The sequence below is a fragment of the Eubalaena glacialis genome, chromosome 11 (genome assembly GCF_028564815.1).
Source record: "Eubalaena glacialis isolate mEubGla1 chromosome 11, mEubGla1.1.hap2.+ XY, whole genome shotgun sequence".
Classification (NCBI taxonomy): Eukaryota; Metazoa; Chordata; class Mammalia; order Artiodactyla; family Balaenidae; genus Eubalaena; species Eubalaena glacialis.
Window position 1 is genome coordinate 17,350,934 of NC_083726.1, and position 65,411 is coordinate 17,416,344.

Consider the following 65,411-nt stretch of genomic DNA (forward strand, 5'->3'; position numbering starts at 1 on the left):
AGACAGTCATAAGAATCAGCACCGTCATGAACCCACACACAGTGCCTGCAGGGAGAGTCAAGAGGTGGCCACACACCCTTACCCACAGTTGACTGAAATTTTTTGAAAAATAAAGTTCCCAACTCAATTAACTCAAGATGGTTTTCAAAGAGTAACAGATTCGATAAAGGAAATTGGAAACTGGGGGAGTGGGGAGGTATACTACCAGAAGACGTCCCTTTGACTTCAGAAAAAGTGACAGGTTACTGCCTAAGAGGAAGGAGAAACAAGAAACAGAAATAAAACAAAACCAAAAAAAGTAACTCATGCCAGTTAATATAGAAGCCAGAGCTCCCTACAAAGCTGCTTGCAATAGCCCCAGGGATGACACTATTCATGTTAGATGCTCATAGTTCATGCTTATATAAAAAATGGTCTTGACACACCAAGAATAGAATTAGTTATGTCCAATCTACTCTGTTTAATAAGGCAAAGAAGATCAAAGGCTCTTTTTTTTTCCCAAGATTTTTGACCCTCCTCAAAAAAATTTTCTCTTAATAACAAACTGACAATTCAATGACATGGGAAACACACCCTGTTCCTAAAATGCTAGATCAAAGGAATCTTTGCAAGAAGAGTCCCACTTCAAGACACATCTTCACTGGTTCCTGGACCAGAGGATTGGACTTTTCTAACTATCAAACGCTGAGTCAATTATAGATTTTTCCCAGAAAGTAAGGCTGAGGTATAGAATCACATTTTTGATTGGCAGGGTGGGAGTGGGAGTGCAGTGTGGTGAGCAAAGCAAATGCATTGGAGTCAGGTGGACCTGAGTCCAAGTCCTAGTTCTACCTCCAAACTAGCTATGTGGGCCTCTCTTTCCAAACACGTAAGACAGGAATAATGGTACATAGCTTACATGGTTGCTGTGAGACCTCAATTACACGTAATGTATTATAAAGTATTAGCACACCATCTGACATATATTAGGCCTCCATTTATGGGAGCTATCATTATCTATTATTGTTGCTGTAGTTGTTGTTATTCTATTCCAAGTATTCCAAAATATTCTATTTGATAAGCAAAGTTGCTATAGTGTTACCGACTCCAAGCTCACTCTGCTTGCCCCACGACAGGCCAATGAATCGGGAGACAAGGTGCTGAGGCAAGGAATACGACTTTATTCGGAAAGCTGGCAGACCGAGAAGATGGCGGACTAGTGTCTCAAAAGAGCCATCTTATTGGGGTTTGGATGCCAGTTTCTTTTATAGCACAGAGAAGGGGAGGAGATGAGGAAGTAAAGTAAAAAGGCCATAAGTTTTGCAAATATTCCCTGGAATGGGCGGCCTCGGTGGAGGGGATGTGTTAATTTCTTCTTTCTTGTAACCATCCACAGGTGGGCGGGGTCCGGATGTTTCCCTGAACAAAGGCACTTTGGTTTAACCTTCAGGCAGAGGGGAAGGGTTCCCCGAGACAGGCCATTATATACAGACAGTATCCTTTAAGTGAACAAAAGCAATGGGAAGCAAAGGTTAAAGTAAAAGAAACAGATCCAACATGTAGTCAGATTTGGCTCTTCCCTGTTACAATAGGGCAGTCTCAAGCTGGAGTTGGACCATCGCATCTGCCTCCTTTAAATCTTCAGTGACCTCCTGGAGAGCAGAGTGCGCCAAAGTGCTGTGACCGAGAGTTGAGTCCTCCATGTTGAGATTCTCCAGTGAGGATTCTGAATCCTCCAGTGTCAAAAATAATGATTTAACAGCAGTTTATTCAGGAACAAGAATTCCATGACATCCTATTCATGGATTGGGAATGATTGCAAGTGGTCATTGGATCCAGCAACCCACTGCCACTTCCAAGGTGTCAGAGTTCAGCTGGGGTCATCAGTTGAATTTAAAAAGTGCAGTGAGAGGCTGAGGCAGTTGATGTGGTCAGTCTAGCCTCTAACATGCCCTGGTGGGACCCAAACTATTCAACAGTGACTAGCACTTAACAGAGATGTGTGGAAATTAATTATGACTTCTGGAGACTAGGAAGTCCAAGATCAAAGTACTGGCTAATCCCTGGTGTGAGTCCTCTTCCTGACTTGCAGAAGGCCGTCTTCTCACTGTGTCCTCACATGCTGGGGAGGGAGCGACCTCTCTCTTCTTCTTATAAAGCCACTAACCCCATCATTAGGATCCCACCCCCAACTTATCTAAGTCTAATGACCTCCCAAAGGCCCCATCTCCAAATACCATCACACTGGGGGTCAGGGCTTCAACATATGAATGGGGGAGGGTGCCTTACTGGGTCCCTAGTATGACCCTTATGAGACTTCATCACTTAAACAGTTCTACAATTCTCTAAGTCATAAATAGCTCCTGAAAGTGAGACTGGTCAGACTTCCTAAAATATTTGTTTTTTAGCTGTGATTAAGTGTGAAATATTTCATCTCAGCTAGGAGAACATGGGGGAAATCAGCTCTGTATGAGTAAGAGTTCTTTAATACAGAGACTTCGTGACATTCCTCTCTCCTAAAGAACACTTCGAAATTACACCAGGGCAGAAGGTCACAGAGAAGTGAAGGGAGGATGGAAAATTGGCCTATGTCACCCAGAACTCAAGCATCCAAACAGTTCTGTTCTCTCGTTCCTTAGCCTGAGCTGAGCTCTGGAGCCAACTGCACTCCAAACGAGACACACACAGTTTTGATTACCAGACATGATATGTGTTACAAGGAAATAAACCTCTAATTTGTACGAGAAACAATTAGGGGAGGGGAAGAGATTGAAAACATTGGTCTGCACTGAGTGATTTCCTTGAGCCTAAGGGGAATTACCTCTGGAGTAATTTAGTGAGAAGGCCTGAGCTGGTGCAGGGGCCAAAGAGCTGGTTTCATGTTCATTCCATGTTGATCTCTGCAGTGGTTGGAAAAAACAAAACAGAACAAAACAAAACAGCTCTGGCAAGATCAAGCATCCAACTCTTGGTACCTGAGAGCAAAGCAGAGAAAGAGAATCCCCAGCAGAAGGTGGAAGCAGAGAAAGTCTTAAAATATGTAGGACTGATTTGGTTACCTCTTGGGAGGTGCAGAGGAAGAGGGAGGAAGTGAAATCACATTTCTCGAGAGCTAACTGGAATATAAGGTCTTAGAAAGAAGGGGGCCTGCCTATCTTGTTCACCAGTGTGTTCCCAGCTTCTATCATAGGCCCTGACATGCAATAGACACTCACTCACTATTTGTTGAAGGAGGGACAGACATGGCAGAGTCCATTATATAGTGGCATCCAGTAACTACTTTTGAAAGAATCAATTAATTAATGAATACCTACTGTATGCCAGGCATTGTCTCATTCTTTCATTCAATTTACAAATATTTTACTGAGTGAGCTCCTATCATTTGCCAGACACTCTGCTGGACGCTGTGAATTCAAAAAAGAAAAGAGACAGTTCCTGCCCTCAAAGAGCTTACAGTCTTGTTGACGTGGACCCACAGGCAATGGCGATGCAATATATAATGACCACAGGCTATATCAGAGTGCAGGCAAAAGTAGATGAGGTCTAATCTTCCTGGGAGAGTCACGGCAGTCTTCACAGAGGAGGCAGCCTTTGAACTGAGACTTAAGATGCATGGAGAATCTCAGACATTTCAGGCAATGAGGTTGGTGTGAGAGAAAATTACAAGTTCATCCTTGGAGGAGAAAAAATTCTGTGGGGCAAATAAGTGGGAGAGTGAATGGAGAAAGGAAAGAAAGGAGGCTTCAGCCTGATTTATTATAAAGGGTCTGGTATTTCATTTAAAGCAGCTTGAACTCACCCATTGGTTTAATGCTCTGCTGTCGGCTGTCTTGAAATTCTCAATAATTTTATTTTTCTTACTTTATTTTATTTTTAAAATTGAAGTACAGTTGATGTACAATATTATGTAAATCACAGGTGTACACTATAGTGATTCACAATTTTTAAAGGTTATACTCCATTTATAGTTATTATAAAATATTGGCTATATTCCCTGTGTTGTACAATGTATCCTTGTAGCTTACCTTATACATAGTAGTTTGTACCTCTTAATTCCCTACCCTTATGTTGCTCCTCCCCCCTTCCCTCTCCCCATTGGTAACCACTAAGTTGTTCTCTGTATCTGCGAGTCTGTTTCTTTTTTTGTTATATTCACTAGTTTGTTGTATTTTTTAGATTCCACATATAAGTGATATATATGGTATTTGTCTTTCTCTGTCTGACTTGTTTCACTTAGCATAATACCCTCTAAATCTATCCATGTTGTTACAAATGGCAAAATTTCATTCTTTTTTATGGCTGAGTAGTATTCCATTGTATATGTATATGCCACATCTTCTTTATCCATTCACCTGTTGATGGAAATAATTTTATCTTTGCACTTGTGTTTTGTAAGTGAAGGCCAATAAGACAATGGAGCATACACACAAGCGGAGGAGGTATATGCAAGGTGCACATCTGCATTACATTGCTGCTTCATTCACATGTAGTGTTTGTGAAGCTCCATGAGCACAGAATTCCAGTGGGCCTACTACATGTGGGAGTTTAGTGACTCAAAGCTAGTACAAGGTAAGCATATTGTGGAAGGCATCAGCATCCACTGAGTGTTGATAGACTATGTGCATTTTAAGAAGTGAGAGAAAACAGTTCGGCTAGTTTTGTACAATGGGCTATAAAAAACAAATTGTATCATTTCAGTGATTCCTCATATGAGTTAAGCACTCATGTTTGCATTTAAAATGGGCATTGAACAATATAAAGATGAACAGTAAAGTTCACGCGAATCATTTATCATTCGAATTTTTCTTTCCTTAGGGCATTAAGTGATAAATAAAAATATCATGACATGTTGAGAGACAGACTGCCAAAAAAGGGAGGAGACTTTATATTTTAGTAAATTTAATGGCACTTTTCCCTTGCTTTCTGAACATTTTGCACCAGGCTCCACAAAGTATGTAGCTGGCCTTGGTGGAGAGCCATTAAAAAAATCCTGAGCAGGGAAGAAACATGACAAGACTATTACTTTAGAAAAATAACTCTCAGCAGAGGGTGGAAGTTAATATAGAGGGAGGCACAACAAGGAGAACCGTTATCATGGTCACACTGGCAAAGGATGGTACGGTCTGTGCTAGGGCAGGGCAGGGGGATGGGGAGAAAGGCGTAGAAGTGTGAGGAGTTCATGGGCAGAGTTCTAGGGCTGGATAAGTCATTCCATGGGGGAGAGGACTCCAGACTTCTGGCTTCAGCCACTGGGTGAAGTCATTCACTGAGACGTGGAATAGAAGAAAGAGAGAGTATGGGATGGTAAGGGAGGAGGGATGGGTTGAAGGGGAAGGGTGGTCTGGGAGAGCGGGTAGACTCTTCATGCCTGGATCTATGCAGTACTTCTCCCTCTGCCTTCTTCTGGTAACTGACCCCACCTCCTCTGGCCTTGACGGTGCAGTCCTGACCTGGGCTGAGCCCGTCATGGCATGAGGAAGCGTGTGCACATGCACACACACAGTCACAGCTAGCGGTCCAAGGAGTGGGTAGGTAGTGGTCCTAAGGCAGGATCATCAGAGTCCTTAACTAGGATATTTCAAACTAAAGCTGGGAGACATCCCTTTCCTCTTTGGTGCCACAGGTGAACATGCAACTGCCAGCAGATACGGTCTAGAGACGCTGAGACTCAGGGCTGAGAGACGGAAGCCAATATGGAGAGGATGACCAGTCAGGAGCGAGCCCCGAGGGCTTTGAGTTCCTCCTTCCGACTGTTCCCAGCTTCACATCTGCCCTTCCTGGTTACACAATCTCAGAAATGCAGCCTTCCCTCACTCCCCTCCACTCTCTCCCAGCCATTTATATTTTCCTTAAGCCCATTGGAGTCAGGGTTCTACCATTTGTGACTGAAAGAGTCCTAATTAAAACAGGACAGGTGGCCAGGCACCCATGGAAACGGGCTGTGTTGATATTATCATTCCCATATCATAGAGAAGTGAACTGAGGCTCAGAAAGTTTGGATAACTTGCCCGAAGACTCACAGCTAGCATACTGAGATGCCAGGGCTCGGATGCAGGTCTAACTCCAAAGTCAGTGATCGTCATATGATGCCACACTTTCTTCCTAATCTGTTCATTATTCGTAGCATTCTTTTCTATAAACACGGGGCTTCAAGTTTAGGTATATTCATGCTACTAAACTTCCAATTTTCTTGCTTAATGACCAAAGCTATGAGGACCAGACAGTAATTTCTCTGGAGCATTTCCCAGGCTCTGACTATTCCCACTTTATAATTTACTGGTAACAGAGGGCCTAGTTGCTAACTTTGCAGAAGTCTAAAGCCAGGGGCCTTATGACCAAGACTGTTTTTCCTAAACTGTCTTGTTTTATGAGTTCAAATGGAAAGTCAAGTCTTATCTCTCATCAAGGACGTGATGATAAACTGAGCCCATGGCTTCAGAACTTGAGAACATCTCTCTGGGAGCTTTTCTCAAGCCTGCTTCTCAGTTCATCGTCACGTACTTGTCTTCTTTTTTTAAAAATTGAAGTATAGTTGATTTACAATATTGTGTTAGTTTCGGGTGTACAGCAAATTGATTCAGGATACATACATACATTCAAATTCTTCTCCATTATACGTATTACAAGATATTGAATATAGTTCCCTGTGCTATATAGTAGGTCCTTGTTTTTTATTTTATATACAGTGGTGTGTATCTGTTAATCCCAAACTTCTAATTTATCCCTCCCCTCCCCTTTCCCCTTTGGTAACCATAAGTTTGTTTCCTATGTCTGTCAGTCTGTTTCCGTTTTGTGAATAAGTTGATCTGTATCATTTTTTTTAGATTCCACATATAAGTTATATCATAATAATTGTCTTTGTCTGACTTACTTCACTTAGTATGATAATCTCTAGGTCCATCCACGTTGCTGCAAATGACATTATTTCATTCTTTTTTAAAGCTGAGTAATATTCCATTATATATAATTCCAATCCCAGGCGTGGGATTACTGGATCATGTGGTAAATATTTTTAGCTTTTTGAGGAAGCTCCATAGTGTTTTCCATATTGGCTGCACCAATTTACATTCCCACCAACAGTGTAGGAGGGTTCCCTTTTCTCCACACCCTCTCCAGCGTTTATTATTTGTAGACTTTTTTTAAAATAAATTTATTTTATTTATTTTATTTTTGGCTGCATTGGGTCTTCGTTGCTGTGCACGGGCTTTCTCTAGTTGCGGCCAGCGGGGGCTACTCTTCAGAAAAGAACAATCAGAAAAGAACTCCTTCATCCTCCTCCATTTCATCCACCAACCTACTGTCTCATGTATCAGCCTGAATGCACTGTCCCTGCTTCCATCATGTGTGACTTGGATCCCACTCCTTTTTGTCTGCTCAAGGACTTTCATTGTCCCTTCACCCTTGCAATTGTCCCTTCACCCTCCTGTATCTTCAATTTTCCTCCCTACTCTATTGTATTATCCTCATCACTGTACAAATAATCTAAGAAATACAGTCTTCTCACCCCGCAGTTTCTCCCAGACTTTTATGTTTTCTTTAAGCAAACTGGAGTTAGGTTTCTGTCAGTCACAACTGAAAAAATCCTGATTAATACAGGACACATGGATAGGTACCTATGGAAACAGTCAGTGTACTTTTCCCCATTGGTCTTCAATGGGTAAAAAGAGTATAGCTCCATAGAGTTCATCCTTTCTCTCCCCAGAGGACATGGCAACTCTAAATTGTTCATTTGTGTACTTTCTTGTCACCAACCTCACAGCTGTCCAGGGATTTCAGATATAGTTGGGTGGATGTTTGAAATCCACATTCACAATAGTTTAATAGGGACCAATATTTGTAATGAAACATTTTAAAAACTTTCTCACGTTTACATGAAAATTCCTCTTACATAGTTTTGCACAGATTATCTGTTGAAGAGGAGAATATTTGGTTTCAGAATTTAAAAGAGGGTCATAATAAAGACAGTAAAATGAGTGAGAGATACAGTGCTTAACATCGAACAGTCTATATTTATTAAATGAATGAATAATTGGATGAATTAATGAATGAAATTAATTAAATTAACAGTTTGCAAATGTGTCGTATTCCCAGAATTGGTTTTGTAACTTAGTTGGTTTGAATTTGGGATGCATTTTCCCACGGAAACAATTTTATAAATGGTACTTAAGTGCCAAGAAATCCCACTAAGGCTGTTTAGCCCATAATATAGCAATAAAATGTAGAAAAGTAATGGCATTGTGTCAGAATGCGGTTTAAACAATTTGGAATACTGGTGATTGAGGAAAAGTAACTTTAATTAGGAGAAGAGGTGGTGCATGAAAAATGTGGTAATTCCGAAGGGGACTTCTGAGACCTTTCAAGTGTTCTGGAGGGTACTGTCTCCTTTTTACATCTATTTTCAAATAAAAATGCATGCATTTCTCTCCCTTGGCACAGTCTTATACTATTCTTATCATCAGCATGATCATTATTGTTTGCTTGGTAGGCAATTAACAACTGTTGTGTTTCCAGTTGGATGGAAGGGTAGGAACAAAGCAAGATGGAAGGTCGAGGGAAATTTCTCTTAAGTAACTGGAAAAGAGTTGGAAGAAATGAGCATGTCATAAACAGCAAACTCGTATCTGTTATTATGTGTCTCAGTATTCAGAATAGAAGGAAGGTGACACAGAGAAGCTTACTATTTATAGAGGAAGTAAGACCCACACATAGAAAGAAAAAGCACTACTGGGTAAGTCACGTTGGATGACAATCAAGGCGTTGCCTGTTCAGTGATCTTTGGGGCCAGGAAGGGAGCAGGAATTGCTTGAGTCTGACCTTGTGCAAGAGGATTTCAGTGAGAAAAGAGTTGGGAGAGTATATGAGGTGAAATGAACTGAATGGTACTTGATAGAAAACACAGGAAAAGGATGAAACACGGTGTGAGCATGATTCTACCCAAGAAGAAGAAAGAATATGGTGGGGAAAGGATGCTGGATGATTTCCCCATGGAGCCTACACGATGGCTCAGGAAAGGTTAGTGCTGATCTAGAGCCGGACAGGGAATAATGAATGGCCTTGGAGTTTTCAAGTGATCAGGCAGCATGTGATCAGACTTTCAGAGGTGTTGGCAATTCAGATTGTGCCTTAATATACCTAGGTGTTTCTATAAAACACAGAATTTGTATTATTTTACCATATTCTGACAGTTTTTGTTTGTTTTTGGTGTATTACACAAATCTTACAGATTCCTAAAGAAGGAGATTCTGAAACCCTTGCCTTTGGTATTAAAAGATGTCAAGTACTCCCCCTTCCCTCCTTTCTTTAGCTTTCTTTCGTTAACTGACTCTGACCAAATCACTTCATTCTTTGGGTCCCTGATTATTATTTTTTTTAAATCTCTAAATGACAACACTGAACTAGATCATCTATCCCTTCCATTTCTAAAAACTTGATTATGAAACTTTCCAAAATGACAAAACACAGCAATCACGAGGACGAGCCCTAATAATATTGGCCAAATTAAATAGTTGTGGTTTCCCAAAAAGTTACTTCTAAATATCACAGATGATTCAGTTACCCCCTTTTTTCCCCTAGAACTAGTTGATCTCTCTGCTCTCAGAGCTGTTACGAGGGCACTTAGATTTACGTAGAAAAAGTGGTGCGGGAAGCGCGGGATTTTCACAGCATTTCACAGATTTTCGCATCAGCAAAACTGTTAGCTCCTATCTCCCTGACTCAAAAAATCTGGAGAGCCACACGTAGATAAAACCTTATCTTTCCGCTCTTGAGTTCCCCCTCCTGGGCTTTAGATGCATTGACCGGCATAAGATTCGGCCCCTTAACTGCTGAGCCTAACACCCTTCGCGTTCGCTGGGCGCCCGGCTGACCCGTGGGGTCTGCGGTTTCCCGCGAGAGGTGGGCGTGGGCGGAAAGCAGGGCCGCCACACTTCCGGTTGCAGAGTCGGGCGCTCGCCACACTTCCTGTTGATCCGGCTCCGCTGAGGGCTGGGCCGAGAGGAGGGCCGGCGGGCGGGTGGCGGCGGTCACTCACTGGCCAGGCGTGGGCGCACGCGGGGCCGCCCTGGGCACAGAGCGTCGTCCGCCTCGTCGCCTGAGCCTCGAGCACCCTCGGCCGCCGCGTCACCTGCCCTCCGTGCTTCCGTCCGGCCCTCGGCCCCGCCGCGCGGCACTATGCCCGCCGTGGACAAGCTCCTGCTAGAGGAGGCGTTGCAGGACAGCCCCCAGGTACCTCCCGCCGCCCGGGTCCCCCTCGCCCGAGGGCTTGAGGCCGAGGAGGCCCTTCCAGCCCGGGGGTGGAGGCTGGGAGTACGCCGGGCCCCCTCGGGGGCGAAGAGGGGGCGGGCCCGGCCCTACGTCTTGAGTCCGGGATGCTCCGGGAGCCGGCATCCCTCAGGCAGAGCTGGAGACGCCGGGAAAGCTCCCCGCGGCCGGAGTCTTTGTGTCCCGACCCCTTTCCAAACTCAGCTGAGACCGAGGCTGCTCGGCCTACGCTTGGGCTCCACCAAGTGCCCCGGGCAAATAATCTTTTTTTGCCTCAGCTTTGTCGTAAGATAGGAAGAATAATTGTACCTGCCTCCTAGAGTTGTTAGAATTAAATAAGGAAATGCGTGTCAAGTTGTTCGCGGGCAATGCTGGTACAGAATAAGAAGTCAGTCTTATTACTACTACTGATGTGATGGGACCTGGTGGATTTAGGACCAGAATGGGATGCAGAGAGCCTAGACCTCTTCCCCAGCGGTGCCAGACCTCCCCTTGGCCCTGTTTTCCCATTCGTGAAGAGGAAATTACAATACCTGCCCTATTTGCCGCGCAGGGGAACTTCATTAGCGAGCGCACCCGAGATGAGAATCAAGTCCTTTGAGCTCTGCAGATGAAAGCTGGTGTGTAAATGTAGTAAATGAGTGCAGAATCACATTAGTTCATAAGTCAGTGCACCTTTCCCCAGGGAACCTTTGTTCTCCTTCATTAACATTTCCCCAGCTTCATATCTGCCCTAGAGAGGCTCTGCATCCTTGGGTTATTTAAATACCTCTCTTTATTCCCTAGTATCGCAACTCTTGAAAAATTAGAGTAAGAGTAACCTGTTTTCCTTTCACCGTTTCTCTTCCCTTTGTGCTTCCTTCCATTTTCTTCTTAGTGAATTGTGCCTCCCCGGGATGATCCTTTGATGGACTTACCTACACCCACTCTGCATCTCTCCAGTTCAGAATTAGTAGTCAAAAGGACTGTGTGCTTAGTTGCCTTGTGCCCATTTCTTTGTGATCTTCTTTACATAGGCAAGTAAGAAAGTGTAAGCAAGCTGTGATTTTTTTTTTTTCTTTAATTGTTATCCGCTGGTCTGATTGACTTCTCAAAGGCCTCTCTGAAGTCTCTAAGCTTCTGGCATTTTAATGGGATCAAAGCCCTGGGTAGAAGTCATTTTGTCCATCCTCACACCTGTTGCGTGGGATCTGAACATAGTATTGTGGAGTTTCTAATGATATCATTTTGAACAGGGATTTCCACTTGCTTTGTGGTTGGAGAAACTGAGGTGCAAAGATATATTGCTTTCCTAACTGAACATGGTGATGGCTGAGCCAGGTTAGAGAAGTGGCACTAACTGAGTCTCCATGTTGCCCTCACCGAGGAGTTACATTCGGAATTTTTGGCTCTCACATCAATGAATAGGCACTGGTTCTGAGTTGTTTACAGGATGTGCTCATCTGTGAGGTAGGAGACAGCGGACTGGCAAACCAGTCAGGACACTTGGGTCCTAATTGTGGCTCTAACACTAACTTATAATTTGATTTGGGCAAGTCACTCATCCCCATCCTGTGACTGGCTGGGTTTTCTCATCTGCAGAATGAGGGTCACGGAGCGGATAATATTTAAGGGGCTTACAATTCTGTCATATCTGCATGATTTATAACTGAGCTTGTATGAGGAAGAAGAGGTTAAGAGGCATTGTCATTTCTGTTTAATGTTCCTCTTTACGTAGGGAATTTGTCATTGCTTTTGAGACGTGGGTGTCACCCTGTGAGGGTTCTTGGTGAGGTTTGAATGGAAGCAAACTACCAGGAAGGTCTTTGATAACCATCAAAGCATATTTAGCACTCTTGTATGGGGTATGTGCCTAATGCAGCTTTACTGCCAAGGAGATTCATAGACTTGCAACTGGAAGGAATCTAATCCAACTCCTTAGTTTTATCTGTAAAGAATAAAACCAGTAGCAAGCACCTGTGTCATATATGCATTTTTATGTGCCAGGCACTGTTCTCAGTGCTTTACATATGTTATCTTATCTAATCCTTTCAACAGTCTTTTGAAGTAGGTCCTCTATTAAAATTACCAAGGAGCTGAGAAGTTAAATAACTTGCTCCCAAGATTATACATTATCAAGTGGCAGAGCCGGGATTGGAACCCAGGCAGTCTGCCTATGTTGTTCAAGTTAGCCCAGCTACCTAGCACCTGGCTTTTCTGTCATCAGTGACCTAAAATGTTTCACTAAAAGGAAGTGATCTGAAGAAACCATCTATTGTTTGTTTCCTCTTGTTTTATGTAGGGTATTTATGAGGGTTGCTCCAGTAACCTGGCTGCACAGGATTCATTAAATGAACACAAAAGCTTTTATATTTGAGCTCAGTGACCCAAGAAGAGCTGAATAGCAGTTGACTGACCTTATACACATCTATTCGTGCCCTTGTCAGTTCACAGTGCTGCACAGTGTATTATAAGACTAGTCTTTGTGCATACGTGTTTTATTTCTGGTTACCTCTGGTGTATGAAAGACGAAACGTTTTAGGGATTAAGGTACTTGTCTCCACTGCTCTTTGCGAGCCTCTGCTCCTCGCTAGGTGCTGCTAGATGCTGGGAACGTAATGACAAATAAGATAAGAGTGCCTTCCCTCCACTGGTACACAGTCTGTTCTGGGAGACAGATAAGGAAAGCAGCAGTTGCAGTACTGTGTGAATGCTGCTGTGATAGGAACACAAATGCTGCTTTGAGCTGCTGCAGCTCGCACCTCTCCAGGGGCTTATTCCCTTTCCTGTAAGTAGTGTGCTTTTGAGATAAAGTGTAGCACTGTTGCTTGCTGTTTTGTTACGATATTTGTTTATTTCCTTTGCAGTTGGCACAGCTGAAGCACAGAGAATTTGAAGATTAAGTTCTGAGATTATTCAGTGGGAGGTCCAGTTGGGAAACCAGGCCTTTTTTAACTCAAGCAGGATGCCTCAAAACATTACCTGGTGGTTTTGTCTTCATTGTGGAGGGCTTTTGTCCTGCTGTACTCTTTGTTTATGATACATTTTCCTTTCAGTAGGCTTGGTTGTACTGAGACATTTCTCTCCCTCTCCCACACTGTGGGAATAAGAGTTTTAATTGTTTTTACCTTAAAAAAAAATATGTATAATATTTATACTTATATATGATAAATATTAAAACATTTAAAATATATTTAAATATATATAAAATATACACGTGTGTGTGCGTGTGTATATTTTACAATCACAGCTGTTAAAATTGTGCCATTATATAACTAGATCCTATTCTTCGGAGTGAAAAATGTCTAGGACTTGTTCATTAGATGACACCCAGTTTCTTTATTCTAAGATAGAGGGTAATATGGAGCTAAGGCTAAGGTGTTTGGTTTCGTTTTTCTGTCCATGCATACTCTTGAGAGTGTAGGGTAGTAGAAAAAGGACAGAATTTAAATCTTGATTCTGCAGGTTACTCAGCCTCTCTGAGCTTGTGTTTCAACATGTGTAAAATTAGAATAAAAATAGTTGCTTAATTCTTATGAAGAATAAATAACATATGTAAAGTATCTTCATGCCTGCATATTATAGTAACTCCATAAATGATTGCTGTTATTGTCTTTATAAGTGATATGCACCAGTGTCTTTCGGATTTTTTTGTGGAACTTTCGAGCAACTGGTATACCTTTGCCTGGTCCTTGGTCTTATTCCTTCTTTAGGTCTCAGAACATTCCTGTTCTTCCAAATATAAGTTTAAGCAGATGCGGAGCTGATAAATGTGGATATTAAAACAGTGTCTGAGATAGCTGGGTATATTTTTTTCAAGGATGATCATGGCCTAGTTAAGTTAGAAAGGGAAGACGGGAGTGTTTTTGTCAGTTCTAATGGATGTCATGGTAAACATGTTCAGAACATAAAGAAAAAAAAACTTGTGATGTAGTTTTGGCAGTTATCACAGGTGAGAGCATGACAGTAGGATGACCTAAGAGAAGTCAGCTCCAAGCAGTCTGCATCCTGCCTCCAGACAGGACGGTGGGCTGTGGGCCAAAGAGCATGCCCACTGTTGAGACCCACCTTTGCTAGGTGGTGGATGCAGCCTCCTGCGGTGGAGAAAGCATGGCCATTGGTACCAGCCAGACCTGGGTTTACATCCCAACCCTGCTGCTTCCCAGCTGTGGGAGGTTGAGCAAGTTTCTTAACCTTGATGAGCCTCAGTTTCATCGTCTCTAAAATGGGATTAATGTAACTGTGGTGTCTACCTCATAAAGTTGTCGGAAGGATTAAATGAAGTAATATTTAGTGCTCAGAATGGTGTCGGACACATAGGAAGTACAGAGTAAATGGTAGTTTTAGTTTTCTTTCTACTCTCTTTATGGAGGACATTTATACAAGCCCTCTCTTTTCATCCTGTGGCTCATTTTCCATTCTATATATTTTATTTCTAAGAGTATTAAAAACAATAAATAGGACTCAACTAAATGGACATCAGTAGTATTTAAAAAATTAAATATCCTCAATCCAGTTGTATCACTCTTTTTCATTCTCTTAGATATAATGTTATAGCAAAGAAAGGAACCAGAATCATCATAAACATTGAAGGACTCCTCCAGCATTGACACCACGAATACCAAAAGATTCTCTCCTATTAGATGACATTTATAGATAGCTATGTAGATAATAGTGTTGCTTTAGTGTTGAAATGAAATCATACATGTGAAACCCTTAGTGTCCAACATGTTACAAGCAAAGTTCATTATCTTCTTCATAATCAGTATCATCTGCTATCACTGTGTATTAGGCACTGGTAGGCACTTTATGTAATTCATTACTTCTAGTGTTCCCTGCAAATTAGTGTTAGAGCCTGAATTTGGACCCAGGATTGACACGGTCCCAAGGGGATCCCAGATCCTTTGAGAGGCCCCAGTAGACTATAAGCTCCTGGAGAACAGAGTTGGTTCTGATCACCTTTGAATCTCAGATCCCAACACAGTGTTTCATCAAATATTGGATGAAGGCAGAAGTATATACATGAATGAATGTAGAGTGATAGACCAATCACTGTAGGTTCTCAAAACGTCTTTTAACAATCTTTTTTTTTTCAAATAGTATATCTTAAAGAGATGTAATAAAGAATTCTAAACCGATGTTTTTCACCTACTCATTGACATCCATTAATGGATTATGAGATCCAGTGGGTCACATCCATGATTTTTGTGTTGTTTGTTTTGATCCTTCTGTTGATAAGAATTGGTACTGAAGAGAGTACTTTGGTCTGAGAGCAGGTATTTTTAGCCTTGAAGACCTCGGGCAAAACCAGGATAAGCATGTACTACTGTGAAGTCCACCAGAGTTTGTCAACAATATCAAAGGTAGAATGATTCAAATGTCGGGGTTCCTCTTCCAGTTTATTGGGGGTGCTTTTGGGTCAGTTATTATTCTCTTACCTGAGATAGGTTAGAAAAAGAAAGAAGGAATTGAAATTCATTTGCAGGAAAATAATGAAACTTAATGGATTGTTCTTTGTAAGGTGCCTTTGGTATCATCTCATTAAAGACATTTCTATAGCTTACTCTCCATTCTATGCCTAATGGGTTATCTTCTGAAATGTAGATCCCATTATCACTAATGTAGTATTTTAAATTCCCACTGTGCTGGACACATTAACAAAAGTCCCTTGAATAGATATGGTCTCTTATGTGGTCCCTTGACACTTCTTTAGACACCATCCAATATATAAATATTTCTTTAGTGCTCAGCGTATCAGGCACTACGCATGAAAATGATAGGAAATACCTTTCATCTAAGACATTGCTCAGCTGCTCTCGAAGCACTGAGTGGTCTTCCCAAAGGAACTGAGCTAGCATTCTTAAGTTGCTATTTGAGTTTTGTGCCCAGAGCTTCCACTGGTGGGCCCATGGTACATGAAATTTCCTGGTCATGAGTTTGAAAATTGGTTGAATAGAATATGACGAAAGACATGGAGCCTGACTGTAGTATCTTAAGTGGAAAGAATGACACACCCCTGCAAGACGTCCAGGATTGCAGAAAACCGGACAGATGGTTAACTGCTGTGATGATGCAGTGCTGGGTGACCACACCCCAGGTATACACACAGGCCAGACATTGAGTTCAGTTTATGGGCTTGAAGGGAGAGACTGCCCTTTTTAACACTTACTTTATTGGATGGACTTTACTGGTACTTAGGTAGAGGCTAAAGTCGAGACAGATAATAGCCCTTGAGTCTTCTTAACCCTTTAAAAATTGGCTTTCTTTCCCTGGCCCCGATACTCAGACTGTATTCAGTTTGCCCTCGCAATGTAGTCTAAAGGATTAGAAAAGGAGTTCTGAATTAAAGCTCTAGGAATCAGCTTATATTAGTATTAGCAATAAAAAAGTAAAGCCAGACAACAGACATCTTCCCTCCCCATATCTCTGTGTGCGTGTGTTTGTTTTACCTCCATTGTAACTTTTCCACTTAGAAATAAAATTGACCTCTTTTCTTGCAGACTCGCTCTTTACTGAGTGTATTTGAAGAAGATGCTGGCACTCTCACGGATTATACCAACCAGCTGCTCCAGGCGATGCAACGCGTCTATGGAGCCCAGGTATCCTCCTGCCCCCTCACCTGGAGAGGAGCAGAGTGGGAGCCCTCTGCCCACCTTGAACTTCTCTCAGGAGGTTGAGAGATTTGAGTCAGAACACCACCATTTAAACTTTTGAAATAAAATCACAATTGTTTTTCTCTTCTGTTCACCTCAAAAAACTGAGGACAGTTTGTTTTCACAGCTTAAGAAATAGGGTAACTTTTCTGTAACTAGTAGACCCAGTAGAAAGGTACCACATAACTGCTTTTTAATTTTTGAAAAAATTCTACTCCAAAGGGAAACATTTGAGTCTCCTCTTCCTCCTTGTGAATGAGTGGGTTCAGTATTCTGAGGCATGGCTCTTTGTCTTTCTCATAAATGGTCAGTCTTAGATGTCAGTGTAGGCGAGTAGAGATGTTTTTTCAAGGGCTTCGTCTGAAAAGACTTGAGTCACAGTTCTGGAACTGTTGGGTGGCTTCTTTGTTTTGAGGAACAAATATCTCTGCCTTGCAAAACCATGGAAAATAAATTGCTGAGTAGCAAAAGTGAAACTTTTTAAGATCAAGAAATGCCCATGTATGTTACTTTCTAAGAGAAAACTTGTGAGTTACTTAAAAATAAAATTTGTTATGTTACACATCAAAATATTATGGCAACCGATACTTTTCATTATTGATTCCTTGCCGACTTAAGCCTGTATCTGTTAATATGTTCCTTTTTCTCATTGACGATCTCTAAATAAATACCACATTCAGTGTATAATAATAATATAATATATCAATAATCATGTATACTCATTTATTTTACATAGCTCTTAATATTCATATATAATCATTTATTATCATGGTTTTATTAATCATTCATTCATATCATATATGGGGAAAAAAACTCAGCTCTTGCCAGTAGGGAGCTTACAACTGGGTTGGGAGACAGACAAAAATAATTACCAAAGAGTGTTAGAGGTGCTAGGAGAGAAGGGTCACCTAACCTGGAGGAATTGTGCTGGGCACCCAAAAGGAGGATGATTATGGTAGTTGAGACTTATTGAATACTTCATAGGTTCCAGGTGCAGTTTCAGGGGCTTTTACATGTAATCATTTCACTTAAATTCCCTAACAACTCTGAGGTGGGTGTTGTTATTATATCTTCATTTTGTAGGTCAGGAGATTTAAGGATTCTGATGATGAATGACTTTCCAATTCCACCCCATTAATACATGGTAGAGCAAGTCAGCCTGAAGCCAAAGCCCAAACACTTAATTACTAAGCATAAGGGTGGTAGCCTGAGCTAGGGAAGTGGCAGTGGAATTGGGAAGAAGTGGATTGGTGACTGATTCTATGTGAAGGGGTTGGGTGGGTGAAGGATGAATCAAGAATGATGCCCACGTCTTTGACTTGAATAACAGGGTGCATAGTTGGGAGAATACAGGAGGAGGAGCAGGGTGTGTGTGTGTGGGGGGGGGGCAGTGGCAGGAATGCCAGGGATGCCAATCTGTGTGTGTGTGGGGGGGGGCAGTGGCAGGAATGGCAGGGATGTCAATCTGTGTGTGTGTGTGTGTGTGTGTGTGTGTGGCAGTGGCAGGAATGGCAGGGATGCCAATCTTAATTCTTTCCTTTTTTTTTCTTGGTGTCATCATAGCTTGCAGGATCTTAGTTCCCTGACCAGGGATTGAATCTGGGCCCTCAGCAGTGAAAGCGCAGAGTGCTAACCACTGAACCACCAGGGAATTCCCCTTAATTCTTTCTTGAGAGGCTGATTTTGAGGTGTCCATGGGACATAAAAGTGGGGAAAGAGATCTTGTTGAAAGTTCAGATCCAGAGTTCAGGCTGGAGATAGATATTTGCAAACTACTGTATTATAGAAGTGTAACGTGATTAATTGGAACTAATTTTAACGACCACAAGAATCATGCGCTCATTTGTGATTTTGCTCATTTGTTTAGGTAAAACATTTAAAAACGGGTACATACTTTGTCGATTTTTTAAAAGCCCTATTTATTTCTATTATATGTTTTTGTATTTTTCCCTAACTATTCAAAATTTAAGGGAACAGAAAATTTTTTACTGAGCTTCTACCTGCTCTTTAGTAGTTTGAATATTGTTATTAAGTGATTTGTCTCACGTTTCAGAGTCCCAAGACTTAGGGACTGTGACTCCGCCACTCCCAAGAGTCTCTGTTTTGCCTTTCCGTGTCTGTCAGAATCATTTACTTGGAGATGTCCAGATGCTCTCTTATGCGTTTTTTTCTTTTGAGCCAGAAAACTGCATTTTGCCAAAATTAAGTGGGTCTTGCATTCCAAGAGGCTGTAACCAGCTTTTACTTCACATCACATGATCATCACATGGGTTACTGGCAGAAGCCCTTCCTTCTGCCTCGGCATTTCCTGCAGCACAAGCTAGCAAGAACGTCTGGCTAGTGCTGCCAGCTCAGTGACAGATACAAGCAGTGGTCAGTGGCATTCAGATCGGCTGGGTCAGGGTCAGTTGTTTTTCAGGTTTATTTGAACATGTTTTGTTTCTTTTCAATTAAATTAAAAAGAAAACTTTCTAACTCCTCTTTGATCAGTTTGTTTATATGTATGTATGAAGGTGGGAAGAAAGAAAGAAAGAAAGAAAGAAAAGAGTTACCAATGTTTTCATTCAACTTTTTTCCCCAAAGTTACGTTTTCCTGGTTTTATTTAACATTCTTCCTTAAATATTTTACACCCAGATGTGTTAAGTTACATTAATAGAGTTTTATAATTTCATTTTTAAAAACAGGCACTTAGTAAGATGTTGTTTTTCATTATTATATTTTTTAAACCAGATTTATGCTGCTAATAAATGATAAATGTTCATAAAAGATATTTAAAATCAGGCCACATGGTAAGTTTCTGGATTCTGATATAGTGAATACTATTTGGACCTTAGTTTTAGAAAGAGGAAGAGTAAAAAAAACTAGAGGAAAGTTCTGTGAACAGTTTTGCTGATTTTGGCTAGTTTGGGGGAGATTTTAAATTTTATTTGGCTTAAGCAGTAGAATGAAGCTATAGGCTATAAGCTGTTTTCAGCATTTTACAGCAGTCCCTGGTCACATCTGGTCTCCTAATTGTCAGATGTGCCTTTGCACATGGGGGAACTGAGTACTCCGTCATGGGTCATCTGAATGAAGGAAGCCGTACACACTTCTCATGCAGCAAGAGACGGCTTACTTAGAAAGCTCTGCTATCTTTCAAACTATTGACTAAATTTAAAACTTCTATAGTGTCTGAATAGATGCATGGGTATATGTATTCAGTAAAATCTGCTCAAATTTTGCATTTAATACATTTGATATACTTGTTTTGATTCTGTATATCTACCGTAATTTTGTTTCTTTCCTAGAGAGGTTAAAATTTTAAAAAATCTTTTCAAAATGGATTTTTTAGGGTCTTACAATGAAATTTACTTACGTAATCTTACTTCTCCTCTCAGACATTGTATTGAGAAAACGGGAAGGTCAAATGATGTTCCTAGCAGTATTAGTGAAACCTGGCATCTCCTGGAACCTGTCTTTTTCCTCCAAAGGATGACAAGCCTCTGTAGTTGGTGCCTTCAGTCTGGATGGAATTTTTTGTTTGTTTTGTTGATTTTTTTTTTTTTAAGTACATTTTGGATGGAATTTTTCGAAGTGAGAACCGTGGTTCAGGCTCTCTCACTTCCTTTCAGCAAAGCAGGCTTACACAGACACAGTCTCATCTCTGCAGCTGCTCTGAGCCAGACCTTTGGGAGTGCAGAACTCCTGATCTTAAAATGTAAAAGCCCACATTGGAGTTGCGAGTAGTATCTTTTCAAACTGGGGTGAGACCGTGGGAGGGGATAGGAGTAAAATACTTTGAAGGGAATATATGCATACATCTGGTATTATAGAGAAGAAAATATTTTTCTTTAGAAATGATAATATATATAGATATCAAGCTAAATAAGTTAATGTTCCCCTTGGGAAACAGAGTAGTGGGCATCCAGGAGTGTGAGCTTGTGATAGGGGAGAGAGAAGGATTTGGGAGGCCGACAGGATCAGAACTGTATATTTTAATAATAAAAATATTATTAGGCACATAAACATACCACACACTAGGCAAGGCACCACCTGTGTATAATCTCATTTAGCTTTCACAATAAAGGAGAGGTATTATTATATAAGAGAGGTTATGTAACTTGCCTGTGGTCACACAGCTGATGAGTGGCAGGAACAGAATTTGAACTCAGGTCTTTGACTCCAAAACCTCCACTCTCACTCTGAACCCCTGTGCTGTACTCTTTTGACATACTGGTCTCTAGAAATGGCAGCAGAGGCTAAGGAAGTGGGAGTCTTCAAAGGTTGTTCTTGTCACCATAGAACACCCACACTTATCAGCGTAACAGCTTTGTAGTGTGTTATGGGTGGAAGCCAGCTCCTTTTTGTATCCCAGAGTAACTTCCCTTGTTTAATTGGTTTTTATCCATAATGGTTTCAATCAGTGCATTTTAACAGCTCTCAAAAACAGTCAAATTGAGGTTTCTATGACAGGGACAGAGAAATATGTGTGTAGCTTAAGGCATTCAGGAGTAGAGAGTCCCTGAGTGGTTTCTGGAAGCAACTTCAAAGATCTGAGTTTTTGCACTTGATTTGCATGTGGGATCTACAGCCTTCCCTCATTCCGGCATTGAAGGCTTTCAGATTAGTGTGGAAGATTATTCTGGGCCAGGCTCATTCATTAGGTATGAGGTTAAGTGTGTGACCTTAGATGCATCAGATCTGAGTTCCAGTCTTGACTTGGCCACTTGCTGTGTGACCTTGGGCAAGTCACGTGATTGCCTGAGTTTCCTTATTGGTTAAACAGAGGCCATAATAATACCCACCTCATAGGTTGTTATTAGAACTAATACCTGTAAAGTATAAGATCAGTCCCTGGCACGAAGTGCTCACTGTTAACATAACCACCTTCTAAGCCTTAGAATAATAATAGTTATGATAGCACTGTACCCTGGGACTGCTACTTGGGTTAAATAGAAGCTTGGTCCTCTGATCTTGACGTTCCTGAAGGAGCAGTCTGTACCTGCATTCCTCACTTCCTCACTGCATAGTTGATATTTGCTCCTCCGGCTCCTCAGTCTGGGCTCCATCCCCCACTGGCAGCACAGGCTGCTTAATGCCTGGTTCATAGCCTCTCTCCACCCTCCATCCCAGGCAGCACCCGATGCTATTAACAGTGCCCCCCTCGAAACTGTCCTCCTTTGGTTCCTGTGACAGTGTCTGTCCCGAGTCTCTACCCACCATTCTTGATTGTTCTCCTTTCCTGGCGCCCTTTTGCTGCCTGCCCCTTAAGTCTTGGTGTTCTCCAAAATTCCACAGGAGTCCTTCTCTGGTTAGTCTCTACTCGTTTCCTGGGCAAGGTCACTTCTTCAGCAAAGCCTGGCCATTTCAGAATCTATTTCTAGCCCTCGTCTCTAGGTCCTTATTCCAAACGACTTTTGCCTATTGTCACTGTGGAGAGTGAGTTTTCAGCTCTTACCTGGGCTATTGCAGCACCGTCCTAAGCAGTCTTTCTGTCGTCAGGGGCTTGTTTTCCCCTTCAATCCATCCTTTACTCTCGAGCTACCACATGCAAACCTCCCTTCCCTCCCTGTCTTCACCTGCTTCTGTGGCTCCCTGTAACCACAAGGCAGAGGTAAAAACTCCTCATCAAGGCATGCAAAGCTCTTCTTGAGCTGAGTTTCAGCCTACTCCTCTAGCTTCGTCTTTGGCTGTTCCAGAATGTGCCAGGCCCTCTGCACATCTCGAGACTTTGCTGTGCCCTTCCTGCTTCCAGGACTCCACATGGACCCCTTGCCCTGGCAAATGGCCTTCCCGGCAAATGGCTTTTAAGACTGACCTCAGGTCCGAGGTGTCTGACACCTTTTCTTTCTTCCTTTTCTCCCTTTGGACCAAAGCACCCTTCACCCGTGTGCCCAGGTGCCCTGCACTCTTGTTGGTCAGAGCACTGAGGGACAGTGGGGGATTTTCTTTCCTCCCTGTGCACTGTGAGCTGTGAGAGCAGATTGTCTTTGTCTCCAATGGCCAGCACCTTCCGTGGCCCCTCTCAGTGTTTGATAAATAGGTGTTAAAGGAAAGACTGCATCCGGGCCACCTCGACCAGACCGTCGGCACACCCCCTCTGTGCGCTTTATTGTCGCTCCCAGATCTGTGTCCCCTTGTCAGTGCCTTAGCTCGGCGCAGTGCCATCATGGGTCATCCAGTCTAGGGTCCGTTCGTCTTGGACTCCCCCTCCTTCCTCATTCACTCTAGCCTGTTGTTTTTGCCTCAGCGATACCAGGCAGATCTCTGCTACTTTCTGGCTCGGGCTCAGCCTTTTTTCTCTCTCACTCGACTTCAGGTGGTCTCCTGACCCTCATGTCATCCTCTTTTTCCACCACAGCCATTCATGATTTTTCTTCTGCTCACATCTGACCTTGTCATTCTCCTGCCAAAGTTCCTCGGGGCTTCCCTGGTGCTGGCAGAATAATGTCAAAGAGTCCTCAGCAAGCGTCCCCACGTGGCCCGCCCCAAACACAGCTCTCCAGCCTCTGTCCTTGCTATGTTCCTCACCACTCCCTCTGTGCGCCGCCCGCACCCACCGCCCCGGGGCTCCTGATCCAGTGCGACGCCCTGACGCCAGCTTTGGGGTAGCGCTGTGATGAATGAGACTCTCAGCCACTTGGCTTTAGGTAACATTTCTGGCCAAGTGTTTGGCCTAGATCAAAGCAGTGCCTACACTGTGACTTTGACTCTAGTGGATTTCCTCTGCCCCTGCTCCTGGCCTCTCCATTCCTGCCCAGAGGCCTTTGGGTGGTTTCAGGTGACAGTTGCAGTTAGCGAGCGCTCTGTGCCACCATAAGGTAAACATTCCTTTGCCCAGAGCTCAGTTTTCCTTCCGGGTTTGTTAACCACTGGTCTTTCTGCCTTGGCGCCAGCCTTGGGAAGTTCTGATGAACATAGGATATTCTGTCGGTAAACCCTCCGTCAGGTTATCTCTTAAGGCTTCCTATGAGGCACCCAATAGCATAGATAGTAACCAGAGAGCTTTTCCAGAGTGTCGGACTCTTACTCGCAGAACTCCATTTAGAATCTACATTTTAGGCCACCACTTTTGCTGGACTACAGCTAGAAAAGTATGGGATTTATGCTGATATCTGTAGCCCCTGTGAGGCCTGCTCACTGAGTACAGTACTACTAAATACAGTTTTGGACTTTGGATCAGAATAGTATGGTGTTAAGCACTTGGGCTTGAGATTTTGAGTCTGACAGCTCTGAGGTGAATCGTTGCCTTGCCAGTTACTAGTTGTGTAATTATAGAAAGGTATTATCCTTTCTGAACATTTTTCTCCTCATTTGTAAAATGAGGGTAAGAATATACCCTACCTCATAAGTGCCTTGTAAGAATTAAATGTAATAATATATAAAAAATGCTTAACAGCAATGTCAGGTCCCTAAAAAAGACTCAGTAAATGTTAGCAGCTATCTTTATTATTGTTACTGCTAATATTTACTCTTCACGCAAGTTCCAGTTTTGCAAGTCTTGTTGCAGAGATAATTAGGTAGGCTCACCTCACAGGGTGTGTATTAATTAGGTAAAGCATTTCATAAAACCTTTGTGTACAGTAGATTAAGTGTGAGTAAGATTAAAGTTGGTCTACTTTCATGTCACGTGTTCTGTATAGGAGAGGTTCATTTCTTTTCAGGGCAGTTGACAGGCCATTTTATACATGTATTGTTTGTACCCAGTGGAATCATGCTGGTAGAACAGAATCTTGCTGCCTGAAATCACGCACATCTGAAATACATAGCACTTTCAGAAAGTATTTCTAGGAGAGACCCGGCAGAGTCCACTGTACACAGGAATTTTGGAAGCAGTTGTCCTTGTTGTGTGCTGCGCCCCTTCTTCCTCAGCCTCAGTGGAGTTGTGCGCATGGCCCATGAGTGCCCCCCATTGGCCTGGGCACAGTCGGATGCTAGCAGCTCCCTGGCAGGTGTGTCCACTACACGTGGGGTGCTTGCCAGTACCTTCTAAAGGAGAGAAGAATTCAAGTAGCCTGTGGCGCTCGCTTGTTATGAAAGCATGGAGGGTGGTTATCATATCTGTTGACCGGTCTCTAAAGAATACAGATATGGGGGAGTAATATTTTAGACTTAGCTAAAATAAAGAAAAGAATGGACTAGAAGAGTAGAAACTGTTTCTTGAGTCTGAAGGATTGCAGCTTCATGGAGAGCCTCCTGAGGGAGCTGTGGCAGAGGACGGCTCTTTTGAGACAGTTACTGTCTAAAGCAGGATCAGTACTTTACAGCCCTTGGACTGGCCTCTTATTTTTGTAAATAAAGTTTTATTGGAACAAAGCCATACTCATTTGTTCATGAATTATTCATGGCTGCTCTTGTGTTGTGACAGAGACCGTATGTCCCATAAGCCAAAAATAATTGCTATCTAGCCTTTTACAGGAGAAGTTTGTCAACTCTAGCCTAAGGCAATGGCCTTCTCAGGTCTTTTCTCTTAGCAGGACTTGGGATCTTAGAGAGTAGTGTTTAAGAGTGTGGATTTTAGACAGACATGAATTCACATCCCAGCCCTGCTACTAACTAGCTGTGTGACCTTGGGCAGGTGGCCTAACATCTCTGTGCCTCCATTTCTTCTGTAAAATTGAGTTACTAATTAGAACATGCCTGACAGCGTTGTCAGAATTAAATGACATAATGCCTGGATTGCAGTTAGTTGGTATCTGGCATGCATTAAGTGCTGTGTAAATGTTAGCTGCTATTGTTAGGATGATTCTGTGGGTCTGCAAATCATAGTCTACATGGGGCTGCCTGGGGAGGCAGATGTCAAGGTAACTTGGACAAATCCATCTTAAACGCACTGCTGCTAACTCAGAGAAGAGGAGATGGGGATTTTCTGGTACAGCAGGGTAGCAGCTCAGTGAATGGGCTAAGACCCTTGTTCCCATGCGCCCTGATCTTCAAAACAGCACTGCTAAAGATGGTCAACTGGCTGTTTCCTGGCTGACTGCTTTATGCCTGTCCACTCTGTATTTTATTGCCCACCATTTGTGATGTTGCCTTACAGGGTTAGGAAGTATTTCTCCCCTCACACTATGATTCCAGGTATTGTTTAAAAACTTGAAATTTATATGAATCTTCTAACCTTGTTTGTTCCTTCATTCATCAAACATTTGTGGAGTGCCTGCTCTGTGCTAGGAATGGTTGCATGCTCCTGTCTAGATCCAGGACATAGCACTTCTGGATTTGTTTGTTTGCCCTCCTCTTGGCTTTGTGACTGCCAGCTCTGGTTAGTTTTCAAAGTGGTGGCACCCCAGTAAGGATGCCAAAGCCAGGAATTATCATTATGTTTGCCTGACTTTATTCTGGGGGAGAAGAGAGAACGCCACGTTTCAGGGTCTACTGATGGCTGTTTCTTGGGGCAGATGAAGGAAGTCAGGGAACAGGTTGACCAGTTATCTGCAAAGAAGGCCCAAAAAACATAGGATTAGGCTCTGATGGGTCTTGCAAAGGAGGCCCATGAAAAATAAAACAAGCTCCGGCAGAGTTCAGGCCTTACCCCTAAGGAACAGCAAACCCAGGGGAATTAGAAAGGAAGTGGAGGCCAAGGCTGGCCAGTGCCCTCCCCTTATCTGCTCCAGGTCAGACCCAGTAGCTCCCTCCCTCTCTTAGGAATACACCCTGAACCTAAAAAGAATCCTTAACTGAGCTTTAGAAACGTAAGACATGTTTTCTAGGCTGGATGTGTTGATGATGGGAGGATAGTGGTAGACAGCTGCTGTGTAGCCAGAGATCAGAGGGATGAATACGAGAAGAAGAAAGTGGACAGTATTGGCCAGTGAAAAACAGCACAGAAAGGGCCTTCCCAGGCATTGTAGCTGCGCTTCTGTGTTACCGTCCATCATTACTGACCTAGTGCTATAAATTTGGTAGAATCTGACTGTGTCACAATGTTGCTTAAATTCCCACTGCACTTAAAGTCTGCAACTGGGCCATGGAGCCCCGCATGCCCTTGCTCTGCCTGTGTTGCCAGGCTTGTCTCATTTCCACACCTTGCACCCCGTGCTCCAGCTATGCCCTGCTTTATAGCTCTTCAGACAGGCAGGGTGCTTTTACATGCCTGCCCCTCCTTCTGGAAAGCTCATCCCCATGGCTAGCTCCTGGTCTTTCTCCAGGGGTCTGCTTAAAACATCTCTTCCATGGTCTTCTTGAGGACCATGCAGACCCTCCAGTCAGAGCTTCCTGCTGCACCCAGTATTTCCTTCGTGGTTCTCATCATGCTTGTAACTATTTTTTAGTGTCTGCTTCCCCAGTAAACCCCATGAGGGCAGGGACCACGTCTTTGTTGGAGGTTTGGCACATGTTAGTTGTTCACTACATTTGTTTACTGACTGAATGACCAGAAGGAGCACCAGTTTATAAATGATGGGGAGGAAAAAGCAAGCTTTAACCTTTTAATTTGTTTTGGTCTTGTTTTCCAAATAATTTCTGAACAAAATATTTTATTATTTTACAGATACATACATACTATGTTTAAGTGATTCTCTGAGGTGGCATTTTTCAGTGACTGTGTATGCACTGGACAAATCTTAACTTGCTTTTCTCTTCTCCCTACAGAATGAAATGTGCCTGGCTACTCAACAGCTTTCTAAGCAACTGCTGGCATATGAAAAACAGGTAACTTGATATACGTGTGGCATATAATGCTGTGCTTAGGACTCAAGCGGAGTTCTTATAAAGGAATTCTCTAGAGGCAACCTTTAGAGACCTTCCTTCCTTCCTTTCTTTTTTTCCATAGGCCATTTCCATTTTTTCTTTTGTCTTGCCTTTTCCTATCCACTGATAAATTCTGATGATTGTACCAAAGTCTTTATGATGTATTCTTATTAGCCTACAGAAGTAATCAACTGCCCTGAGGGTTCATATTTTTCGAGGGACTACAAGTGAATCAACACTAAGAATTCCAGGAAATAAACTGAAAGATACCATTATATCTAAACAGAAGGGTGATGACCAACAAAGGAATAGCCTGGGAAGGGCGGTTGACTGCGTGGCTGGGGCAGAACAAGGGGAGAGCTCTAGTTCTCCGCAGTCAGACGCTCTGACATGATGTGCTCTTGGGAGAAGAGAGGAAGTCGAGGTGGAGGGCAGGGTATTATGGGGTAATGCTATAGCGCTGAATTCCCTAGCATTCAGTTAACACCTGCCACTTTTCTTCTTTGGTCGTAGAATTTTGCTCTTGGCAAAGGCGATGAAGAAGTAATTTCTACACTCCACTATTTTTCCAAAGTGGTGGATGAGGTAAGATAGCCACATGGCAAAATTTTATTTGATTCTTTTTTGAACTTTCTTTCATCTTTATTTTGGCCCACTTTTTATTTTTAGATATCTATTTAAATATCTGAGAAGGTATCTCAACCTTATCTTCCAAGGTTCATTTCATAAAAGAGGTTGTATGCTGTTCCATTTGTTTCTGGTTTGAGGGGAAAGGCTTTGGTATATATGAACAATAGACTGAAAGAAAGACTTCTAAGAATTCAGTTTCCTAAGGAGGGAGAATTAGTTTCTCAGGGCTGCTGTAATAAAATTACAAGTAGGTGGCCTAAAACAATAGAAGTTTATTCTCTCACAGTTCTGGAGGCCTGAAGTATGAAATCAAGTTGTTGGCAGTGCCACGTTGCCTCCAAAGTATCTAGGGGAGAATCCTTCTTTGCTTCCTCCAACTTCTGGTGACTCTGGGTGTTCCTTGGCTTGTGGCAGCATAACTCCAATCTCTGCCCCTGACTTCACATGGCCTTCTCTTCCCACGCCACCCCCGTGTTTTTTCTCTTCTGTCTGTGTCTTTTCTTCTTATAAGAACTCTTGTCAGTGGATTTAGGGCCCACCAGGATAACCCAGGATGGTCTTATTTTGAGATCCCTTATTGAATCTGCAAAGACCCTTTTCCCAAATATTCACATGGTGTTTGGTATAAACATATCTTTGGGGGGAGTGTGATTCAACCCACTACAGAGAGATTCTTACAACTGTTTTTGTAGCTGTATTGTATAATACATTTGGAATATTTGTGAAAAGCAGGTATTGTTATAGGAAAAAGTACATAAATCCTAATTGTAAAAAACGAGCTCAGATGCTACTGGTGTTGGGCAGAACCCTCTGCCAAATTAGGTAGGTATGAACTGTTTCATCTTCCAAGGAGTGTGTAGTACCTACAGTAGAATATCATCATAGAGAATAAGCAAAAAAGGCAGTGTACAGATGCCATTTCACTGTGCAATCATTGATATGAAGGTAACGCTATCTTCAGTTCATAAAATGAGAAACTAACGTTCATATAAAATTGTACCAATTGCCTGTTCATTCATTCAACAAATCAGTTCACCGAGGCATTATTCATTCAACAAACATTTACTGACCACCTACTATTTAGCAGATGCAATTCTAGGCACTGGGGATATAGATACAAACTGTCCACTTCCTTGTGATCTTTGTCCTCTATCCCACTGCTGTGGCTCTTTGAAGTGTGTGATAATATGGATGCATATCTATTCCAGAAGAGTAGGAGGATGAATGGAAAATGGAATTAGAGAGGAGCAGAAAGTAAATTTTTTTGAAGGTGGGGAGAAGAATTTTTCTTAATTAACAGTGAATGAATAACCCAGGGGGAGAAGCAGTAGTCTACACCCACTGAAGTTATGTGTTTTCTTGACTAGAGGAGATTTGCTCAGGAAATGTGATTAGTTGTCAAAACCCTAAACCAGGATTTCTACTTTAAGATATTTACTCAGAGCTGTATTTTCATGGGTGGGAATGATGATTCTTTTTTTTGAATTAATTTTTTATTGAAATATAGTTGATTTACGATGTTAGTTTCTGGTGTACAGCAAAGTGATTCAGATATATGTATCTTTTTTCATATTCTTTTCTGTTATAGTTTATTACACAATATTGAATATAGTTCCCTGTGCTATACAGTAGGACCATGTTGTTTATCTACTTTATATATAGTAGGCTGTATCTGCTAATCCCAAACTCCTAATTTATTCCTCCCCTCTTCCCCTTTGGAAACTGTAAGTTTGCTTTCTATGTCTGTGAGTCTGTTTCTGTTTTGTTAATAAGTTCATTTGTATCATGTTTTAGATTCCATGTATAAGTAATATCATATGATATTTGTCTTTCTCTCTCTGACTTAACTTCACTTAATATGATAATCTCTAGGTCCATCCATGTTGCTGCAGATGGCATTATTTCATTCTTTTTTATGGCTGGGTAGTAGTCCATTGTGTGTGTGTGTGTGTGTGTGTGTGTGTATACACACCACATCTTTATCCATTCATCTGTTGATGGACACTTAGGTTGCTTCCGTGTCTTGGCCATGTAAATAGTGCTGCTGTGAACATTGGAGTGCATGTATCTTTTTGAATTAGAGTTTTCTCTGGATATATGCCCAGGATTGGGATTGCTAGATCATATGGTAACTATTTTTAAGTTTTTTAAGGAACCTCCATACTGATTTCCATAGTGGCTGCACCAATTTACGTTCCCACCAATAGTATAGGAGGGTTCCCTTTTCTCCACACCCTCTCCAGCATTTAGTATTTGTAGACTTTTTAATGATGGCCATTCTGACCGGTGTGAGGTGATACCTCATTGTAGTTCTGATTTGCATTTCTCTAACAATTAGCGATGTCGAGCATCTTTTCATTTGCCTATTAGCTAATGACAATTCCTTTAGTGGGGAGTGAATCATTCCAAAAGGATGGAAGCCTAGAATTGTGATTTAAAGGCAGTGTCATGGCCTCCTGGAAGCTTAACACTGTGAGTTTTTAAACAAGCCTCTTGATGTCAAGACCTAAGCCAGTGAAAGCAGTTAACTCAGGTGGGAAGAGTAGAGTAGCTTTTGAGGTGGTTTTCTCAAAAGGTGGGCCTACATCAGGTTGAAAATTTTTCAAGAGAAGTAATTTGACTCAGAAATTGAAAAATCCAACTAAAAGTAGAGATTTGTGTTGCTTATATTTAACAGAATGCATTGGATTCAGGTGTTCGATGTCTTAGGCATACAGAGATTTTTTATCCTTGGTGATTGCACCAAAAGCAAGATTTCTAGATTACTTCCTTTTAGTGCATCTGAGACAGGAAATCTTTGACATTATGGATTTCATTGCCCAGTATGTGTCAGGCCCTCTGCTCTGAGTGTTTCCTATTCATGTTTTGTTTTATTGTCAAAAGAGCCATGCAGGGAAGATGCTGTTACGCCCATTTTCCATGTGACGATACTGAAGTGCCAAGAGGTGGTCTGTGCTCTTCGCACTCTCCTCGGCAAAGGTGCTGTGTTTGGAAGTGGTTATCCCTTACCTCTCAAAGCCCCAAGGCAAAAAGTTGGTGACACAGACCACTTGATCCTTAAGAAGCAGTAGTAGAGTAGCTAGGAAATTTGCTATTCTTGAAGTGCATAACCACTGGAAAGAAAACCATTTAACCTCTTTGAGTTTCGTTTTTTTTCATCTGTAAATGGCAGTAGCAGGACAGACCACTTAATTAGGCTGTTATAAAGGTTAAATTAAATAATTATATCAGAGCATTCGGCGCAGAGCCAATTCATCTAATTAACTGTTAGTAAAAAAAAAAAAACAGTACATTTCTTATTGAAGTTATTCAGGAAGAGTAGTTAACACATTCTATCCTAATGCATTTTTTGGCATGGCTGGCTTCATGTGTTCCCCGCAGAAAAAGCTGCCATTCTTTGGCTTGACTGAAAGATAGGGAGAACATTGACTTCTTGGCCTGTCACTCCCTGGCCTGACAGATGGTTGACCTTAAGCCAGTCTTCAAGCTTGTCAGAGCAACCTCTGCAAGCACAATCCTGAAGGACCACATCTGTTGGGGGGAGATCCGTGTGCAGAAGGGGGATTCGGACATGTGACTGCTATCACTGCTGAAAGAAAACTTTGCCGAATGTTTACTCCACAAGATGACTGCTGGGTGATTTCCCCTTATACACCCAACAGGAATCCCAGAGCATCCTCATAATATCTGGAAGTCTGGGCCTTCCACTGTGTTCATTACTGACTACCACATGTTTAAAGTTTTGGCAGATTTGTGAGCATGAAAGACAAACTCTATATCCCAGACAATGTGTTGGAAAGAGCATGGATTTTAGATCCCAGTAGCCCAGGATTAAAATCCCAGCTGTGTCACTTAGTTGCTCTCTGGATTTGGAGATTTATTTGCCCGCCTGTAAAAATGAGGATAATAAATAACAGCCATCTAACAGAGTAGGTGGGAACTAAGTGGTATAAAGCACGTAAAGGTGGCACACAGAAAGAGCTCAAAAGTGGTAGTGCTGATGGTGATAATTTTTATTTCTCCTAGACCATTTACAAAGACAGGATTTAGTAAGGCCTTGAGGTAGAAGCGGAGAAAGAATCAAGGGCTGTTAAAATTATCTAGTGAGGAGGAGCACATTTGAATACAGCCTTCTTGTGGTTAGAAAGGTCTGAAATCTGGCTGAGTTATTTCTGCGGGGAACATTCTTTCTCCAGAGCAATTCCCGGGCCCCCAGTGTCTGTAGTTGCAGGGTTAGTAGGTTCCCAGCAGGCCTGTCTTTCAGGGGTGACTTCAGCCCCCTCTGAGAGTGAGAGAGCACACAGAGGCCCGGCAAAGTGCTGACCTGTGCTGCCAGCACATCAGAGCTTTCTCCCTCTCTAGGCGGGTGTGGCTCACATCAAGAACACAGAGCCACAGTTTGCACAGTTAACAAACAGTAACTGTGGGCTCGGAGACTCTTTTAGCAAACTTAACTGATGCCCCGGTCAGTTAGAAACTTGCATTTAGTTTTTAATACCTCTTAGCTTCTGTCATTTACTGCTTTATGAAAGGTATTTATTTGCTAAGGAAGTCTAACTGAGCTCTTTAACCACATGGATGTGTTCAGTGTGATCCCTCAGTGAAATAAGACAGTGTCAGTAATAGTGGGTATAATTTTCTTCAGTAGATTTCTCTTTCTTTCAGCTTAATGTTCTCCATACAGAGCTGGCTAAACAGTTGGCAGACACAATGGTTCTACCTATTATACAGTTTCGAGAAAAGGATCTTACAGGTAAGGTAACTGAGTTCAGTGTCATATACTTTAAGAATATTAATTCATTTAATAGTAATTTTTACTGCAATTATTTCTTTAAGTGTGTGGATCATTGAGAAATGCCTTCTTTTTCAGCTTTTATTAAATCTTCACTATGTTCTTGGCTCACCTAAAGGAAGTCACAGGCCAATAAGAAAACAGACTTGGAAACAGACAATTGTAATATTATGTGATGAGGGCAGCAGGACAGAGATGTACAAGGAATAGAAATGGCACACAGAAAGGCGTGATTACCCTTTGAGGATGAGGTGCCAGGGAAGGCTTCCCAGAGAAGAAGATCTCTGAGCTGGCTTTTGATAAATAAATGTTTACCAAGTAGACAAAGATGGCAAGGCTTATATTACAGGTTAGGGGACATTTGTAAAGGCATGCTGTTCTTGGGGAGCCATGAACACTTTGGAATGTAAAGTGGAAGGCTTGGAGAGGAAAGGACAGAGTGGGGACCATGCTTTATCTGTGCTAGACTCTGGGGGTACAGCTGTGAACAAGGTATATAGGGTCCCTGTTCTGATGGAGCTCCATTTTAGTGAGTGGGAGTATCTGTGACTAGTTCAGAGAGCCTAGTTGATCTTTTGGATTAATTTTGGTTCTTCAACTAAAATAAAACTTAAGAATAATTTTATATCATTTGAAATCAAGGTAGTCAAAAACTAAATATAAAAGAGAATAAATAATCTTGAAAAAACTTAGTTGATATTACAAAAGGGAATGCAGATTTTCTAGTCCTTTTGTCCTTTCTTATTTCATTGAAAATATTCATTGCATAGAGAATAAAGAATTGTATTTTCTAGAACACCGATTATAAAACATTGCAGACCAAAAAAGTCTAAACCTGAGTGCTGAAAGATCTGTTGTTCAGTATAGTACTTCCTGTTTAAAAACAGGAAGTTTAAAACTTTCTTTTTAGGCAGAAAAGATGCAGTAAATGGAAGGCCAAATCTTAAATATGAAGCTTTTTTTCCCCTCACTTTGAGATCCCCTGTGATCATGTTACCTGAAGCCTATGGGGGAAACAGTAGAACTGGCATAAACTCTACCCAAGGGCAGAGTGACAGCACTAACACTTGGTAAATAAAAAATAATAAATAATGTGTCAGCTTGTATAAAGAGAAACCTTGATTGAGAAGGGTTTTTAGTGTTTTTTAGTGTTGCTCATCTGTAATCGCAGGTGAAACCGAAACTTAAATGCGGTCATGTGCTGATTATCCAGTAGTAACTGAAAGCCTCATTGAGTGCATTTTTAAAAAAGATTTTCTCTAAATGAAAACATTAGAAATGTGTGGGGATATCATTTAAAAAACAAACTCCAAGTCTTTTAGAAACAAAATAATTACCCCCTAAGACTTGTATTGTCAGATTGATGTCTTTCAGGTTTGTTTATGGGAACCTAGGATTGAGAATGCCCAGCATTGTTGATGATGTGGCCTTTGTTAGTCCAAAAGGGCTCAACTTGTGGATTAGTAGTATCAGTAGTATTTGCCCAGGATGATGATTTTTTTTTAAGAAAATAAAACTGTCTAGTAGTAGTAAAAGGAGAAGCTCTTAGTATCTATGAAAAAAGTTAATCAAGGTATACTTTTCTGCTGACACCAAGACAGAAATTTGAAGTGTTTGGCTTGGGTCATACCTGAGTCAAAATCAGAACCAAATTAGAATCTGGCATCCCCTTTGCTTAGTGGTGTTTTTGTTTTGTTTTGTTTTTGTTTTTTAACATCTTTATTGGAGTATAATTGCTTTACAATGGTATGTTAGTTTCTGCTTTATAACAAAGTGAATCAGCTGTACATATACATATATCCCCATATCTCTTCCCTGTTGCATCTGCCTCCCACCCTCCCTGTCCCACCCCTCTAGGTGGTCACAAAGCACCAAGCTGATCTCCCTGTGTTATGCAGCTGCTTCCCACTAGCTATCTGTTTTACATTTGGTAGTGTATATATGTCAGTGCTACTCTCTCACTTCATCCCAGCCTGCCTTTCCCCCTCCCCGTGTCCTCAAGTCCATTCTCTATGTCTGCGTCTTTATTCCTGTCCTGCTCCTAGGTTCATCAGAACCTTTTTTTTTAGATTCCATATATATGTGTTAGCATACGGTATTTGTTTTTCTCTTTCTGACTTAACTTCACTCTGTATGACAGACTCTAGGTCCATCCACCTCACTACAAATAACTCAATTTCGTTTCTTTTTATGGCTGAGTAATATTCCATTGTGTATATGTGCCACATCTTCTTTATCCATTCATCTGTCGATGGACACTTAGGTTGCTTCCATGTCCTGGCTATTGTAAATAGAGCTGCAGTGAACATGTGGTACATGACTCTTTTTGAATTATGGTTTTCTCAGGGTATATGCCCAGTAGTGGGAGTGGTGTTTTATCTTACATTTTGTTGCCTTTTTCATTTACCCACCAATATAAGTACATAATCTGAATGAAGACAATACAAGAGTTATTCAGGAAGCTATTTAAAATTGATGAGGAAGAAACTCTAAAACTGCTCCAACAGGAAGTAGAAGATGAGAAAGAAATGAAAAATTAAAGACTAGAAAGGCAGAAAGCAGCCCCGTATCAGAAAGAGTAAGAAAAATGTGAAGAGAAATTTAAAAGCTGGAGGCAGTTTTGAGACAAATCGAAAAACAATGTAGAAGATGTGAAAATGCTTTGCTCTGTTTGACAAAGTAAAAATGGATTGTTTTAGAATCGTAGAAAGTGTCACTTCCTTTTAAATATCTCTGTGTTTTTAAATTTTTAACCTTGGACAGTCGTTGCTCTCACTAACTTTTTGGTTTTTTGGTCTTAGACTTTGTTAAGCCGTCCTTGTGCATGATGGGTGTGGCACCCACATGGGGTAATATTTATTGGTGTTGGCTTGTTGCAAGTACAGTATACTAGATTGCTTCAGATTTCTTTCATTAAAACAAGCATCCCCAGGCACCAGGACCCGAGGGTGCTGGCGGAGCTTCCCCCCTTCCACGCACATACCTTTATTTTCTTGGGAAAGCGCAGAGCTCTGGGTTAGCATATTTTATTTTTCTTTGCTTTAAGATGTTTCTTTTCTCTTGTTCAGAAGTAAGCACTTTAAAGGATCTTTTTGGACTCGCCAGCAATGGTAAGCATCTTCTCTGTTCTTGGTATGTGAGTTTAGTATGTCTGTGGGAAGAGATGCTGAATGAATGTTCTTGCCTTTCAGCCCATCTGGGTGCTAAAATATCTCTTTATTTTTAGAGCATGACCTCTCAATGGCAAAATATAGCAGGCTTCCTAAAAAAAAGGAGAATGAAAAGGTACGAATACCTACCTTCCATTTTTCACTTCATTTACTTAAGCTGCTTTTATGTTTCCGTATTGTGAATTTGTGGCATTGAGGGTGTCCTGATGAATTCTTTTTTTCTCCTATACATGGATTTAAAAAAAAATAAATTTATTTATTTATTTATTTATTTTTGGCTGCGTTGGGTCTTCGTTGCTGCACACGGGCTTTCTCTAGTTGCGGCGAACAGGGGCTACTCTTGGTTGTGGTGCATGGGCTTCTCATTGTGGTGGCTTCTCTTTTTGTGGAGTACGGGCTCTAGGCGTGCAGGCTTCAGTAATTGCAGCACGCAGGCTCAGTAGTTGTGGCTTGCGGTCTCTGGGGCACAGGCTCAGTAGTTGTGGCACACGGGCTTAGTTGTTCCGCGGCACGTGGGATCTTCCCGGACCAGGGATCGAATCTGTGTCCCCTGCATTGGCAGGCAGATTCTTAACCACTGTGCCACCAGGGGAGTTCCTGGATTTTTAAAATATTTATTCCAAACCTCGTAAGTAGACTTCTTCTCTGTTCTAGCTTTTTTCAAACTGGTTTATTAAATGTCAACTTGGAACCATTGTAAAATGATAATCACATAATGATTCTAACTTGAGCTTGATAGCTCATATGGTTATCTGACTCACATATACTTGGGCACTTGAACTCCTTGCCCTGGATATTGACTCTGATTTTTTAACTCATGCTCTCTAGCTTTTTAGCTGCTATAGATAATATCAAATATTTTCAGGCATATAGCTTTTACTTCTGTTCCATGATTTCCTGGGAGTACAATCTTATGAGTGAACCAAAATATTTATGGCTTTGAATGCATGCTGCCATATTGTTTTCCTAAAGGATTGTAGCTCTTTGTAGTGCTACCAGCAGAAAGTATTGTCTTCACCCCAGTGCAGCCTCACAAACGCTGAGATGCCATTAATTTGGTATTTTTAATTTGGATTTTTTAAAAACTTGAGGTGGAATCTCATCTGCTTTTTATTTGTCACAAAAATTGTTCTAATGAATAAACAAACATGTTTTGAAGTTGCATGCTCTTACAGAATTGCCCCTTGCTTTGCACAGCTTGATGTTTGTTTTCCTTTCCCCTTTTAACCAGGTGAAGACTGAAATTGTAAAGGAGGTGGCAGCTGCCCGGCGGAAACAGCACCTTTCATCCCTTCAGTATTACTGTGCTCTCAACGCGCTGCAGTACAGAAAGCGGGTGGCCATGATGGAGCCCATGCTGGGCTTTGCCCACGGACAGGTAGGGTGATCCCTTTCCCTGAGGCGTCAGACCTAAGCCAGCTGTGGAGAACAGCATGGCATTCTGCTGACGTAGCCCTTAGGAGATACTGAAGCATCATCAGAGAAAGAAACACAGGTGCACAGCCTCGCTGGAAATTTCTGAGATTCAGCACTTGGAGAGCTTCCAGAGGGGCTGGGTCATCATTAGTTGGACTTACTAGGCTATACGTGCAGGAAATGATGGCTTTGATCCCAACACTCCTATGGGGAGGAGCTGGCATGACCCTTTGTGTCGGATTCAAATGAAAGCCAGGCCTGGTCCAGTTTTCTGAGAAGCAGCCGACTCCCAGGTTGGTGGAGCTAGGCCTACAACCCAGGACTCCGCACGATCCTTTGCTGCTCGGTGTGGTAAGGGTCACCCTCAGCTGGGCTGTTCTTTAAAGATACGTTGCTGAGGTTATTGCTGGCACCTTGGCATCTGGGGCGTGGGGAAATGTTGCCACTGCCTGATGAAGTCTCTGTAGAATATTTATCTGGCTTCTTCCTCCCATTTCGTGGGCTACTGAACGTTTGTTTGCAGGGAGGCTCCAGTTTTGGGATGGGCCCTTGACCGTGCGGCACTAGCCCTCACCCTCCATCCCTGCCCTGCTTCAGCCCCACTTAGGTTGGCTCCAAAACCTCACTTGGGCATGTGAGAAACACAGCTGGGAACCTTCTCTCAGTTGACAATCTAGGAACAGAATGTGAGGAAGCAAAATGTTGAGAAGAAAAAAAGCAACTTAAAAAAACCCACATGTGAGCATCTATTTTTTTAAAATATATTTTAAAAATACATATATTTCAAAAGAATACAATATCAGTTTCATTCAGGGAAAAGGAGAACAAGAGAGGATCTTTAAACATCTAAGCTCAGCTGTCTGTCTTCTTCATGTGGTTATTTTATTGTTGAGTGATAGGAACACTAAGGTCAGCTTGGTGTCTTTAGAGGTAGTATTTAACTAGAGCAATAAAATCTTTCTGTGTCAGCTGAGTAAAGCTGGATTAAACCAAAAACTAGCACTGTGCAGCTGGGGGCTTCAGTCCTCAGCAAATCCTTGGGAGCTCCCCCCGCTTCCTCATAATGGGCACTGTGTCCACACGTGTATACTCGCTCACCCTCTGTCACCCTCCCCTCTCCTTTTGCACCTCTGCCCCTGCCGATGTCCTGGCTTTGTTGGAGAATGCCAGTACTCCTTTGCTGTCTCTGATTAATACCTCCTCTCAGGTCTGTCCTCCCTGATTGACATTTCTTGCCTTTGAAGCAGTAATTCCTGCTCAGTTAGAGACCCTGAGTCAGGGAGGGACCTGGACTCAGCATCTCAGAAAGATGAACTGCTCCAGGCCTGATGGATCAGTGCTTGGGGAGCTTGGTTGTTTAGAGGAGGGTCTTCACAAGTCCTAAAGGATGGGTTTGATACTGGCTGGTTTCACTCGCTTCCACGGCCAAGGACTCCACCACTTCTCCCAGCCTGGACACAGTTGGGGAGGACAAGACATTGGGTGCAGTAGCACCAGTGTAGCCCCCGTGCCTAGGAAGTCAGAACAGAGCACACCGTCATTGTTGGGTGGTGGCAGCGTCATTTTTGAGGACTGAGGATGGCATGTTTCATTTTTCATATGAAAAGTATGCAGATTTCAAGACAGAAGACCAAATAAAAGTCTCACCCTGCAGACTTTTTCATCCTGATGAAAACTATAGTTCCTTCCTAAAGACCAGGTTGTTGTCTGACACCATGAATCTTTGGGATGATTCTAAAGCATTTGCTGTCCTACTGCCTCATCAGCCCTCTTTAACCAATGCCCATTGAGCATCTACTTTGTTAGTTGATGGTCATATGACCATAGTACTTCCTACTGTTCACAAAGGGCCATGAACTTAGGTCTTTGGATGATGTTGCACTGAATGAGACTTCTCAGCACCACCCACCTTAGTGGAGGTGGTTTGACTCCATTTCTTCCTTCCGTGGCCCTCATTAAACAGGTTTCCAATTAGACCATGATGCAGTCCTCAGGCCTGCATACAAACTGAGGTTTTGTTATCTGTGTACAGGTTCATGAGAACACAAAAATGAACTTTAATGTCGTATTTACAGGGTAAGTACTACATAATGTGGCTGTAGAAGCCAGTGTCGTATCCCTTCCTTCCATCCGTTCATTCATCAGGTTTTTTTTAGGGACTGCATGAACCCCTGCCCTAGGCATTTACAGAATAGTAGAGGAGCTAAGACATGGACTTAGAGTATAAATTCCAAGGAGTTCAGGGAGGGGAAAGAGAGAAAAAGCCACCTTGATGTTGTGCACTTAGAAATGTAGAATGCTTATTTAACGGACCTTGATATTCAACATTTCAGGGACTCAGAATGGCATTTACAGTGTTGACCTGTGTGTGGTTCAAAGATCATGGGGCCAGAACATCTCCCTGCAGGTACACCTTGCATTAGGATAATCATGATCATTGTGTTTCTGTACTGTGAAAACTAAGTACATTGGTGTACATACTTCCCCAGGGTGTCTGGGGAGCCAGGTGTAAGGAGTCAGAACTGTGCTGATGACACCGACTAGCCTTCTAGAGGTGAGAGGTCGATCTCCATGCCCACCACCCAGGGCAAGAGCTGCTTCCAGATCAGAACGTTGGGGAGCAGGAGGGGCCTTATTCCCTGTGTCCAGCACCTATGCAGTGCCGCAGCCCCGCTGTGTCCTTCTCATACACAGTCACCTGTAAGTTGATGTCTGGGTTGGAAGAGCCTTTTAAGGATCTTCTGCCCAGTCTTCCCTCTGCAAGATCGCAGCCAAATCACCATCCACCCAGCCTGTGTTCAGAGCCGCACGTGGCTCGACGAGCAGGGGCAGTCGGTGGTGGCCTTCACTTCACTGAGAGCCGCACGCTGCTTGTCTGCGCCTTGCTGGTGCTCTGCATGTCATTGGTCACCAGTTTAGCCCCTGGAGATGCAGAGGTGAACAAGACCTAATCCTTGCCCTCAAGAAACAGTTTACTGTCTAGAATTCACACAGGATAAAGGCTGCTGATGATAATATCAAAATAATTATCAGTAGTAATTATGGATGAGGTGGTATGTACCAAGCACTTATATTATCCCTGGTCTTTACTGCCTTGCAGCAAGTTAGGAGGCTTCACCCTCCTCCCTCTACAGATACACCAGGGGCTTTGGGAGTCAATCTCAGCCGGTGAGGTGGGGCTCAGCAGAGAGGCAGCAAGTGCTGCCGGCGAGGAGGGGCCAGCCAGTGTCTGCTGCCCCTGTGCTGTTAGTCTCACGTGTCATGAATTCATCGATCACCTTTCTTAGACACTTTTCAGAATATCATAATTATATCTTTCAGATTAACTTTTTTAAGAAGGGAGCAGAGATGTTTTCCCAAAGTATGGACAGCTTCTTATCCTCCGTTGCAGACATGGTTCAAAGGTAATGCCGCACTCCGGTTTGCATCTCATGTATCTTTCCGCACATCCTGCAGCCTGTGTCCTCTCTCCTTGTCAGTGTCTCTCTGAGCCGTTACTAGGCCATCAAAGTGCAGCACCAGCTGTTCCCACAGTTTTGTGACTGGGCGTTGAAAGCCCCGGCCACACAGCCTGCTCCCGAGGGCTGGGTCTAGTTCTGTGAGTCGTGCTTCTGCTGCCTGACCAGGCACATCTTGTTACAGGGGCAGCAGGCAGGGCTCCCAGTGGAACCTGGGAGCACAGGAACCTCCTGGTTCAAACGGCTAAAGCATTCAGCTAAGAATTCGAGTTTTCCTATCCCTTACGTTGTATCCTGGTGAGTAGATAAATACTGCTGCTCCTGTGCCACTAGGAGGGGTCTTGCTGCCACATTGCTGTGCATCAGCAGCCAGCCAGCCCGAGTGGCCAAGGAACAACGTCTAGTGGTGGCTCTGGGCTCCGCAGTCCTTCCCCGGGATGTGGACGCCTGGCCTCGCTGCATCAGGGTGTAAGAGGATTTGGAACCCAGCCTAAACCCAGACGGGTGGCATTTCAAACCACCCCACAGTGCCAGGGGCTTTTCTTTTAGTCCCTACTTCACAGTGATACACTTCAGGCTTTTTTCTTGGCTCCTTCACACACACACACACACACACACACACACACACATGCTTTTTTTTAAATTAAATGAAACATTTAAAATAAAAATCTTCGAAGGGAACAATTGAAGGTAGTCGCTTTTCTACCCTGTTCTTTGAGTTCTGGGAGCCTTGGATTAGCTCAGAGTTTTTGAGCCTCCCTGTATGGGTCGGGGAGCAGAGGGGGGACAGTTACTAAAAACTCCCTGGAGTTGTGTGCATGATGTCACGTTGGTTCACATGAGGGCTTTTCTGGGGGAGACAATCCTTACCTTTCATCAGATCTTCAAAGAGGCTTCTCACAAAAGCTGAAGGACCTAAGCGGTTCTGTATACTTTTGGCTCCCTCCATCCACTTCTGTACAGCTTAACTTCTTTTTTCTCATTCCATTCTCTCAGCCTTGGCAATGACAACCCCGTTAAACTAATGAAGTTTGTTGGTGGAGCCCCGGGTCGTTCCATTCAAATATCAAAATAGCCAAAATTAACTTGGACTGACCGCTTGCCTTGGGGTTGCATTAAACAAGACACAGGTGGTATACACTGTGAACCTCTAAGAGGAGAATCTGGAACATACAAGCCCAGTCTCACTCACCTACAGCACACTTCTGAAAGGAAATGCTGAGGAGCTCACTCTGTAACACACTAGACTCGCTAGCCCCTAGGGCTCCTCCTGATTTCAACATTGGAATTCAGTCCTGTCTCCTTTACACAGTGGAGAAGTGGAACAACGCCTCTAGAGTTTGTTTTCTCGGATGGAGGGCCCATTTTGGCAGACTGTGTTTAGGACTGTCACCCATGCTGTCACCCCTGGGTGGGGTAGCTGTTGAGGCCTCACGTTATGGGGAGAAAGGGCAGCTGCTTATTTCAAGCTAAAGCTTCCAGCTTTTGCACGCCTCAGACCATGGGCAGACGGGCCGGCCAGCCTGCACCGTCTCAGGGCAGTTGTGTGGCTCTCATATAAGGAAAAGCATTGCTCTTGGCTTTGCTGTTGCACCTTGGTACCACCTTCTGGTCACTTTCCGGTCTCCAGTGGCCGTCCCCACCATTCCTGCCTAAACCGGTGGGTGGGGGCCATGAATGACTGCCGTTTCCTTTTTGCCTTTCGGGCTCTTTCACAGGCTGCCAGCACATGCGGCTCCTGAGGATGGGCTCATCTTCTAAAACTTGCATCAACAGTTCTGAGCCTGGCTACCACTGTGTCAACAGAGAAATTATTTAGCTGGGTTCAGGCATCGTCCAGTGGTATTCGTTACGCTCTGTTTGAAAATGACAATCATATAAACACTTTTGGTAGCACAGACCGGAGTCCCTGTGATCTCCAGCTTTCAGAGCCTCGGAGGTGAAGCGTCGTGCCCCCCTGTGTGAGGCAGGAAGCCGTGGGGAGGCTCCACCATCTGCTGTGACGAGTGACTGACCTGACACCTTCTGTCTCAAGCATCCAGGTGGAACTGGAAGCGGAAGCGGAGGAGATGCGGGCATCCCAGCAAGAATTACTTTCTCTTGAGGAAGCTGTTTACACTCCAGACTTGGATGCGGCTGCACCCCAGATCAACAGACACCTCATCCAGAAGGCTGGTTACCTTAATCTTAGAAAGTGAGAGTTCATTGCCTGCCTCTTCTTCTAAAATCTGTGTTCCCTGGGAGTGGCTAAACACCTGTTAAGTGCCCCATCAGAGGGCGGGGGTGTGTGAGGTTGGGTTAGTGCTCCCGCCATGGCGCTCCTCCTGCCTGGGACATAGGAAGTGTCTGGGCCCAGGTCCCAAACTGCACTGAGAGATGGGGCTTGAAACAGTCGTGTGAGTAAGAACCCAGTCAGTGCGTGGACTCCAAGACACCACAGGCCGCCCCTCCCTGGTCACCGTGGCCATTTGACATAGACTGCTCTTAACTGTCATCATCCTAGACCATTGAGACCCTTCCCCAGACCGCTGATGGGTGAGAGCAGTGTGCCGGTGATGCAGCACTGAGGCCAGAGTCTGAGGGCCAGAAAGCTTCCAGAATCACCTAGGTTCATATAGACTGAACCCCATGTTTAACCCTCAGGTTTCAGATGTTCACTATGAATTAAAGAGGTGCCCAGGTTTGACTGTGCCTGAGAGCAGGTGGGGTTGTTGTCAGGTGCGGTGGTGAGCTCTGACTTTGGTCAGACGTCCTGGCCCGGCTGGGCCCCGCTGTCCCGTCATTTCATCTGTAAAATAGAGCTGAAGATTGCACCTACTTCATAAAGTTGTCACAAAGATTGAGTGAGGTAATTCCTAGCAGGTATAAGCACTCAAATGTTAGCTATTACCATTTTTGGAAATTGTAATTATTGAGGCAGGAAACCTAGTGCCCCATACATAGTCACTGCTCAGTAAATACCGAATCAAATAAATATATTTCATATCCCCCAAATGGAGGATGTGTGAAGAGGAATTGCCAGCTGTTTTCTTACCAGGTTAGAGCCTTTCAAAGATCTGTAAAGCTCCTTGAGATCACAGGCCAAAGGTCTCCTTTAGTTCTGTACAGATAGAAAACTCCACAAGGTTCTGGTTTTATTTGCCAGGAACTAGATTTTCCTCTTGTAAACAGCCCACAGAAGAAGCATGACATCTAGCTGGGGCAAAACCCAATCTGGTATAAAGTGCCCAGGATTCGGGGGTGTGCGCTGTGGCCGGGGTAACCCTGGTGACTCTAACCAGACTTAGAGCAGTTCAGCTCTGTGTCTTAGAGAAATGATCTTCCAGGTTTTCAGTTCCCGATGGTGATGGACTAATTACGTTTCCAGATCCCAGGTTTAGAAGCCAGAGACTGGCTGCAGTGGGGGTGGGCGCCCCCTGCCCCGACCCTGGAGTCGGCTGTGGACCGACCGGCCTTTCCCGTCTGAGCAGAGCCCATCAGCTCCCAGCTCGTTCAAGCTAACCTGTACCTCTCCTGCTACTCTTTGCACCTGAATTCTTTGCAGAGAAGTTTTGCTTTAATGTAAAGCAACACATTATTTCTAAAATGCTACCAATACCCATAAAGAGGCAGCAAGACTGAGGTGCCTCTCATGCTTCCTAGTACTAATGAGCTTTTCACAACACAATTCTTACAGTAAAACAGGGCTGGTCACCACCACCTGGGAGAGACTTTACTTCTTCACCCAAGGCGGGAATCTCATGTGTCAGCCCCGGGGCGCCGTGGCCGGAGGCTTGATCCAGGACCTGGACAACTGCTCAGTGATGGCGGTGGATTGTGAAGACCGACGATACTGCTTCCAGATCACCACTCCCAATGGAAAAGCGTAGGCCACATGGGTTTTATGTGGGAGGAAACAGGTGCAGCGACCCCACTTCTGCCCAGGGCCTGCTAGGTCACTCCTGTGTGCCAGCCCTCCACGGGGGAGGCCCCGTTCTGGGTGGTGGTGACCTTTCGGGAGGGTGGTTTTATGTCCTCTTTAAGCAAGCACACAGGACCATATGGAATCGAGCCTGCCTTATCTAAGAAGTCCCAGAGAGGATTTGTCTGTGGCTGTGGAGAAGAGGTGACCTCCATGTGTAAGACGGCAATAGAAGGAGCTGTTTGTCAGCGGAGACTCAGAGAGAGAGGGGTGGGGCCGTAGCCGCTCCTCGTCTGTTCTAGACAAGCCTTTGTGTCCACATAACGGGGTCGGGGGGCTGAGGGGGAGAGTGGGTGCCTGCCCGAGGAGTCCGCTTCCCCAGCTGACACAGGAGATGTGAACAGGACGTGCCGCTGCAGCAGAGTTATTCGTCAGCACTCTGTCCCCACATCTGCCGTGCACCTCGGGCTCAGGAGAGGCCATGTTTGCAGAACCGCAGCCGTGTATCATCACAGTAGATCCCATCCCAGTGGGACCCCCTCTCACTTAGAGCAGTGGTTTCAAACTGCTCCAAGGAGTTTGGAGCCCCATGAAGTGCTCCAGGCTTCACCTGCTTGGGGGAGAGGAGTGGCCCCATTCTCAGTCAGAGCTGCTCTGCTTGCATTTGCTTTCTCTGTTGGGCTTCTGAGTTGAGATTTTATTTAAACAATAGCACGTTCATGGGGAGGGGGCAGCGTTGGTATGATGTAGACCATCTCTTCTCCCAGAATGGCAGAGCATTTTTAGACATCATCCTCCCTCTCTGGGTGATGGTAAATGACCTGGGAATGAAGACTCTGGATTCTAGTCACACACAGTCCCAGGCAGTTACGTAACTCCTCTGGGCCTTGGTTCCCTCAGGTAAGAAATAGGGATGAAATCCATGTTCCCCGCGTCCCACAGATGAGATGAGGAGCACAGGGACTGGCACGTGTGGAGTGGAGTCCCTGTAAGAGCGACGCCTCCGCAGAAGTAGAGCAGTATTATGTGTATCTTACTCCTGGCCCGCTGCATGCAGATACTCAGTCACTGAGGTCCGGGAAGCACTTACTTAGATGTACTTTATTTCAGGGGAATAATCCTCCAGGCAGAAAGCAGAAAGGAAAATGAAGAGGTAAAGGTTTTGTTTGTTTCACTTCTGTTCTAGTATAGTGGGTGACTTTGGGATTCAGCAGGTTTTTTTCATGTCATCTACAGTGGATATGTGCAATAAACAACATCTCCAGACAGATCTACCTGACTGACAACCCAGAGGTAATTCACAGCTGCCCTACGTGCGTCTCAGCTCTTTTCTCAATGTGAGAGGTAAGCGTCCACCTCTTGGAACTGAGCGTGTCTTCCTCTGGATTTTTAGGCAGTCGCCATCAAGTTGAATCAGACGGCTCTCCAAGCAGTGACTCCAATTACAAGTTTTGCAAAAAAACAAGAAAGCCCTTGCCCCAGGTAACTAAAGGACAGAAAAAAAACTAGCTTTTGTGGAGCCAAACTGTGTATTAGGGATTTCACCTGTACTAGGAATTTCATCCTTACAGCAGCGTGGTGTTCAGCCCTGTTCTACAGAAGCAGTAACTCTGACCAGGAAACGGTAAATACTTTGCCCATGTTCACACCACAAATGAGGGGCCGAGTCAGAATTCAAAGCTGTCTGCTTTCAGTGTCCACCTCCTTCCCCTGGACCCTGCAGCTTCAGCCTGAGCACACAGGACATGCACTGAGTATCCTGCCAGTCAGGGGTTCTCCCCACATTTCGTATCAGCATCAACAAAACTACGGAACCAAAACAAAATTTTTTTTAAATAAGGAAGAAAATCACCTTTTATGTGTCCATGTTATGGTGCAGGCCTTATCATATGTGCATTTATTTCACATATATATTTTTCATATTTTCACATTCTTCATAATTGTTCCTTTACACACTATTCCATCATTTATTATTATTGACTATTTGAATATTTAGGTTGCTTCCCCTTCCTTTGTTTGCTGTTGTCGTTTATAGTGAGCATTTTCACACATACAGCTTTCCTCGTTTTGAATACTGCTTTAGGATTTATTCCAGGAATGCCATCTTAATGGGAGTTTCCATTTGATTAAATAATAGAAGGCTGTATTATCTGTTATGCTAATGAAAGCATGGCATCACAGGGCAAGTTGAAATCATGACTGTATTAGGCCTCCATCTTTAGTGGCAAGGTAGAAAGAATCCCGTTACATGTTTTACAGATATTGTCTAATGACTCCAGAAGAAAGTTGTCAGAAAGCTCAGAGTGGCTGAGTAACTTCCCAGGGTCTCAGTGCGGTGCAGTGTGGAGCCAGTGCTCACACACCCAGCCCTGGGACGCCAGGAGGAACGGCCTGAGAGAAAGCAGAGAATAGGCTGAGTCCGATGGTGAAAGAATTAGGTGCCCTGCTGAGGAGCCACAGGCAGGGGAACAGAACTGCAGGCTTTGACAAGAGGGGAGGCATAGTCAGAACCGGCTGGAAAGACTGCTGGGCGGCACCTTCTGGGAGAGAGCGGGTGGGGCGGGAGAAGGGAGGGCAGCGAGGCCCCATGGGATGTCCCTGTGATAGTAGCTGTGAAACAGAACATGAGAACCTGAGCAAAGGGAATCAAAATGGGGACGAGGCAACAAGTCTGAGAACACTCCAGTGCCATAATTTAAGGGTAACAGTTTACACAAAAGTAGCATGCTTACTAAGTGCAGCTTCAAGGAAAGCACTTTATAAATGGAAATGGAAATACAGATCCGGCCAGTGGGGCTAACCTGTGAGCATTGTACTGGGTAAACGTGTCTGTCTTCTCTCTGTAAAGCCACATGAGTGTTAGAGGGACATAGTGGAGAACACTGCACTAGACTTGGAGTTAGGAGACATGGTCTTAATAACAGCTCTGCTCTGAACACAGCTAGATGTCCTTGAGTGGGTCGTCAGCACTCTGGGCCTCTGTCTCCTCAACTTTGTGATACAAGATGAGAGAAATCAGACCACCTCCAAGGCCTCTTACAGCTCTAAAATGCTGTCTTTCTGGGGTGTAATCAGAAGGTGTGACTGGTTTTCTAAAAAAACAGTCTGCAGCTCAGATTTATTTATTCAGTAACTGATTTTTCTCCTCTGTTCTACAACAGAATAAGTAAATCACATTCTTAGAAAGGAACCCATAGAAGGGATACAGAAGAATCCCTAGAAAAAAAATGACTGTAGCCAGACAGCTGAATCAGTGCAAAGATTGGAAGGGTGACAGATGTGGCTGCCAGATGATGGCCCCAGAGCAGTGGAGGGGCGGGGCAGTATCTCTCTTAGGGTCAGCTCATTAGAATAAAGAGATGTTTTGATGACAGTGGGAGAATGAAGCAGAGAAACTCTGTTCTTGGGAACAAACTGGTGTTCACTTCCAAGCAAATTTCATGTGTGGCCTTCCCTCATTCTGCAGTTACTTATATCTAATATTCATTCATTTATCCAGCTATTCAACAAATGTTTGTTGAGTGTCCAGTATGTGTCCAGGCGCTGAGCTAGATCATGAAACTTACAGACTTGTAGGAGAAGACAGGCAAAAGGTAAACAAATACTGAGTTAAAATACAGGAAAGCACTATTATGTTAAAGATGAGGATGCTGTCATGGAGAATAAGGAGGAGACCTATTTAGGGCCTGTCTGTAGAGATAATTAAATTGAGAAGTAAGAGATGAGAAGTAGCCTCTCTTGCAAAGAGCCAGAGGTAGTGCATTCCTGATCCCAGCTGTGGAGGCTGAATGGCAGAGAAGAGCTTGGTGTCTTTCAGGAACTGAAAGGAGATCACTGTAACTAGACAATGGTCGGCAAAGGGAGGTCATAGAGCAAGACGAGGTTGGGAGGGAGGGGGGCAGGGACAGATCATGAAGGAAGTCAGGGCAGGGGTTTGGGGAGCTGTGGAAGGGTTTTAGAGGTAGGGGTGTGTGAGAGAGCGAGCGAGAGAAAGATGATCCACTTCACATGTTGCAAGGTCAGCTCTGGCTGCTGTGGAGGACACACAAGGCAGAGCTGGGCAAGCAGGTATCCAGTGAGCGGTCTGTAGCAATAGTCCAGGAGAACACGGTGGTGTCTGAAACGGATCATGGCAGAGGAGATGAAAAGTAGGTGGATTGGGGACTTACTTTGAAGGCAGAATCTGTAGGACGTTTGTTATGTGAGATGTGAAGTGGAAAGAAAGGAACAAACAAAGGATGACCACAGTCTGGGTTGAACACCTGGGCAGTTGGTAGTGATATGACACCACCATGAAGACATGAAGAAGAGTTGGTAGTCAGTATCAGGAGTTCGGTTTACGACATAAGTTTGAGACGCTTGTGAGACATTCCAGTGAGTTGTCAAGTAGTCAACTGATATAAGTCTGGAGGGCAAAGAAAATGTCTGGGCTGAGTCTCTGAATTGGGAGCCCATCAGCATGGAAATACTGGTAGAAGAGGTCAGCTAAGGAGAGTGTAGAGGGAGGGAAGTGGAGCCTGGGACAGAAGTCTAAAGAACTCCAACATGTGGATTAGAGGAGAAGAAGCCTGCAAAAAACACTTAAGAAACAGCAAAAGAGTAGGAGGAAAACCTATAATGTGTGGCATCAGCACAAACCAAGAAAGGAGAATTTCAAGGAGGAGAGGTCAATTATGTTAGATGCTTTGGGAGACCAAACAGGATGATGATCCCAAAGTGTCCATTCGAGTTGGTGACATGCAGATCACAGGTGATGCTTTAATTTGCATCATTTCACTCCTCTGTTCAAAGAGTCTTCAGTGGCCGCCTACATGCAGAGTCAAGTTAGACCTCACCCGATGGTGTTAACAGCCCTCTACAGCCTGGCCCTGTCCTGTCTTCGTTGTGTGATCTCCCCTCATACCAGCTGGGGAACCAAAATCTTGGGACTCGCTTCCTTCCCTTGAAGCTTCTACTCACACCTTCCTCCAGTGCTTCACTTACTATATCATACTCCTCTCTTGAAAGATTGGATCATATAGCAGATGTGGTTCATTTGGGTTACTGAGGCAGTGTAACACTGTGGGAAAGCACTATACTGGCAGTGAGGAGACCTCAGTTCTTAATCTAGCTAACTCACCAGATAACTGAGTGCCTTCAGGATTACTACTCAACTTCTCTAGAGGCCTCGGTTTCCTTTTCTGTTAATAACTGAGGTTAAAACTAAGCATCTCTCCTTGCAGTGACCGTCTACCATTCTGTCTATTGTGCTTGTATCCATTTTCCATTCATTATGCTCATTCGTCAGATGATATTATAATAGTTCCATACAACCTATTTAGTTATTGACATACTTGAGAAATGTGAAATACTGATACACAAAATATCAAATGAATGGAAAGATACTGAGAGTCTTCTTATGGTTCAAACAATGTAAGAAATCAAAATACTTTTACATGATTTGCCCCTCAAAGGTTTTTACACTCTAAAAGGAGAGGAGAAAAGATTATAAACATGAAAGGTTAAATTACAGCATTCTGACACTGGAAGAGAAGAAACATGGAGGCACGTGATTAATTACTACAGACCGTGCTCTACCTTTACGTGCCACAATCTCAAAACAGTACATGTGGGCACAGTGCTCAGGAGGCACATAGAGATCCAAGACTGTCCTCGTGGCTTACTGAGAAGAACCACAGGACTGCAGAGGAAGGAGAGGGTCAGGCTGGCTTGAAAGGCCTAGTGGATGAATGGCGATTTGAGCTGGTGTTTGAAGTGCAGGAGAGAGTGAGGGAGCAGCAGACCTGCGATGGAGTTGGAAATGAGAAGCACATGTGTGTTTGGTGTAGCTCTAGTGGAGGATGCATTAAGGGAGGGGAGAGGGAGACCTTCAGGAGAAAGGACAGCCAGGTGGTTGAATGCTAGGCCAAGATGTATTATTCATTCAGCTAACGTTTTTGAGTGCCTACTATGTACCAAGTAATAAATATGATTTAGCTATAGCTCCTGCCCTCAAAAACCTGTCTCAAAGGGAGAAAGATACAAACAGGAAATTAATAGGTAATATAATAAGTAGTCTTAATGCAGAATGCTGTGCACCAGAACAAGCTATTGGTAATGTGGAGATCTGAGGGATTTTAACCATGGACGTGAATGGCATTTTACGAAGATTTACTGGTAGAGTGGGTTAAATCTTCTCCCTTATCTACCTGTAAAAGTTACATCGGCGTTCAACGAGTATTCATTTGATTGTAAAAGCTTAAGGTTGAAAGGGATTTAAAAAAAATTTTTTTTTCCTATTTTGTACTCCAGCCAGAACATGAAAAGTTCAGAGGTGGAAAACGACAAGATTGTTCCCAAAGCAGCAGTCGTTATACCTGAAGCTGAACAACTAATTGCACCTGGAACACCTATTCAGTTTGACATTGTACTTCCTGCTACAGAATTCCTTGACCAGAACAGAGGGAGCAGGTATGGGCTAAGGGGGGTTATCTCTGGGAGAACTGAAAATAAATTTAACGTCTCATGTCCCTACCCACCTCCAGAGACTATCACCTTCTGACTTAGAGTTCAAGTGTCATGTGTCCCTTTAGCTGAAACTGTCAGGATGTTTGACTCTGGCTATTCCCCTAGGCGTATCAACCCTTTTGGTGAAACTGAGGATGAGACATTTCCAGAAACAGAAGGTAAGTGGCTAGTTCTGTGTACTTATTCTTTCCCCGGCACAAAATGACCAGGGCCATTGAAATAAGATGTGAAGTCATGTTCTAAAGAGCTTTGACTTGAAATATGAATTGAAATTATGATCCACAGATGTGTGTTCTCTGTGCAAACTCACTAGGACACATGCAGTTAGGACCGTCCTGGGATAAACACTAAGGGGAGGCTGACAGATTTCCTGCAGCTGTCGTACCATCAGCCACATCCATACCCTTTTTGTAGCTCCTGCAGATAAATGCTGCCAAATCTAAATCTGCTATAACATTACTGCAAAACAAAGTCCAAGAGGATAAAATCTGGGTGAGTCATAGACATGCTATTTCATTTTAGAAAACCAAAAACACAAATAACTCATTCTTAAATTTGAAGATGACATGAAAAAAAAAAGTATTTAATTTGTTCAAATTCAGATTCTGATTTTTGTTGTTTGATTTACATTCTTACAAGGTACATAAGAACATACTCAGTAGAGCTGACCATAACCTCCTACTCCAAAGAGCTACACTTCCCAGCCAAGGCAATTTAGAAGTGCTGGCAAGACCTCATTTTACCACAGCCTCTCCTTGACTGAAGCCTGAGAATGTCATTAGAATGAAATGCCACTTATTTAAATTTAAAAGTAGGACTTGAGAACTGGCATTCCTTACAGCTTTAGGTAAAAAAAGAAAAAATGATGTTAATAGGCTCTGCATCAAATCTGACTCTCTGCTTATATCTAGCTGACTTCTCACACAGTCCACAGTTTAACTGTCTACACAAAAAGCTTTCTAACTTGTAAAAATTAGCTTCATATGGGAGTAACCATTTATAACATATCAATTATATTTTCCTAATAAGTTTTTTTAACCCTTATTTTTTAGGGGCCAGGATACTCATAGGGAGGACAAGTGAAGAAAAAGTAGGCTTCTTAGTTTCAAATGGTGGATAAGTGAATTACTGTTCTTACAGAAAAAAAAAAAAAGATCTTTTAAACCTTCTTCATGATCTTCCAGTTGTGGCTGCTGTTATTCAGTTTGTCAGGTTACGTGCCATTACCAAGAAGCCAATACTGTCAGCTCACTAGCATCAAATAAGCTAATCAATAGTTCTGCAATCTCCATTAGTTTATGGAACGTCATCACTGCCCTTCAGTAAATGATGTGCATGAATTGAATGAAACCCAACATCAGGTCTTATTTTCTTCTATAAGAGGACTTTATCAGTGGGCCAAAGTAATGAATGAATTTTCTATTGTCTAGTGGAAAAGCTCTTATTTTCAGAGAAAAAGTAAGATGCATATACTGCCACTTACATGTAGTCAACCTAGAGTTTTCATGCTAGAAGGATGTTCATGTGGTTTCATTTTATAGATGAAGAAAAAGAGGTACTTTTCTAGTCTAATGAATAGTTCCAAACAGACAAAATATGGACAATAGGAGATTCAGAGCTTTGGCAATTTGTGGCTTATATAAAAGCAGAGTATTCAGAGGTTTTGGTAGAAAGCCCTCCAGAAAGCAAGGCAAACCCGAGGTCTTCAGCCTGTTCTCAGACCAGCACATGTGCCGCTGGTATGCGCATCGACAGGCAGGAAGTGAAATGATCCTGAGCAGAAAATGCTCTCTTGCAGATTCTCTTTTGCAACAGATGTTTATAGTTCGGTTTTTGGGATCAATGGCAGTTAAAACAGACAACACTACTGAAGTGATTTACGAAGCGATGAGACAAGTACTGGCTGCTCGGGCTATTCATAACATCTTCCGTATGACAGAATCCCATCTGATGGTCACCAGTCAAGCTCTGAGGTACATTCAGTTCCGTTTTCAGATTTTCTTACAGCTTCGACTGATTCCCCTTTGAAAGCACGTTTAACCATTTAGAATGTTCATAGTAGAATTGTTTGATTAGATTACGTAAAGATGCTATTCATGTTTCTGCTCTGTTTTTTACATTTTGGTTTTATAAGATACATTGGCTAGAAGAAGTGCCCTTAAAGACAAGAGCTGGTATTTTTAGCAACTGGTATATTTAGTGGTGAGTGAATTCTACCCTGTTGGGCGTAAAGATGCCATCACTCGAGAGTTACTCTGAATCTCAGAGCTTGCAAGTGGAAGGGTTTTTGTTTTTTCTCTTCCATCTCTGAGAGTACTATTTATAAAAATTAAAAACTATGAAAACAGAACATGAGCCTGCCTGAGATAACTAGACCACCACAAGGAAAATCTGATTAATATTTGTTGGGCTGAAAATAAAGAAGCCAAGTCATGTTAACTACATGATTTGGGGTTTCAAGTAATAAGATCCGTATGAGTGATGGCAAACGACAGTCAAGCTGTGGCTGCCATGGGCATTAAGACCTGTGCTGTACAATACTGTAGCTACATGTAACACTTGAAACCTAACTCATCTGAATTGAGAAGTGTTTTAAGTGTAAAACACATACCAAACATTTAAGATCTCGTACTATCCCCCCCAAAAAAGAATGCAAAATAATTTTTAAATTAATAATACACCTAGCTGGTAATATTTCCAACCTATTAAAGTGTATTAATTTCAGCTGTTTTCACTTTTTTTGATGTGGCTGCTAGAAATTTTTAAATTACATATGAGGCTTACACTCAATTTCTGTGGGACAGCAGCACTGCTTTAGAGCCTTACTCCTGACTTTGGCATTAGCTGTATGAACTTGAGCAAGTTACTTAACCTTTGTGCCTCGGTTTCTTCAGCTATAAAATGAAAACAACCATATCCACACCCCATAGTATTGTCATGAGGAATAAATAAGTTAATTCATGTAAAACATTTACAGCTGTGATGGGCACATAGAAAGTACTCAATAAATGGTAGTTTCAAAAAAGTTAATTAGTACTTTGGCAAAAATCAGAATATAGTTTCTTCCATTTATTAAAATCAGTCCTTTTCATTTGTTATAAACCTTTTACTGAGAATGAGGTTCTTATGAATAAAAACCTTATATTTATTTAAAGATTTTCTCTAAGTACGTCCTGGACCTTTCATAGGCATTGAAAGTTTTCATAAGCTACAAAGCTTATGATAATCTTTCTTATCATCACCACCAAAAAAGATGAGAGTAAATATATGTAAAAGCAATGTGAAAAACCGTAGTACATCAAATAACACTATCCCCAAAAATGCAAAGACAACCCACAGGATGGGAGAAAACATCTTCAAATCATTTATCTAATAAAGGTATAGTATCCAGAATATATAAAGAACTCTCACAAATCAACACAGAAAAAACCCAGTTAAGAAATGGAAGAATGTCTACTTGAGTTGACATTCCTCCAAAGATATATAATTGGCCAACAAGCACATGAAAAGATGCTCAGTGTCATGAGTCACTAGGGCAATGCAAATCAAATCCAGAACCACTTCACACCCACTAGGATGGCTATGGATTTTTTTTTTTAAGAAAGTAACAGGTGTTAGCAAGGATGTGGAGAAATTGGAACCCATTGCTGGTGGGCATATAACATTGTTCAGTCACTGTGGAAAATAATTTGGCAGTTCCTCTATAACTTAAACATAGAATTCCATTCCTGGGTAGATACCCAAAAGAATTGAAAACAAGTGTTCATATAATAGTACTATTCGCAGTAGCCAAAAGGTAGAAATAATCCAAATGTCCATCAAAAGATGAATAGATAAACAAAATGTGGTATATACATACAGTGGGATATTATTCAACCTTAAAAAGAAATGAAGTACTGGTAAATATTACAACATGGATGAGCCTTTAAAACATTATGCTAATTGAAAGACACAAAAAGCCACATATTGTATGATCATTTATATGAAATATCTAGAATAGGCAAATCTATAGAGACAAAGCAGATTAGTGAGAAGCTGCCAAAAGCTGGAAGAAAGTAGAATGGGAAGTGACTGCTTTAACAGGTATGGAGTTTCCTTTTGAGGTGCTGAAGATGTTCTGGAACTAGATAGTGGTGATGGTTGTACAATGTTGTGATGTGTTAAATATCAATAATGGTAAATTTTACCATACATACCCTTGTATGGGAATTCATGTTTTGAGACAATTGAGAAGTCACACAGAAAATCAGATCTTAAGCAAATCCAGGTTACCTGATGTAGACAGCAAACTTAAAAGTTACTCACAAAATATGATATGAATGGCTTAAATCTTCATTTATAGAAAAATTTTACAAAATATTTAAAGTTATCCCAACTTGAGGGAAATTGTTGATGATGCAAATTTTAAAAATCATTAAATTCATACTCATTAATAGGGACATAAATAAAAATTTATTTATTTAGCTTTGTAGCTAAAAATTCCATACACATTTTCTCATTTTCTTAACCACCTTTTTGAAATATGGAGGTTCTTATCCCAATTTTACAAAGCAGTTGAGAGAAGTCAGGGTGACTTACACAAGATCATAAAGTAAGTAGACAGGTTGGAATTCAGTCTTAAGCCCTCTGATTATAAACACCATGCTTTAAAAAGTATAACTGCATACCTTTGAAATTGTAACCATTTGGGGGGGACAGCTTTATTGAGATATAACTTACATACTGTACAGTTCGCCCCTTTAGAGTGTTTTTTAGTATATTCAGATTTGTGCAACCATCACCACAAACAGTTTTAGAACATTTTCATCATCCCCCCAAAGAAAACCCATACCTGTTAGTAGTCATCCCCTTTTCCCCTGCAACCTGCTCAGCCCTAGCCACTAATCTTGCTGTTTCTATAGATTCGCCTATTCTGGACATTTCATATAAACAGAATTATAACCATCTTTTTAACAGATTTTTTGCTTTCACTTATGAAACTTACAGCAAATCAATAATAATTTATATACACAATACCATGTGTTAGAAAGTAGAAATTTTTATCTATATATAAAATAACATTAAATTCTCTAATGCAGTTAATTTTCTCAGAGACACTGATGATGCTTAAAATGTTGTTAAAGAATTTATGTAGAATACCTTCTTAAAGTTACTCCTCCTACACCCAAACTGATAGGGAATAGTTTTGTTAAAATCCCTTCACTGTTGTCTCACCTCTACCCCATGTTTTAAAAAAAAATTGTTAAACTTAGAAGTATCCATTTATCCAGTACTTTAAGGGAAACAGACTGATAGTAAGTGCTGAGATGGAGGCTGTACGGAATAAGATCCATCCACATTAATTTTCTGGAGAATTTTCTAGAGAATTATAATGCAGCCTTTTTGGATGAGCACTAAAATACTGTGAAATTCTCTATTTGCTATAATCTTCCATTAAAGATACCCTGAGGTTTAACTACACAGGTTCAACAAAGGCAGAAATCATGGCACATGCTCCCTTTGGATCGTCACATGGAGCGATCTCACCTCGCCCTAAACTAGGTCTTATATTTTCATATTTCGAGGGGTTTTGTGTGATTTTATTCTGAACTTGTACAAACTCATCTAAGGATATAATTTTATCCAACATTTGTGATACAATGAATCTCTTAAAATTTCAGGTTGATAGATCCTCAGACTCAAGTAACAAGGGCCAACGTAAGTACCCTCATGCATGCTAATTTCAGTGATTACTCCTTAATTCACCTTTGTAGCCACCTGAAGCACAAAGTAGGCACTTACTAAATTTTATTTGCCAAATTAAATGTCACCAATAGTGCACTTTTTTCATGACTTTTGCCATGGAGAATGATCTTGTCTGTTTTTTAATTCCAGTTTGTTGTGTGATATTAGGTCTATTCCTGTTTTTTTCTAGTTTGAACTCACCAGTGTCACCCAGTTTGCTGCTCATCAAGAAAACAAGAGACTGGTTGGCTTTGTGGTCCGCCTGCCCGAATCCACAGGCGGAGAGTCCCTGAGCACATATGTTTTTGAAAGCAACTCAGAAGGCGAAAAGGTCTTGTTATTTTCTTCATCTTAAGATTCCATAATATTTCAGCCCAAACAAAGATACTTAAAGGGTTATTTTACACAACCCCCCTGGATATTTAGTTGACTATTCTTCAGGTCCCCATTGAGTAGTTTAGATAATAATACCTCCTAGTAAGGCCCCACTGAAAGAAAACTGGAGTATAATTTCCTTATGGAAAATACATATCAACCAAAATAGAGTGAATGAAGAACTTTAATGGTGAAATATAAGAGTTTAGTAGAGATATCAGGAAGTGTTTAAAGCAGTTCCCCTCAAATTTATTCTTTTAAAAATTAAAGCAAAAGTTACAATGGAGAAAATCTGTTCTCAGAGAGCAAACCAAGGAAGCAGATGTCAGGAAAGTACATCTAAACTGTTCTTTTCTTTAGTATGAAAAACTGCATTCACTACTTAGAATTAATCAAAATGAATCAACCCTTCTTTCAGGAAGTATCTGTTTACCACTGTGTATGAACGTGCAGTGGTTAAATACGGTTAAGAGAGAAAGGAAAAAAGTATCCCAGTAAGAACTTTAAACGATTTAATACCTTCAGTTTTCACTTAACCTGGATATTTTTTGTACGCACAAACCGGCAACAGGAGACCAGGACAGGTGGACGCTAGTGTTCAGAGCCCTGGGTGATGAGTCTCCTACAGCCAGGTCCTCTGTCCCCATGCTGACGTGAGCAGACAGTGACCTCGTTGTACTCTCATAATCATATTTCTTTCTAAAATTCTTTATCCTTTTCTGCCTTTGCCAAACACTACTTTTCTTGTCTTTTGCAGATATGTTATGCTATTAATTTGGGAAAAGAAATCATTGAGGTTCAGAAGGTAGGTGCATTTTAGTGCTGGTTTAACAACAACTCAAAGGCTATCTTTACACTTAGATTTCTCTCAAAAAGAGAAATGATGCTCACTAGGCAGGGTGGCCAAGTTTGGGATTTCCTTTTAAGCCTTCTAACTACCAGGCATTTTTGATCAGCTAGTTCCATGGTCACTGGTAACACGTAGAGTTCTTAGTATCACTGCTGCACCTCCTACTGTTTTATCAGTTTTTTTGTTTGCTGTTGTTGTTGGCTAGATTTCCTTTCTTTCAAATTAAGCTGGTACAAACCTCAGCATCTACCATGCGCTCTAAGGCCTTACTCCTCAGAGTGGTCACAGGCCCAGCAACATTGAGACGTTACCTGGAAGCTTATTGGAAATGAAGACTCTCAGACCTGTCTTTCAGCAGTTTGCAATCTTTCATTTACCCAACTAATTTTTGAGATTAAATTTTGTATAAGAAAAACCCTGGAATTACAGCAGTGAACAAGGGGCTTCTGGTTCAGCACTGTCCAGTAGAACTTTCTGCAGTAATGGAAAAGATCTATTTAATATGCAGATTGAAACGTGGCTAGTGTGACTAAGGAACTGGATTTTAAATTTTTAATTAATGTAAATAGTAACGTGTATTGAATAGCTAGTGGGTATCATACTTGTGCAATTCTGATCTATCAGGGAGGGGCAGACAGATCAAGGACTAAGACCAACATAATGAAAAAATAGCAAGCCCTGCAAGTTTGTATTTTATGGTGTAGATCAGAGTTGGCAAACTTTCTGTAAAGGGCCAGATAATAAACCTTTCTCAGCTTACTATCTCTGTTGCCAACTACTCAACTCTGCTGTTAACATAAAAGCTGCCATAGTATGTAAATGAATTGGCATGGCTATGTTCCAGTAAAACTTCATTTATAAAAACAGGTGGTGAGCCAAATGGCCATAGTTTGCCAACTCTTGGTATAGAGTAAAAGGAAAAGAATGAGTTTAAAGGTCAAAGTTGTGAGGGAAGTTCCTCTCTGGACTCTTTCCAGAAAGATGATTCTGAGTTGGCTATGTAAATGATATTTTGGCTGAGAGGTAGAAACTTGGCCTAGTTTCTGGAGGAAGTAATTCAATTGAGGGTTTCTTTAGAGATTCAAGGAGACCCACCTGAAGGCGCACATAGACGAGTCAGAAGGAATGAGGCTACATTACAGAACATAGTGACAGCCAAGCCAAAGGGGTTTTAAGTGCATTTTAAGCATTTTCTTTTCTCCTTCTTAAACTCCCATAACTTCAGGATCCAGAAGCATTGGCTCAATTAATGCTGTCCATACCACTAACCAATGATGGAAAATATGTACTGTTAAACGATCAACCAGATGACAATGATGGAAGTCCAAGTGAAAATAGAGGCGCAGAATCTGAAGCATAACCTTCTTGCGCCTTTGGGTGAAGAGCACCCAGGAAGGAGAGCTGCCTCCTTAAGGGTTTTCAACTTCTCTGATACATACAGGCACACCACTTGGTTTCAGAATGCTGACAGCCGCTTGTGGAACGTACTATTGATGCCTTGATACTGAGACTTGGGAGGGAAACAGTAAGAAATGGTTGACAACATACCCATCTACAAATGTTATTTTAGGTGCTTTGTGGTAAGTCCTTTTCTTAGATTGCATTGTTCAGCGCTCAGAATGAAAGCTATGGAAAAAATGCATTGTTCACTTTATTTCAGTGTCATCTCTTTTCAGTTTCCAGTATCTTTTCAAAAAATGGTAAAAGCCTAGATTTATAATTTGATAAACACTAAATATTTCCTATTAATATAATCTATTTTTGTATTTTACTTAATGAGCTTTAAGTGCCTGTCATTCTGAAACTTGTATATTTATAATCAAGTTTGTCTCATAATTGGGCCTAATAGCATTAATTTGTGCAGTTAGGTGATGAGCCCTGTGCCTTGAGGCTCGAGCACTAGCAGAAATGCAGGTCTAGTTTTGGTAACTGTTCAAACATCATGCAATAAAAAGACAAGCAGATGAGTACCACAAAAGATGTTTAGTTTTACAGTGGAACCTTAATGAACCAGCATTCAGAAGTTTATGGTCCTTTAGATACTGTTTTTAGGGGCGGATCACCATGGACAGGGTGCAGCTCTACCAATTCCTGTTTCTTCTGAGCCAGACCCTCCTTAAAGAAGGGACCAATTAACTTTAAAACTCACTTGAAGCACAGCTGGCCATGGGGCTTGGTATAAAAGTTCCTTTTTCCACCCTGACATGTCTGGTTCCAGGCATCCCAGCCCACTAGGAAACAAGTATAATTATCTTTAATTGGTACAGTATGTTTAATTATAACAAAGTTCAACAGAAATATCACTTTCTTTGTAATAAATTAACCTAGCAATAAAAGCTAGCAAATAAAAACTATCTTTATTTCTTTTGCTTTTTGTGGTTATTTTCTAGAACATCCCTGAAAAAAAACTAAAGTTGGTTCTGTAGCTTTAACAGTTACTTCCCAAAAGAAAACCAAGACATCATACTGAAATCACTGCAGAGGGGATGTACTATGCAACATGAGTGGAATAACGTAATCTCAATGCCAAGTTTTTAAAAGGTGCTGCTCTTAAAATGGTGGATTAATAAAGTAACTTTTGCAACTCAAAATTAGGTTAAAGGGTTTAACTGAGGAATCCACTTTTATAATGTGTGCACCATCAGAGACACAGTGAGCTAGTCAAAACAGTATGAAATTATACACCATAAAATCATCAGTTCAGTGTTAACTAATGTCTTATAAATTTCTATATCGTAATCATAGTAGATCAGTAAGTTCTGACAGGCTTCAAGAGCCACAGTCCCCTGAATTCTTGCTTAGAATTGTTCAGGATGGGAGGAGAACAACATTGTTAGAAACTGCAATCAATTTTTTTAATTAAAAAAATTTCAATAATGTGTGGCCTACGGAAAAAAGACTAAACAAACAAACAGAGCTACCATATGATCCAGCAATCCCACTCCTGGGTATATATCTGGAAAAGATGGAAACAAACTAATTTTAAAAGATACATGCAGCCAGCACTATTTACAATAGCCAAGACATGGAAACAACCCAGGTGCCATCAACAGACAACTGGCTTAAAAAGATGTGGTGTGCATATATATAAATACACACACACACACAAACACACACACAATGGAATATTATTCGGCCATAAAAAAAGAATGAAATATTGGCATTTGCAGCAACATGGATGGACCCAGACAATATTATACTTAGTGAAGTCAGTCAGAGAAAGACAAATATCATATGGTATCACTTATATGTGGAATCTAAAAAATAATATAAATAAATCTATAAACAGAAAAAGACTAAGATAAGAAAACAAACTTTACCAAAGGGGAAGGCGGGGTGGGGTAGATAAATGAGGAATATGGGAATAACAAATACTAGTATATATATAACTACTCTATGTAAAATAGATAAGCAGCAAGGATTTACTGTATAGCACAGGGAACTATATTCAATATCTTGTAATAACCTATAATGGAAAATAATTTGAAAAAAATATTGATATATATAAATGAATCACTTTGCTGTACACGTGAAACTAGCACAATATTGTAAATCGACTGTATTACCCAAAAAACCCAAAACAAAACATTGTGGCTTAACTAAGCCACAAAGCCTGCAAATCATGAAAAACCAAAAGACTGAAATCCAATACATTAAAACTAACTTCACAAAAAAACAGAATGAAAACACAAAATTAACTGAGGATATTCAGCAAGCACATATGACCAACAAAAATAAGTATCCAGAATATACAAAATATTCCTACAATTAGTAAGAAAAAGATAAATTGGAAAAAAAAATAGAAGTCATGAAGGCATTTCATAAAATAAAAAATAAAAAGGGCTCTTAAACAGAAATATGTTCAATCATATAAAAATCAAGGAAATGCAAATTAAAACCACACAGATACTGACTACAGACTGCAGAAATTAAGCTGCTGGCAGGGATGGAACAATGAGGAATAATCTCACCTACTGCTGGGATGGGAGAACAGTTTAGCATTCTCTCCAATGAACTTGCAGGTACACCTGGCCCTACCACCTAGGAGATTCATTTGTGACACACACTGCAGAAACTCAACACACGTACCCAGAAACATGTACAATGATGATTACAGCAGCACTATTCATAGTATCCCAAATTTGGAAATAACCCACATCTTACCTACAGACTAAATATCTGTGTATTCATGTAACACAATATGAGGGAAATAAAGCTAAATAAACTATATAGCTATATTCATCAACACTGATGAATTTAAAAAATAATGAATTAAAGAAGTCAATACATTTATATTAACTTTACAAAAACATGCAAAACACCATATTTTTAAAAATATAGATGGTTGTGACCCCCAAAGAAAAGCACAGTGCACTGTGGTTTCCTCTGCAGTAGAAAGGGGAGCCAAGACCTGAGGAGGAATAATGGGAGCGCCTAAGTTGGTAGCAATAAGCTCTTAACCTACCTGGTGGCTACACAAGCATTCTATTTTCATTCACTAAACAGTACATACATATTATATACTCTTTTGTACATGCATCATATTTTTTAATAAAATTTTTAAGTTTAGAAAGAGTGGGTGACTTTCAACTTAACTGAAATGTGTGTTAATGCACATTAAGGCCCTCTGAAAATAAGTGCCATGTAAATGAAAGGTGGGAGGGTGGAAAATGAGATTTTTTTTTTGAAGATTTAAGCATGCATTTTATTTTTAATAGATCTTTCTTTATTGGAGTATAATTGCTTCACAATACTGTTCGTTTCTGTTGCACAACAAAGCGAATCAGCCATATGCACACACGTCCCCATATCCCCTCCCTCTTGAGCCTCCCTCCCATCCTCCCTATCCCACCCCTCTAGGTCATCACAAAGCACTGAGCTGATCTCCCTGTGGTATGCACCAGCTTCCCACTAGCCATCCATTTTACATTTGGTAGTGTATATATGTCAGTGCTACCCTCTCACTTTGTCCCAGCTTCCCCTTCCCACTCCCCATGTCCTCAATTCCATTCTCTACGTCTACCTCTTTATTCCTGTCCTGCCCCTAGGTTCATCAGAACCTTTTTTTTAGATTCCATATATATGTGTTAGCATACGGTATTTTTCTCTTTCTGACTGACTTCACTCTGTATACACTCTAGGTCCATCCACCTCACTACAAATAACTCAATTTCGTTTCTTTTTATGGCTGAGTAATATTCCATTGTATATATGTGCTACATCTTCTTTATCCATTCATCTGTTGGTGGACATTTAGCTTGTTTCCATGTCCTGGCTATTGTAAATAGTGCTGCATGAACATTGTGGTACATGTCTCTTTTTCAACTATGTTTTTTTCAGGGTATATGCCCAGTAGTGGGATTGCTGGGTCATATGGTAGTTCTATTTCTAGTTTTTTTTAAGGAACCTCTATACTGTTTTCCATAGTGGCTGTATCAATTTACATTCCCACCAACAGTGCAGGAGGGTTCCCTTTTCACCACACCCTTTCCAGCATTTATTGTTTCTAGATTTTTTGATAATGGCCATTCCGACCGGCATGAGGTAATACCTCATTGTAGTTCTGATTTGCATTTCACTAGTAATAAGTGATGTTGAGCATCTTTCCATGTGCCTCTTGGCCATCTGTGTGTCTTCCTTGGTGAAATGTCTATTTAGGTCTTCCACCCATTTTTTAACTGGATTGTTTTTTTTATATTGAGCTCCATGAGCTGTTTGTATATTTTGGAGATTAATCCTTTGTCTGTTGTTTCATTTGCAAACATTTTCTCCCATTCTGAGGGTTGTGTTTTTGTCTTGTTTATGGTTTCTTTTGCTGTGCAAAAGCTTTTAAGTTTAATTAAGTCCCATTTGTTTATTTTTGTTTTTATTTCCATTACTCTAGGAGATGGGTCAAAAAAGATCTTGCTGTGGTTTATGTCAAAGAGTGTTTTTCCTATGTTTTCCTCTAAGAGTTTCATAGTGTCTGGTCTTACATTTAAGTCTTTTAATCCATTTGGAATTTATTTTTGTGTATGGTGTTAGGGAGTGTTCTAATTTCATTCTTTTACATGTAGCTGTCCAGTTTTCCCAGCACCACTTATTGAAGAGGCAGTCTTTTCTCCATTGTATGTTCTTGCCTCCTTTGTTGTAAATTAGGTGCCCATATGTGTGTGGGTTTATCTCTGGGCTTTCTATCCTGTACCATTGATCTATATTTCTGTTTTTGTGCCAGTACCATACTGTCTTGATTACTGTAGCTTTGTGGTATAGTTTGAAGTCAGAGAGCCTGATTCCTCCAACTCCGTTTTTCTTTCACAAGATTGCTTTGGCTATTTGGGGGGTCTTTTGTGTTTCCATATGAATTGGAAAATTTTTTGTTCTAATTCTGTGAAGAATGCCATTGGTAGTTTGATAGGGATTGCATTGAATCTGTAGATTGCTTTGGGTAGTATAGTCATTTTCACAATATTGATTCTTCCAAGAACATGGTATATTTCTCCATCTGTTTATGTCATCTTTGATTTCTTTCATCAGCATTTTATAGTTTTCTGAGTACAAGTCTTTTGCCTCCTTAGGCAGGTTTATTCCTAGGTATTTTATTCTTTTTGTTGCAATGGTAAATGGGAGTGTTTCCTTAATTTCTCTTTCTGATTTTTCGTTGTTGGTGTATAGGAATGCCAGATTTCTGTGCATTAATTTTGTATCCTGCAACCTTACCAAATTCATTGATTAGTTCTAGTAGTTTTCTGGTGGCATCTTTAGGATTGTCTATGTATGGTATCATGTCATCTGCAAACAGTGACAGTTCTTCTTCTTTTCCAATTTGTATTCCTTTTATTTCTTTTTCTTCTCTGATTGCTGTGGCTAGGGACTTCCAAACCTATGTTGAATAAGAGTGGTGAGAGTGGACATCCTTGTCTTGTTCCTGATCTTAGTGGACATGCTTCCAGTTTTTCCCCACTGAATATGATGCTTGCTGTGGGTTTGTCATATATGGCCTTTATTATGTTTAGGTTCCCTCTTTGCCCATTTTCTGGAGAGTTTTTATCATAAATGGGTATTGAAT

At 41.8% G+C, this 65,411-nt stretch overlaps 1 protein-coding gene across 2 annotated transcripts; it reads left to right on the forward strand.

Annotated features, from left to right (window-relative positions):
• Window positions 1-9,949: 9,949 nt before the first annotated feature.
• Window positions 9,950-60,730, forward strand: APPL2 (adaptor protein, phosphotyrosine interacting with PH domain and leucine zipper 2). Of its 2 annotated transcripts, none has more exons than XM_061204781.1 (21): window positions 9,950-10,203; window positions 16,719-16,817; window positions 27,442-27,501; window positions 28,054-28,125; window positions 32,836-32,923; window positions 36,031-36,072; window positions 36,189-36,247; window positions 37,364-37,510; window positions 40,870-40,952; window positions 43,042-43,200; window positions 44,683-44,871; window positions 46,018-46,060; window positions 46,144-46,200; window positions 46,301-46,389; window positions 51,199-51,357; window positions 51,520-51,572; window positions 53,213-53,387; window positions 57,075-57,111; window positions 57,329-57,469; window positions 58,271-58,318; window positions 59,589-60,730. In XM_061204781.1, exons 1-21 carry the CDS (start codon window positions 10,150-10,152, stop codon window positions 59,721-59,723), a joined length of 1,989 nt encoding a protein of 662 aa, XP_061060764.1. In that variant the 5' UTR covers window positions 9,950-10,149; the 3' UTR covers window positions 59,724-60,730. The 2 variants fall into 2 exon arrangements, with proteins under 2 accessions (XP_061060764.1, XP_061060765.1); XM_061204782.1 differs by having other exon boundaries at window positions 59,805-60,730.
• The last annotated feature ends 4,681 nt before the right edge of the window (window positions 60,731-65,411 follow it).

Coding starts and splice junctions, on each gene's coding strand:
- APPL2 (XM_061204781.1), top strand. CDS start 10,150: ATGCCCGCCGTGGACAAGCTCCTGCTAGAGGAGGCGTTGCAGGACAGC. Junction 36,248..37,363: donor AAAAAAAGGAGAATGAAAAG/GTACGAATACCT, acceptor CCTTTTAACCAG/GTGAAGACTGAAATTGTAAA. Junction 51,573..53,212: donor GACATTTCCAGAAACAGAAG/GTAAGTGGCTAG, acceptor GCTCTCTTGCAG/ATTCTCTTTTGCAACAGATG.